This window comes from Barbus barbus, assembly GCF_936440315.1.
Source record: "Barbus barbus genome assembly, chromosome: 11".
NCBI classification, from domain to species: domain Eukaryota; kingdom Metazoa; phylum Chordata; class Actinopteri; order Cypriniformes; family Cyprinidae; genus Barbus; species Barbus barbus.
Genome location: NC_136739.1, coordinates 14,465,351 through 14,537,439, shown reverse-complemented (window position 1 = coordinate 14,537,439; position 72,089 = coordinate 14,465,351). Strand labels below are relative to the sequence as shown.

The window sequence follows — 72,089 nt, the reverse complement described above, 5'->3', positions numbered from 1 at the left end:
GCCTGTTTCATAAAACAAGTTTACCAAATAAGCCAGGTTTGATTCAGTTAGTCTGACTTATTGTCAGTTGATTTGGTTCAAAATAAGTCAGACTATCTGAAATAAGCCTGGCTTATTTGGTAAACTTGTTTCATGAAACAGGCCTCTGGTACAGCAGGTTAGCATGCGACTTTCTGATGCTCCTCTGTGTCCTCTACTTCGCCCTTGGACTGATGACAGGCCCCTGGTCATGTAACTAGTCATGGGCAAACTTCAATGTGGAGAACACATTAAAACATACTGTATCGTTCAATAGTTTGGGGGTGGTAAGATTTTTTTTTTTTTTTTTTTTAATCTATATTGCTCACATAAGCTGCATTTATTTGATTGAAAATACAGTAAAAAGTTTAATATTGTGAAATATTATTACAATTTAAACTAACTGTTCTCTACATTAATACATTTTAAAGTTTTATTTCTGTGATGGCATAGATGAGTTTTCAGCACTCATTACTCCACTTTTCTGTCGCACATGATCCTTCAGAAATCATTCTAATATGCTGATTGTGTTGCTTCATATTTAGGTGGAAACTTTGAGACATTTTTAAAGGTCTTTACTGTCATTTCTGATCAATTTAAAGGGATATTTTATCCAACAATGAAAATTCTGTCATTTCTGAGGGTGTTCACTCACCCTCAAGTTGTTCCAAACCTGTATCAGTTTCTTTGAGTAAATGAGAATTTTCATTCTGGGTGAATGCACTCTTGCTGAATAAGTTTTTTTTTTTTTTTGAAACTTCCAAACTTTTGAATGGTAGGCTATTTTTCTAAGGCTGTCAGTGCCTGTCATATGGATACACTAATTTGAGGTCAAGTTGATCTACATATTTTGCCTATGTCATGATCAAAGAAATAAAAAAAAAAAATAGATTTCATGGAAACTTTCATCTAAACTGATATTAATAAAGCCTTGAAGTGGTGTGCACTTTCATATTGATCTCGTTTTTTTTATACAATGCACAAATCAACTCAAATCAATACTCAGTTGGAAGGCAACATTCAGACCAGCATGTGTGTGTGATTTGGGAGTCAGCTGCCCTCCAGCACTAATGTGTGAATAGTTCAGGCTTTGAGTTTGCGATAATGGTGCTGAGATGCAGCCAAAGCCCATGAGAACATGGGCCCAACAGAGAGAAACCCCGGAGCCCTCTAATCCCTATTGGAACCTGTAAGTCTTCCTGGATGTGTATTTCCTTCCTGTCAGTGTGAGGAATAGTTCCGCCCAGTATCTTCATTAGGGGCATCATTTCCATTCCAGGTCTGTCAGGTTGGTGTGAGACTGCCATCTAACCGTTCCCAGCTGCAGGTGAATCAGCGTGGCAATTAAGAGAGACAATTAGAGCCCATTCACTTCTGCAGGCTACGGGCACAGAGATAAGCTCTAAGCCTGAGCTTAATTGGATCATTGTCTCTGCAGAAACACAAAATACTAGAGGAAAAAAAGGAATTAAAATGTGATTAGTTCACTGACAAAAACAACATAAATAGGTTTTTAACTTCTTGGAAAGCTAGTCATTTCTTGCGGCTTTATGGACTTTTAGTTTTACCCAAGTGGGCCAAAATGTGCATTGAATTTTGTATCACATATCGCCACCACTTCTCTGCCCATGGCGTCATTTTGTGTTGGAAGATGAAATTAGATAGTCATATGTGCCCTGACAATTAGATAATGGAATAATTACATCCTCAGACTGACTCTCCTCTGCCCTAGCCATTGGCAGCTTGGAATATTTGCTTAATGAACTGTTTTTTTTATGCCCTATTGTTTTGCTGACATCCTAAAGTAGTTTATAAAAACAGCTGTAATTGTATTTTTTATGAGCCTCTTTCTGGGATGGTCCTCAAATGGTTGAGGTCATACTTAGAAGGGAGAGGTTATGATGTGAGTATAGGAGAGCATAAGTCTAAGTGGACGTCCATGACATGTGGAGTCCCACAAGGCTCAATTCTTACACCACTATTGTTTAGTCTGTATATGCTCCCACTAAGTCAAATAATGAGAAAGAACCAAATTGCCTATCAGAGCTATGCAGATGACACCCAGATTTGCCTAGCCTTATCTCCAAATGACTCCAGCCCCATTGACTCCCTCTGCCAATGCATTGATGAAATTAACAGTCTGATGTGCCAGAACTTTCTTCAGTTAAACAAGAAGAAGACATTGCATTTGGAAACAAAGATGAAGTTCTCAAGATGAATGCATACCTTGACTCTAGAGGTCAAACAACTAAAAATCAAGTCATGAATCTTGGTGTGATTCTGGAGACAGACCTTATTTTCAGTAGTTATCTCAAAGCAGTAACTAAATCAGCGTATTATCATCTCCGAAACATTGCAATAATTAGATTTTTTGTTTCCAATCAAGACTTGGAGAAACTATGCCTTTATCAGAAGCAGTGTGGATTATTGTAATGGTCTCCTCACCGGCCTTCCCAGGAAGACCATTAGACAGCTGCAGCTCATCCAGAACGCTGCTGCCAGGATTCTGACTAGAACCAGAAGATCTGAGCATATCACACTAGTTACATTTAGGACCTAAATACATTGCAGATATGCTCACTGAATATAAACCTATCAGACCACTCAGATCATTAGGATCAAGTCAGTTAGAAATACCAAGGATTCACACAAAACAAGGGGAGTCCGCTTTTAGCTATTATGCCGCCTGCAGTTGGAATGAGCTTCCAGAAGATATCAGATGTGCTAATACATTAGCCACATTTAAATCTAGACTCAAAACTCATCTGTTTAGCTGTGCATTTATTGATTGAGCACTGTGCTATGTCCGAACTGACTGCACTGTATTTTATGTATAATCATTTTCTATTTTTAACAGTTTTAAATGAATTTTAAATCAATTTTTAAATCATTTAAAAAAGTTTAAAAAAAAATTATCAACAGTAAAACAAGGAATTTATGATTATGTTATTTCCTTTCATGTAAAGCACTTTGAATTACCATTGTGTATGAAATGTGCTATATAAATACTTGCCTTACTAAAACGCCCTCTTCATATGTGAAATCAGATACAGGTATTTGCTGAACATTTTCTCACAAGCTGCATTTCCATTACAGATTTGTGCAAAACTTTTGCAATATTTTATTAATGTTGATTAAAAAAATTGCCACCAACGGCATTTCCATTTAACAGATGTTATGTGACAAAATGTCATAAGGACTTGTGGTATTGCCCCCTTATGATTGGCACTTTCTGAAGACTGTGGTGTCTAACACAGCTTGTCTAAATGAACGTTCCAAATCCATTTGCCCTGTTGTTGGAAGAAGCGCATATCAGGTGGTGAATGTCCAAAATAGAACAAGGCATCAGTTTACTGTCTGTGGCTTGTTGCTCTGTGACATTCGATGTAGAGAGCATCAATGATTATAGTTGTTGCCCCACTCGTGTCCATTGTAGACATGGTGTAACACCCTATCTTCTTAAAGAAGTCATCGGATGCCCATTTTCCACAAGTTGATATGGTTCTTTAGGGTCTTACTGAAAAGTCTATAACATACTTTGGTTAAAAATATTCAATGGTAGTGTAAAACAACACCCTTTTTGTCAAAACAGCTCTTTTCACAGTAACCCATTTTGTTGCATGTCCCTTTATATGCTAATGAGCTCTGCTCACCCCGTTCCTCTTCTGTGGGGTGACGAGCCGTTCTGTTTTCTTTAGCCGCATTTATCCACGGAATTTGCTAACTAGCACATTATTTGGAAAAGTGAGTTGTAAAGATTCATAAAAACTGCTTATACTCACTTCTTCTGTAGGTGAAGCTGGATCACAAATGATTTGCATATCGCATTTAGGTGGCTCGGCAGGCACATTCCCTTCAAAAACTAACGTAATCCACTGCATCTTCAATGGTAACAAAATCCAAACTATTCGCACACTGATGAGGTGACTTGCTTTTTTTGTCATCTCAAACATAATTTTGAGCTGCATTAGTAGCCACACACTTTACACACTTTAAAGTGAACACACTTTATGATGGATGGCAACTTGCATTAAGGTGCAATACTGCCACCTACTATGTTGACGTTTCAACCATTAAGTGATGCTGGATTATTTATGGTAATATCAAGTGTTTTAACATAATATTGATATTTCATATTTAAGTATTGCTGTTATTGTCAATACTGGTATACAGTGACACCCCATCTATCCAGCTTTCTAACCATTTCTTCACTGGGCAGGCAAAGATTCTGAATGGTGAATATGTTGGTGGTTGATAAATAGTATTTTTTCCCCACTGGACAAAGTTTTAAATTCTAAAAGTTATAGTATGTTTTTCATAGTGCAATTAACTATTTTATCTTCAGAGATCAAGGAAAAGTTTTATTTCCCATGATGACCCCTTCAAGTCATATAAAAAGGGCCTTCATTATACTTCTTCAAAGGACGTTTTCCTTTCTCTCTTCATATCGCTCTGGTCTTGTATTGGTCGGCCTAATTGAGTTTTCAGTTGTAATGCAGACTTTTATAACCATTTAAACTAAATTATGTTATTTGTATATAATTGTATATAACATTTATATAAATAAAAACAAATTATTTCATTTCAGTTTGTATAATATACATATATTGTGAAAATGCATAACATAGCATATTTTTTAGAATATGTAAGTGGTATTGATGTAAATTATGATCTCTGAAGGTCCATATATTAAATATGTATCACTATTACTTAGACCTATATCTCTCAGTTATGGTGAGTGTGAGTTTGTGTGTTTTGTGTTGGGTCCTAATTACTGACTAATTCACTAAATCATTTATTTAAATTAATTCAACTCCTTTTTAAATGACACACTAGCCGGGTTTCCATCCAAAGTTGTGAATTTAACTATGCAATCTAAATAAGCATCATTTCCATTCGAAGAGTCAAAGAGAACAAAATCGCCACTTCCTGATAAACTGGCACTAAATATCACAAAGAAAAGTGGGAGAAGCCACTGAATATAATAATTTTAATAGCCTGTATATTAAATGACTTGTGCCTTAGCAGACAAAACACAATGAATTCGGTCATACTTTGACGAGAGACTTTGCATGGCCATTTCAGAATGACCATAACAACATTTCAGGTGCTGTGCAACAAGATCGGTCCACTAGTCAGGTTACGCCATCCCATCGTGCAAAGTCACATGACTTTTTTTGATGTGCATGGAGGAATTTATTCGGCAAATGCATATCCATCTCCCATTATTCGCATTAACCCTTTTTTCGCACAAGACAAAAACCACCAAGCGAACATAAAACGTTTTTGAGAATTAAGGGATTTTTTTATTTATTTGGCATTTCCATCATTCGTTTTTGATGCGATATTTCAAAATTCACATCAAAACCGGATAATGGAAACATAGCTACTGATAGACCAGAGTTAGAGAAGTGTGGAGACATTGTGCATTTCATCTACAAAAAGTGTGACAGCACAGATTGTGTGAGACTGAGACTCAGATGCAGACTTTCACCAGGTCCAGCACTGTGAATGGTATTTGACCTAGCTAGTAGGGGAAAGAAATTGCGGTTTTTGCCCTCTGCCCTGCACCTGTGGCCACAACAATACACACAGGCCTTGAGAAAAAGGAAACACGTGTGACTGTCAGCAGACCATTTTCTCTCTGTGTGTACTTCCTTTTCTTCTGCCCTCTCAGGCTTGCTTGATAAGAGAGGGGGAAAACAGGATGAAAGACAAGACAAACGGCAATGGCTTTTTCTTTTTACACTTTTTCTGCCAAGGGGATTAGTTCTGAGGTGAGGTTGGTGACAAAGGGACATTGTTCACTTCATGCTCGATGAGGCTGTATATACGTGCAGTGCTGTTTTTCCCGCTAGAGGAACCAGGTCTGGGGTATTACGCTTTTCTTTTTTTTTTTTTTGAGGCGTAATTGTGAGTGGGACAAGTTCCTTTTAAGTTCATGTTCAAAGGCTCATCTAATAGTTGAAACCTGATTCAAGGGAAATTAATGGCCCCACTCTCTTTTTGAAGCCTAAGAAGATGGGGGGTGTCCATTTCATTGGCAAATTCTGCAAAAGATTTTACATTTTCTGTAGAAAATCTGAGCTGTGTTCTGAGTGGCAGTTTGAAACTCATTTCGCTATATCATTTGTATATTGAGGTTATATAATAATCTGTCATATAAATAGGCCTATAATGCATCAAAATAGTGAGAGCTTAAAGTGGAGACATTTTTAACATTAAATTAAAGATGAAAAGTGGCAGGCAGATTTTAAATGCAAATGCTTTATTGGACATTTCAAATGCATTTTGGATTCTTGCGTTATGGTGATGACTGAAACTAAGGCAACAGAAGTTTGAGATATAGCTCAAAGATCGCTCTTTTGAAATTGAAAATGATGCGATTGAAAGCTAAGGACTGAATGTGCAGAAAAGCACCTAATGTTATCCCCTGATAGACAAGACCGCTATAAAGATAGGATTAAAATCAATGTGGATTTTCTGCGACAGAGAGCAAGCTGCAGATATAGTGGCCCACAGTTTGTTCAGAGACACAGAAAGATCAGGAAGATTCCTCCCGACACGGACTGAATTGATATGCACTGAGAAGGGAACGTGGAAGAACAACAGGCTGCTCTCTGAGATAAGCCTCCTCGGTCCTCTTCAAATGTGCATGTGTTTACCCGGAATAATTTAAGTAGTACACTCCAGCAATCTGATAAAGACTGCGTATAACATTAATGAGTCTGAGCAGTCAGTAGATAGCAGTTGAAGTGCTGGTATTGGCTATTTGAAGCTTTGACTACTCAGCAGAGCAAGAAATAGGCCATAATGGTGGATCTCAGCAGATTTACTGAAGGACCCTGATACATATCTGGCATAGAACAGAGAGAACAGAGACATGATGAGGTCATTTTGTAGTGGCTTTTTTTTTTCTTCCGTTTCTTTACCTAGGCTGGGCAACCATTTGAAGCCGCATTTTGCTGACAAATTTAAATGATCTTTCCAAATGTTATTTTAAATGTAAATGCATTTTTTAAATGAGAAATTGATTTCAATTTATCAGGGCTATTTAATTTTTAATTAATCAATCAATTATTTTATTTTATTAAATGGATTTGGTTTGATTTTTATCCAACACCATTGATTTCAATAAGCTGTTTTTCTTTAATGATTATATTTTCTCCTGTCGTTATATTTTCTCCCCCACACAAACTCCATCCAGGAAGTTTGCTGCTCAGAACTGATGCTCAATGGAATCTGCAGATGTTTGGTCTGAACTATGGGGGAATTTTGAATGTGCTGGGTGGTTCTGACCCCGTGCGACCCTGAGCGTCAGTCATTGGACTGGACTCAGCTGCTTTTAAGATTTTCCTTGAGGAAACAGAGAGAAAGCATGTGCAGGAAAACAGGCAGGAAATACTGTATGCGTGTGAGTCAGTCAGTGAGTTGCTGAATGAGTTTGAAAACCAGGCTAAAAGAGGACAATCTAAATCCGCTCTTGAGTTACTGTCATCCTAAGATAAGTTTGTATTGTCTTGCATCCTTATACACCTTTTGTAATTACTTCTCTTATGCTGAGCACTTTATCTGGATTAATGGTAATATCTGGCAAAAACGCTGTGCATATGTGACCCCCCTCTCTGACCTCTGACCCTGCTGAATTTTGACCTTTGATGGTTGAAGTAAACAGTGGCATTTCTGGAGGGCAATCCAAGGTGTCTGCACTGTGAAGATACCGGTGCTGTTTCCTAAAGGAAAACTGGCTGACCGCATGTTGTTATTCACAACAAATTTGTATATATTTTTTCCTAGTAAAATTCTGGTGCGATCGCATATACATTTACAAAATATGAACTAGATTTTTAAATTTTTTAATGTAATAGATGTTTAACTGTCAATAGCACTACTTAAACATATATAATTGGAAAAATATAGATTTCACGATTCAATCACAATCTTCTTTTGATAATAAATAAATAAATAACTGTTTGTACAGTGCATCCTGTCCTGCAAGTGTCACTGCGTTCTGTTGAACTGTATGTTGTAAACATGAATTCGCAGAATGTGTTGTGATTAAAAAGTACATAATACATAATCTTTCTGTTGAGGTTTCCATACAGCATACAATCAAAAACAAACAAGAAAAGCAACCAGGGTAGTTCAATTCACAAACAAATGGCTCTTATGAGGCGGTTCTTTTTAATGAATCAAAAACATGATTTAAATATATAATTTACAGCATAAGCAGAGAACGTATAATTATGTATGCATCAACAAAATGGGCATTATAACATTTATCATGATCTTCACTTCAGAATACTGATCCAAATAATTAGAAATTCCTTCTGAAGAATTTGGTAATACTTGAGTCATTACAAGTGGGTTACCATGACCTTTATTGTAGAATTAATCATACATTATGTATTATTCATATTAATTATGAACCTGTATACAGTAGTTCTTAGTAGTTCTTTGGGAGGTATGAAAAAATAATAGTTACTGATTAGCTAATAGTGAACTACCAGATTCGACTAAGCACTATTACTTACTAATTCATTAATCAGAGTTTCGTGTTAGTTACTAGCAGTTAGTGCTAATATTGCATTAGTCATGTGTTCTTGTGTAGTTATTCATTAATGATGGAACAGTATTCTAAAGTGTTACCAACAATACATTAGTAAAGCTTAATAAAATGATTTATTATTTTTATTTAATTTGATAATATAATTAGCTTTATATATATATATTTTTTTTTTCTTTCATTTTCTAATATTTTTGTTTCAAATACAATTTTGTAATACTGTGATTCACTTTGTCTCTGGTCTCTAGTTGGCTTGTTTCATGGTCTATCATGCTTTAATAAAGACTTTTTTAAAATCCCAGTAAGAAAATGAATGGGAAAAAAAAATAAAAAAAAATAAAAATGAAAAACACTTCTGGAACCAACACATCTGAAAAAGTGGGCAGGCACTAATGCACTTTATTGATTTGTGGTTGCTAGGGTGTTTTGAGTGGTTGCTAGGTGGTTTCCTACGAGCCTGAGTGTTCTTAGACTTGGGTTTTATGGTTTGTGGTATTCATTCATATTAACACGAGCCAAAGTTTAAGTCTAATAATAATAGTAATTCTTGCCTAAGCAAGCACCGCTAATTATGTTTTAATCCTCAGACAGTCCAGGTTCAGATGAAAATTTTCCAGACTAGATTTTTTTTTTTCCCTTCTTTGAGTTGTAAACATGTGGTTGGCAGAAGGGTGATGAATACTATTTACAGCAAAAGAGTGGCAAAGGACAGACAGATCTAGCACAGTTAGAAATAATCACAGCAGATATTTGGAGAGGGTACTAGAAATGTGTTTGGGTGTGTGTGTGTGTGTGCTTGACAATCCGGTGGGGAAGTGTTTACTGTGTTGTGTTTGCACGGCTGCTTGTGAGATCATAGTTTCCTTCCCTCTATTCTTGGAAGACAGAAGTCATTTTACAGGGATTTCTCTCGCTCTCTTTGTCTGAGCCACCAAGAACATTGCTTTCCTGTTTCTTTGTCAGGTGTTTAGTTCATTCAAAATATTAAGCCTACATTGTTTTAACAATTTACCATCAAATGCAATCCATAAAACCTATTTTTCAAACACTCCCAGTGCGTGTACCAATAAACAAGCTCGCACTGAATGAAGTGGTATCCGTCTACACGGAGGCAGTATTGTTCCAAGCACATGTTAGTTAAACTACCATGTTGGCCATCATTTCCTGCTTCCAGCCTGTCAGGATACAAGTATTTCCTGTGCTGGGACAACCATGAAACCCTTCAATTTATACCATATCCCACTCCAAATACCATTTCCTCTGGCAGTTAATATAATTCCCCTCCTCCATGGTTAGGAATAAATTGCTGGCTTTTATGGGCAAGCGCTCATTGTGCCCTTAGAGCAGATATTTTATATGTGAGCTAATGAAACAAAAGCATATTTATAGCCATCTTAAAATTAAAGGTTTAACAAAATGTGATCATCCCTCTTCAGACAGTAAAGCAGACATTAAATTATAGGCTAATACAATGAATTTGTTTAAAAGGGCTTTTAAGAAGATATTTTATGAGTCCTTTGACATTTTCACCATTTTCAATCAAATTTGATATTTCATTGAGGGGGCAGTATTTTATTTTTTATTTTTTTGTGTGAAATTGCTGTTGAGTGATAAAGCTAAAATTCAAGGCTGTCAATGAAAGGAATCATATTTCGACGTCTTTAATGTTTATAAATGTGAAACAAGACTCCTATTTTAAATCCTTTCAATTCAGCCTTCATGTCTGCTTTAATGCACATTAACAGTGGTGTGAAAAAGTGTTGGCCCCCTTCCTGATTTTTTTTTTTTTTTGCATGTTTGTCACACTTTAATGTTTCAGATGATCAAACAAATTTAAATAGTAATCAAAGATAACACAAGTAAACACAACACACCTGTTCGCAATCAAGAAGTCACTTAAATAGGACCTGCCTCACAAAGTGAAGTAGACCAAAAGATCCTCAAAAGCTACACATCATGTTGAGATCCAAAGAAATTCAGGAACAAATGAGAAAGAACGTAATTGAGATCTATCAGTCTGGAAAAGGTTATAAAGCCATTTCTAAAGCTTTGGGACTCCAGCGAACCACAGTGAGAGCCATTATCCACAAATGGCGAAAACATGGAACAGTGGTGAAGATTCCTAGGAGTGGCCGGCTGACCAAAATTACCCCAAGAGCACAGCGACGACTCATCCAAGAGGTCACAAAAGACCCCACAACAACATCTAAAGAACTGCAGGCCTCACTTGCCTCAGTTAAGGTCAGTGTTCATGACTCCACCATAAGAAAGAGACTGGGCAAAAATGGCCTGCATGGCAGAGTTCCAAGATGAAAACCGCTGCTGAGCAAAAAGAACATAAAGGCTCGTCTCAGTTTTGCCAGAAAACATCTTGATGATCCCCAAGACATTTGGGAAAATACTCTGTGGGCTGACGAGACAAAAGTTGAACTTTTTGGAAGGTGTGTGTCCCATTACATCTGGCGTAAAAGTAACACAGCATTTCAGAAAAAGAACATCATACCAACAGTAAAATATGGTGGTGGTAGTGTGATGGTCTGGGGCTGTTTTGCTGCTTCAGGACCTGGAAGACTTGCTGTTATAAATGGAACCATGAATTCAGCAGTCTACCAAAAAATCCTGAAGGACAATGTCCGGCCATCTGTTTGTGACCTCAAGCTGAAGCGAACTTGGGTTCTGCAGCAGGACAATGATCCAAAACACACCAGCAAATTCATCCTCTGAATGGCTGAAGAAAAACAAAATGAAGACTTTGGAGTGGCCTAGTCAAAGTCCTGACCTCAATCCTATTGAGATGCTGTGGCATGACCTTAAAAAGGCGGTTCATGCTCGAAAACCCTCCAATGTGGCTGAATTAAAACAATTTTGCCAAGATGAGTAGGCCAAAATTCCTCCACAGCGCTGTAACAGACTCATTGCAAGTTATCGCAAACGCTTGAAGGGTGGCCCAACCAGTTATTAGGTTTAGGGGGCAAGCACTTTTTCACACAGGGCCATGTGGGTTTGGATTTTGTTTTCCCTTCATAATAAAAAACTGCATGTTGTGTTTACTTGTGTTATCTTTGATTAATATTTAAATTTGTTTGATGATCTGAAACATTAAAGTGTGACAAACATGCAAAAAAATAAAAAATCAGGAAGGGGGCCAACACTTTTTCACACCACTGTATATACATCTACAGTATATATGTGTGTGTGTGTGTGTATAGATAAAAAATACAGTACTATTATGAATTAATATTACAGTGTAAAACAACTGTTTTCTATTTTATTATGTTTTAAAGTATCTTTTATTCCTGTGATGGCAAAGCTGAATTTTTTTCTTTTTTTTTCTCAGAATTCTTTGATGCTTATAAGGTTCAAAAGAACAGCATTTATTTTAAATATAATTTTTCTAACATTAAAAATGTCTTTACTGTCACTTTTGATCAATTTAATGCCTCCTTGCTGAATAAAAGTATTCATTTCTTTTTCATTTGGCTCATATGAATATCATGGGAAACTAATATTCAATTATTCAACACCATGGTATATCAAAGTACAGTCATATTATAATCTGATACAATTTGTGTAAGTGTAGAGAGTGGAATCATGGGAAATTCCTTTTGCTCGTGCCTTCTTCTATGTTTGCTTACATCCCAGAATGCAGTCTTAAGGGAAAATCCAAGATTGTTTACTACTGCACAATCAAGGGGTTCACGAGAACATGTTGTGCACAACAAAACATTGTTTTGCTGTACCCAGCCACCTCGAGAGTCCTGTAAATTCCTGATTATCTTCTGCTATCACTTCCTTAATTAAGTGACCTTTTGTTAGTTAGCATCAGTTACAGGGGTTTAGCCCTATTAAAGCAATAATCACATCAGTGGCATAATTTCCATTTAATCAACACACTAATTTTAGTACCATTGTCTCGGCGCACAAGGGCACAGGGACGTATTACATTAATAAACTTGGCATGGATGAATGTCTTCTCCGCCACCCAGACGATTCGACCCCTGTGCCAAGAGCAGAGGGGGTGAGTGGGCTGGTGAATGGAGGGGGCTGGATATGCACATTAAGCTACTGACACAGATCCCGAGAGACCAAGCTGGAAATTTGCAGCCTGCAGAATTCCCTTTTTCCCCCCTGATTAGCCTAGGTGAGATTATTCAGCAGTCACTGACACGTCTATTCCTACAAATTAACAATGCAGTTAATTGGATTTACGCTACACATTTGACACCAGATGTGCTGTGTATCAGGTTGCTGCTGTTGAGATGAAACGTCCTGGAGTTTGAGTGTCTGTCAGGAGTAAGGCTTGCATCAGGAGGTGGATGACGCATATTTGCTTTTGGTTTGAGGCGATGACAATGTGAATTTCAATTACCAGCATCAGCTATAACAGAGCGAAGCTGATGGAGGAAATCTCACTAGAAGACATTTTCAAGGCTGTGAGAATGTGTGCTAGAAGTACCTTTTCTTTCACATAATTACTCTCTAATTAACCATTAGTTATTCGATTAGCCCTTTTAATCCTTGAGTCATGGGTACGAGTTTCTAAATGGTGGCTTAGTCATTGGCAGCCCTGTGACGACTAATTAAAGGATGTGATGCACAAAATGGCCCACAGAGAGAAGTTTGAGGAGCGGGAGGGTCATTCATTTGTAATAAAAAATTAAATTATAAAATGGACAGTTCTGGCTTGAAAATCTGATTGGATGAGTAGTAACTGCAGGGCTAATGCTAGTATCCTAGGACAATTTTTTTATGGGCGAGTAAGATGTACTGTAGAAGATCTGTAGGGACAACAGAGCTTCGTTCAATATACTGAATGAGCAAAGTAATTAAAGGGTTACTCCACCCCAAAAGGAAAATGTTGTCATTAATCACTTGCCCTTACCCTGTCGTTCCAAACCCGTAAAAGCTTTGTACGTCTTCGGAACACAATTTGAGATATTTTGGATGAAAACCAGGAGGCTTGTGACTGTCCCATTAAATGCCAAGTAAATAGCACTGTCAAGGCCCAGAAAAGTATGAAAGACATCGGCAAAATAGTTCATCTGCCATCAGTGGTTCAACCGTAACGTTATGAAGCTACGATAATACTTTTTGTACGCAAAGAAAACAAAAATAACGACTTTATTCAACAATACGTCTCCTCTGCGTCAGCGTAGCGCCATTTTGGAGGATATCTGCTGGAAGCAAACTGCGTATGCTGTTCTGTGTCAGCCGCACCACACGGATACGCTGATTTCATTCAAATCAAAGCGTAAATAAACCGTGTGGTGCGGCTGACACAGAACAGCATACACAGTATGTCTTTCATACTTTTCTGGGCCTTGACAGTGGTATTTACTTGGCAGTCAATGGGACAGTCACAAGCCTCCTGGTTTTCATCCAGTATATCTTAAATTGTGTTCTGAACGACGCTTACGTGTTTGGAACGACATGGGGGTAAGTGATTAATGACAAAATTTTCATTTTGAGGTGGAGTAATCCTTTAACGCAGCAACCAGAAATTGCTAACTAGGCTAATGAACTATAATACTTGGAATTTATGATTTTTTACAATTTGTTTACATATTTATTGGTAACTGAATTATTATTATTATTATTTTTAGATTTTATGAATAATTTATTTGTTACTGTGAACACTGGTAAAATCAATTCAAATACAACAATATCTATCTGTAAACAAGATATGATAGTCTTTGACCTTCACAGTGCTGTTGTTGGGGATTGTGTTTGGCTTTCCAATTCCAATGAACCACACAAAAAAAAGCCATTTTGAGCCAATGTACACAGAGCCATTGTCACAATGTGATGATTTCTGTGACAAAAACGGTCTAGTAATGAGTCTTGGCTATTTGAAAGAACTCCACCAAAGGTTATAAAAGGTTATGACAAGACTGCGTTTCTTTCACTCGCTGTCAAAGTAATATTTCTTCTTTCTGGTCACAGAAAATGTCAGTCTGAGGCATTCAGATTCTACCATTTATTACACTTATTACATTCTTAAATAAAAATGCTCCACTGAACAGTTCTTGCATAGATATCTTACAATACCAATTTAAAAAAGAATTATGAAACAGACCAGTAACAAAAATAAATTTCATCTTCTTCCTTAATAAAGAACATTACCATACTAACATTATATCATACAAATAATAATATTTTAAACACTTTGTACAGCAAAAGAACCAATAAAGAAAAACACACAAGGAAAGAACAGAATAGAACAAAAAACGGAGAGGAAGAGTGTGAAGATTACAGGAAGTGAGGGGGTGGAGTGTTAGTGATGTGGCGAGGGAAAGAGAGGACAGTGAATATGAGGGTCCCTGCTCTAGCGAGAAACTACATGCTTCAGCCTACATATGGCAAAATGTCGTCCTACTTCCATACAGATAAATCAAGATGGCACATAACTGTTCTATTTTTTCCTTTCTTTCTTTTTTCAGATTTGAACCTCCTCTACCAACTGGGCGGCTGCCTGCGAGATCCATGTTTTGATAAGAGAGAGAGAGCACCTGTGAAAGCATTGAGGTCTGTTGTTGGCCGGTTGCTCCCTGGTTAATGATGTCTAGGGACATTCATAGGTAAGAGATCACTGAAAGCTGGTAACGCATAACTGCGGGATGGAGCTGAAGTGATAAGAGTTTTCAGGAAGTGATCGTGGTTCTGCAGGTGCAGGGTGGGATAGATGGGGGTGGGAGGTGAGGAACTCAAAAAGTCAAAGGGAAAGACTGTGGTGAAAACCTTATGTACTGACATATCAAGTTTGGACAAAGACAGATACAGACGCACTTCAAGATGCAGTATATCTCAAGACAAATAAGTTCTCACCTCTGTTTGTGAGTGACTGGGAACCTTATGGATGAGTATTTGAGTATATATGCAGAATAGGAGAGTTTATTTTGATGCACTGTTGACTAAAAAGACCATTTATGTTATGCCATGAACCTACAAGCTTTATCTATTAAGCAGAAGAATGAATTGTTCCCATGTTCTTGTGATAAGTGCATCTTGAAATGCCACTAAATGTTATGTAGACAATCGACAGCAGTGTCATTCAAACAGACTAAGCTAGCTGTAACAATGAAGTGTTATGCAGTGAAATGTTGTTCCAATACGGACAATAAAAAATGAAAAAGTTGTCACCTCTTGACCTTTTGTCATAAAATTCCTTTGTGATGTTTCAAGCATCTTTTTGTATAAAATTCAAGCTGCCAAAAGCCTCTTTGAAGCTAAAAAGCAAACGGCTTGGGAAGGGAGCTTCACTGGAAGAGTGCCCAGATCTAGTACTTAAAATTGTTCCCTTAGAATGTTTTCAAACATTCTTACTGTCATGTAAAATGCTCCGCCACAGAATTATCTGCATTTCAAAGTCATACGGAAACTCGCGGAAGATAAAGTGGTCTTCTGTACAGCTAAATCTGAATTGTGTTAGGATTTTAAGTGAACGATCGCTTTAAAATTGATTTTTAAAGACATTCCTGACCTGCACTGACTATAGAAGCGCTAGAACCTATGCGACTAATTCGCTGTTTGAAATTCATGTTAGGCTCTAAACTCATCCTCAACTTTGCATTCAAACTGTATTTTACAAGCTCACATACTCGAGACCATGTCAGTGGTCTCATAGACGTTCAAGAACGAATCATAGGAAGCTGGTGTAGGGCAGAAGAGATACTGTGAGAATAAAGTTAAACAAAATATCTCGCTTTCATACCCCAGCAGTTTATTTGCAAATGCGTAAATCTTTGGGCAAAGTATGCATCAGACACCTGTGCGATTGCCTGGACCGCTGCCGTCATTCTGAGAGAGAGATATTAGGGGTTTCAAATGGCACTTGATATGTAAGGGGGATATGTATGGTATGTTGCCTGCTAATGAGTCTGATTGGCCTATTCCGTATTTATTTGGTAACGTCTGGAGCATGTTGGCAAAAAGGAGTACTGTTTGTAGTTTTGCATTTAACGTTGATTTGCACTGTATTTAAACAGACAATATTTATATGTATATCTTCAGTGTTGATTTGAAGATTGGCTTCATTGTTTGTCGGCGTCAAAAATGATATGAAGCATTTTTTTAGGTTCCTGCATTCCTGCTGTTCTATCCCATATGGTGACTGAAGGAATAAGCAGAATTGTCATTTTGTAGAGTAAAGTAGAGCAGTGTGAAACAAACGTAGCTTCTCATCACTGCTACTTGCAAGTAAAACAGAAATGTAACCCTTTCAAAGCTTTAAAGTTGATGTGACACGTAGAATGCTGTACAATGTCAATAATTGCCCCATTTTGGAATTGTGGGATTTTAGAGAACATCATGATGACACTGTAGCATTACATCCTGCTTGCTTGCTTTACAGAAACTCATACATACAGTCGTCACATACACAGGCCGCTTCTTGCGGAAAAAAGTGCCACAAATCACAACTGATTGTACATTAGTGGAGATGAACCAATTCACCTCCTGTTTCGTAAATTTTGGCATGATTTTGCATTTCAATGGAGAAAATGAGATGGAAATAAAAACAAATCAACTAATAATGGCAACTGAAATCTAACGTGTAGTTGTGGTCAAACAGAAGTGACGGCGTGTGTGAGTCTGTGTATGTGTGAGTGTGTGTACGTGTGATAGAAGAGCTGCCTTCAGCAGGCCTTAAACCAAGAGAAAGGCACCAACCTTTCACTCTTAGGCAGTGCTGCACTGAGAGTTTCGGCATCGATCGTTAAACTCTGGCGGTCCCCCGAGGGATACTCTGGGATCGTTTAGTAGAGTCTGCGATGACTCCGAAACATGTTACCGCTGAATCGTAATGGCTTTCAATCTCCCTTCCACCCTTGCAGCCATTAAATCAATGCAGAAGAGGAGGGTCGGCAGGGAAACGCCCTAATTGCGACGCCACAACAGGCTTCACAACCTTGGGAACGATGATATATATTTCGTTCCCGCGATTTAGAAGCTGATTGTTAAAGGAGCTAGACCTAGGCCCGGTTTAGCATAATTTACTCAAGTGTATCAACAAGCTCTCGATTTAACGTCTGACGTCTGGATGGAACGCAATCCTACAAAACAACAATTGCTAAAACCCTGCTGTGAAGATTTCGGTGCAAAACAAATAATGCTGAGAGGCAAGCTGTGCATGTATGTGTGCGAGTGTGTGTATCTGTCTGAAAGAGGCTGCCATGCAGTGTTTCGTTTTAATGCTGTTCATTAACTTGGTAATTATTGTTCTACTTTTTTTTTCTTCTTTAGTTTTTCTCAGGAAAAAGCCAAGAGAAAAGAAACCGTTCTGTCTGTATTGTGATGTGTGTGTGACATTTTTTTTTTTTTTATGATTTTTTTTGTTTTCTGCTTTTTTCCCTCCAAGTAGTTTTTTGTTTTTATGCTTTTTTTATTTTGTTTTTGAGCTTTTTTTGACTGTATGAAAAAAAGCACAGAGAACATTGAAAAAATCAGTGCAGACAATGGATACGAAACAGGCAAAGTTTGTCTGGGCTGATGCCACCAAGTTCTTTTGGATCCTGATCCCAGCAGGTGCTCCAAACTGAGAGTCAAACGTCCTGCCAGCTGTCCCTCCCTCCCCCATAACGTCTCCTCTACTGGCTTCCTCCGGGGCACGGGACTACTACGTTTTTACATGGGTGCCAGTGTCAACACAAAGCAAAATAACTTTTTCCAGTGTCAAGAGCGACGCACAAGGTCCGTGCCGATGTGCTCTGGTTTGTTTTTCCCGGATCAAATCAGAGCAAAGTAAAATGAAAAACAGAAGACTTCTGTCCTTTCATACGAAGCCAGCAATTCCGATCTTTTTTTTTTGGGGGGGGGGGCTGTTCCCGTCTTATGCTTCAAATGTTTCCTTTAAGTGCCAGATAGCAGTCACTTAACCTTGTGCATACTGAGAAGGGCTCACAGTTCCCTCCCGTTGCCCGTATGTGCACATTTATGCTTGTTCACAAAGCAAGTTTTTACTTTTCAGAAGTTTAAGACATTTCAGCTCAGAAGGATAACAAACTATCTTTTTAACACTGTCTTTAAAAAACAAAAAACAAAGGCAAGAAAGTGTCGCTGCGCATCATTTCGGTCGCCCGTGAGGTGACGGGCGTGAAGAGCAGAGCAGAGTTCGCTCCTGAGTGGAGAGTACGAGAAGTCAGCACACATCCTGAGCGTTGCCGTATTTTTTTAGTTTTTTTATTTTTTCCCACGCAGAGCCTACTTCGGGGGCCGGGCGTTGCGTTTGGCCGCATGTTCCATTGGTCACTCCTCAGAACGTATTGGAAATGTTGTTTTCCGTGTTTGGTTGTTTGCTGTATACGACATAGCTGCAGGTTGGTTATTGTGATGTGTCCTTGGAAAAAGAAAAAGGAAGTTCCAGAATGTACAATGAACATGATTCTTTAGTAGAACCGTTATGTTAAGTGATGAATGACATGTGCGTTTCGGTTTTATACATGTAGAGTTGAGTATCTGTTCCATGCTAATGATTGATTTACTGTACACAAAGAGAATGACGGAAAAAAAAACGGTGGTGTTTGGCAGTGTCTGACCTCCAAGCTAGCACTCGGTAAGGCATGGCTAATCGCTGATGAAAAGGCTTTTAGACTTTCGGAATCCAACAACGTTTGCCCACGCTGCCTCACATGTTTCTCCTGGTGACGTTTGCGGCCAGACCCCTCATGTGCACCCAAAGTCTGTTGTGAATGTTCCTGTCTGGGCGGTGCACACCTGTTCTCTTCGTTCTCACTCGTTTTCTCTCACTCTCTCTCTTCCGTCTCCCTCGGCCTTAGATATGTCGCTTCATGTGCAAAGCCAAGTGATCAGACCTGGAAAAACATCTGTGAAGAGAGAAGGAGAGAGAGTTAGCTTGGATTCACTTAAGGAAACACAGTTATCATCGCACTAAAGAGGGACGCAGTCTGAGTTTCTTGGAAGACGTGTGGCGGCTTTGCAGATGGAACAGAGAAAACAACATTTGGCGTATGGAAAAAAAAAAGTGAATTTTTAAGCATAGCCAGCTTTTTGCTCTAAAACTGGTGACAGATCGTTTCGAACGCATATCTTGCCAATGCAGTTAGCAGGGAAGTCTGTGCCGAGCCTTGCGAAATAAATATTTTTTTTTGGAGTGCGACCACAAATCATGTAGAGCCTGTTTGAATTAAGAAATTATTTCAAGGCTGGAGGTGAAGTGCTATTGTTTAAACTGTGTGGCCACATTAGTTATGTAGCACTTGAGTCATGGGGGTTGGTTTCTCGTTGTGGGCCATGGGCTTTTTTGTGTCATCATCAATTAAGCTCACATGTAGCCGCTGCTGATAGGAGCAATACATAAATGTGCTTGGAAAATATGGGGTTGCGATGCCATGTCTATGTTACATTTATGTGGCTATGAGGATTCTAATATTACAGCTATAGTTTTGAAAGTGAATCTTAACTGGAATGAATAAAAACTCAGTGTAGAGAGTTGGAAAGGAGTGGAGAATTATAATTTCAATTTGCCTCTGGCTGTATCCATTATTAATTAGTCAAGAGCCACAGTGTTAACTCCTCTGTTGCTTTTTGGATGGGAAGCAGCCAAGATAGAAATTGGAATGGAAGGAGGATGTACATCTACAGGTAGACACAGTTGGTTTTCAAATGAGTCATCTTGATGATTTTCTATATTATATATCAGTCAGATGGTTTCTGGTTTTCCCCAGTTGCTTTGCAAAATTCTGTTCTGAACGTTAAACAAATTTACAACCATTTTTCAGTATTTTCCTTCGTTGTCTGTATGGCCCTTCAAGAAAATTCCTTTGATCATATTTGCAATGATCAGTCATACTTGTATGCTCAATGAGGGTTTAAGGTCTATGGAGTGCAAAAGCCAGGTTTTAGAAGTTACAATCCCATTCATTTTCTCTATAGAGGAACTGTTTTTTTTTACAATTCCATAGAAACCTTTCAAGACAGACCTACCATGAGTGCCTATCAGTACCATGCTCTGAGGTTAAGAAAAAAAAGCAAAAAAAATGTATTTAATTGACATTGTCCAAGTGAAAAAGCGCAATTCACTACTCATGAATCCTGAAAAAGATTTATGAATATTTTGTGATTATTTTTACAAATCACACATTTCTGCAAATCAGTATTTTTATATTGTACCATTGTTTTGGCGTTCACAGTTCTTCCCTCATAAAAGCCATATTATATCCACTATTGAGTTTTTTTTTCTTCTAATGGTCTAATGGTTTCTAATGTTAATGTTCTTATGTTTTCTAAGTTCTAATGTGAAAAATTAATGGGGAAAAATATTTCCAGAACCGAAGCCACTAAAAAGTGGGTGGTTACTGTGGCATTGTTGACATGATTTTCACGGCAATTAAGCCCATATTCCCAACCATTACCAGTGCTGCTATGATAATTTTTCTTTATTTCTTATATTATTTCATTTTAACACAGCTGGACTGCAGTATTGACCAATCAGCATCTGGCAGTGGATTCATTTCATGCAAATGACAGTTGTACATTTTCTTTTCATTCAGGTATGTGAATTTTTGGCAGAGCCTGATGACATTGTATAGTACACTCGGTTAAATTTTTGTTTGTGATTTGCATCGATCTTGGTGTGACTAGGCTTTTAGGTGTGTGTGTGTGTGTGTGGAGGCAGGGCAGAGCGACTGGACAGATGGTCCTGTGACTCACTGTAAGTGTCTGCTACACCAGCTGGCACACCCTTAGATCTCATAACCCCTCCCCCACCTCTCACTCAACCCCTCTCAACACCCGACAGGGGGCTGTGCTTGATTAGGCAGGATTAATGATGCCCAATACACTGGTGTGTGTGTGTGTGACTGTGAGACAGTATGACTGTGCATGTGTTGGCTGACTGTATTTTCTGTTAGACTGCCCATGACTGTTGCTCCTCATAACCCATTGTGATGATAAAACAAACACACGTGCAGTCAGTAATTACACCTAGAAGAGAGAAACAATACAACTCATGCTATTACAAACGTTTATGCCTTTCCTTTTATCTTAATGTTTAAACCTTTTTAAATGCATTGTTACCTAAAGTTATAGTTACCTTTTTTAGTTTCAGTCTGCATTGTTTTGACTTAGTAATACTAGTATTACCTTACCACATTTGAAAATATGGATGTAAGAATGATATTTTAGAAGAAATAATTTCACCAAATAATTACATTGAGATCTTTTTTCCTTATTTAAACTTGTATGGCTTCAGAAGACTTAGCATAGTGATGTAGTTGAGATGTATGGAGTCATTTTTGGAGCCAGTATCATTTTAGTATTTATATACTATTATAGTATTTATTAATCAGTCAATCAGAATCAAATTATTTTTATATTTGTATATTTAACTTTCAGTTATCTTTCTTTCAGTTTTAATCATTTTAGTACATGAACTTAGGTTTGGAACAATATAAAGGTCAGTAAATTATGACAGAACATGTAATTTTGGGTAAACTGTCACTTTAAAGAGCATAGGTTATTTAAGCTGAACTAAAAGGTTGTGGGTTCAACTATCACTGTTATGGCCTTGAGCAAGACATTTAACCTCAGGTTGCCCCAGAGGGACCATCCATATGTAACTTATAACAGTTACAAATGTCTGGCACTATACCATAAATTGTAGAAGAAATGCCACATTGTGTGTTAATATATTCTATTCTATTCTATTCTATTCTATTCTATTCTATTCTATTCTATTCTATTCTATTCCATTCCATGATCTGATCAGGAAGTTCAGCTCTGTTACTGGACTCACCCCGATCTGACTGGAGGCAGTACCAAAGAAGAGGACAGTTGCAAAACTGAAGTCCATAATGGGCAATTTTGCACATTTTCAACACTCTGAATCACCTTTAGCCGCTGGCTTATTCCATCCAGATTCAACTGAGCATCCTTCCTGCCATCAGACTGTATTCATTCCAAAACATTACTCTTGATTGTTGTCCCAGTAAAGAGCAATAATGCCACACAAGGTCACTTTCACATCCCAGCAGCATCGCTGTTCACACTTGTAATACTTTTTCCACTCTAAATACAAAACCCGTAATGCAATGCTCAACTAAAAATGGATGTGCTCCCCAAAGAGATTCTTCAAGGTTTAGTATTAAAAGCGAGTAACAGGAGGGCTCAACTTATAAATGCTTCCCAGGGAATGATGGGGGTCTATCTGTGCGGATTCTGCAGCGGAGCTAAATTGCTTGGGCTAAACTCCAAATTCAGAAGATGCCATTGTTTATACCTGACATGAGGGAGAAAGAATTGCCAATGTAGATTTGCTTATCCAAGCCGGCTCCTCCTCCTTTTGTCATGCAATAGCTGCCAAACACTGAGTAATGAGTGTAGGGACACAGATTTCCCCATGCCTTCCCCCAGAGAGTTCACGTGCTCGGCTACGCCCAAGGGAAACCGGCACTGTTCAGGTGTCAGCAGCAGTCTGCAGAACAGAGGCCGTCCCAGCCGCGTCTTGTCCGCTGGGATCGGTGGAGCTTCATTGTGATGGAGCAGCAGAGAAATGTTCAATGGACAACTTTCAAAAGGCTGCAGCGAGGCTGGTTTGATGCCGACGGCGAGACAGGGAGCCGTGTCTAATTGTGCTTCCACCTGGAGCTGGCTCAGTGGGCACGCGGCCTCCACTGTGTAATTGCTGCCCGCATGCCAGGCCCGAGTGACAGCTTCCTAATACTGTCACCTGACAGGCTATCACTCTTTCTCCCCATGCTAATGCAAATCTCTTATTTTCTCTGCTGTTCCTGTGTCTCTTCACCTCTTTATCACCAACACACACACAAACACATGTTCACCACGCTGCCTCTGCATCTGTCCTAAAATAGCCTTTAAGATTTAAACGGGGATCCCACAGTCACGGAAAACCTAGAAATATGAAATATGAGGGAACTTGTGATTTTCCTGTCTTATGTAGAATGTATAAATGTACACTTTAGAACACTTTAACACTTTAGAATAGGGAACACTTATTCACTATTGACTATGACTTTTCCCTCAATAAATTCCTAATTTGCTGCTTATTAGTAGTTAGTAAGGTAGTTGTTAAGTTTAGGTATTGGGTAGGATTAGGGATGTAGAATAAGGCATTAATATGTGGTTAATTACTTCTAATACGTGACTAATATTCTAGTAATATGCATGCTAATAAACAACTAGTTAAGAGACCCTAAAATAAAGTGTTACCGAAATATTTAGTTTGAAAGAAATTTGCTCTTCGGGAGTGTAATTATGATTTAAGCAATTTTTAAAAAATCCTAGTTATCATGAACAATTCAGTGGTCAAAAGGAGTGGGAACATTGTTTAAATAATTATTGAGAACTTCTCAATAATTATTTAAACAATGTTCCCACACCTTTGAGAAGTGTGAATCCCAATTTGCGTACTTCTATGCACTCAAAGTATAGTAATTTGTTGGTTAGAGTACTTTCAGAAGACTTATGGCCCATTCACACCAATGACGATAACTATAAAGATAACGATAAAGACGTAGTTCTAAAAATCGTTCTCAATATCAAAGAATAGCAGAGCCCACACCACAGATATAACGATAAAGATAAAGAGAAACGATATCATTGGAATCACCTTCAGATTAATTTTTTCCAGCTGATGAACGATAAAAACATTGACACACAATCAGAATTCATCCTGCTATAACGAGCTCGAGAATTCAAAGCGGCAGACGAGCTTGCGCTTAGAATAAACAGACGATATTGTTCGTTGATGTGGACGCTAATATCGTTATCTTTATAGTTATCGTTCTTGGTGTGAAAGGGCCTTTACAATTTCATTTAATTTCTTTACACAAAACACATTTCATTTATCATTTGTCAGCAATAACATCAGAATAATTGTTGGCTTGTTGTATTGACCAGAATTTGAATATCAATGCATTTCTAATAGTATGCAAATTGCGATCAGTTACTCTATATAACGTCCTACAAAAACGCTTACTGTGTGCTGATGTTTCAGTATTCAGTCAAAAAACCCTCATAAAATATGCTGTGTCTTTCCTCTAGAGCCCTACATGCATCCATTTCATCCTGTGCCTCTCTCTAGCTCTTTTATATTACTGTTATATAAATCTCTTACCTTGGAATGCACACCCATGCCTGTAACTTCTCTTTCTCCCTGCACTCAAGCCACAGTGTGGGCATACGCTGTACCGATGGGAGGACGGAGGAAAGTGGAACAGAATGTGAGAATGATATTCGCAGTAATTCGGTAATGGGTATCACAGGACCAGACTGTGAATGAGTTATTCAGCAGGGAACTGGGCCTGCACTAACTTCCAATGAGCCCGATGCAGTACGGCTATGTGCGTGCCATCAGAGAGAGTTCAAGAAAAGAGTGAAGGGAGGGGGCGATGGGTTCTTTTTAAGGGAGAGAGTTTAGTCTTGTAGTCTCATAACTTGAGGAATTTGTTTATGGGCGCTTGAGGACTGTGGACTAGTATGCTTGAGTGTGTGTGTGGGGAGGGGGGTGTTAAATAACTAAAAAGGGTTAAATATGTGCATACATTTATTGTGAGCTAGCTTTGCAGCTTTTGCAGTGTCTCTTACCTGTCGCAGTGGTTGCACTTGAAAGGTTTGGCACCAGTGTGTTTGCGGTAGTGCCTCGTCAGTTCGTCGCTTCGTGCGAAACGCCATTCACAGCCTTCCCAGGAGCATTTGTAAGGCTTCTCACCTGCGTGCACAAACACACATCATTTAATCCCTGCTTCACCATTCACACACACCTGTACACAGATGGTGCACCTCTGGAGTGAGGCAGCTGCTGTGCCACTGTGAGCACCATCAGCAGTTCTATTATCTACATCATTCATTACTGTTTCTCTCAATCACACATCCAAGCCAGCCAGTCAAATCGCTCGCTTTCTCTCCTGGTCGACCAATCACATCTCTGTAGACCAAATCTCCTGCATTCTCAGTCGTCAAAATTTGAAAAATGCTGTCTTCTCAGGCAATATACGGAGGCGATCGTTTTCAGACCCAGAAATTTATTCGATCAAGGGTAATTTTCCATCTTTTCTTAAATTGAAGAAGAGCTGCCTAAATGTGCTCAGTCACCATAACAGAACGAATTCATAACCCAAAGTCAAGTATCCAAAATGAAGCCATTTGTGCTAAATGTTCTCCACCCTCCCAGTGAGCACTGAAATTCAAATGAAGTTAAACAGATGGGAAAGGAGATACCAATTGTTCCACATGCCATACTTTTATGCCTCAGATTTAAAATATGGCCTTGAGTGAGGGAGGGAGGAAGGGGGGTTTCAGCACCCGAAGACAGGGTCCCGGCACAGTTGCAGTGTTCCTGGGGAACAGAACGGGTTTCAGCCTGGGGCCTGGATGGGAATGGGGAGGGTGTCGATGGCACTGATTCAGTTCCGGAGGTGGTAATGATAATTGGGGTCTTAATGACGCTTAATGGGAAACAATGCCATATTCACAGTGCAAGAGCTGCCAGCTTCTCCAGCAAACAATGTGTGCACCAATCTTCCTAACTAGAGTAAGGCTCCATTAAATTTGAAGTTGCCCAATTGGAAATAGTTGTTCACTAAATTGATGCTGACCACGCTTCTAAACTAGGATGACCACCAAGTTGGTAATTTATTTCTTCAATAAAAACACATGACATTAGGCATGTAGGCTCATTTTAATCCTTTAGTTAGGTTTAGGTTAAGTTTTTCAAGGCATGATGCTGGCTTGTCAAAGCACTGTCTGAAAGTTAAAAATGATTGTTAGATTTATTACAATCAGTCAGACAAAGTTGGTAGATTTCTAGGGAATTATGAGCAGTTGTTCGAGGATTACTAGGTGGTTTCTTAGATTTTCCAAGTGGTTCTTTTCTATGGTGTTTGTATCTATGTGTTTCTATGTGCCTTGGATAGGCAGTCCAGACATATAGATGGGTGGATTGACGTATGGCTAGACAGATAGATGGACACACAGATGGATAGATGAGCAGACAGCCAGATCTTTGGTTTTTGATTATTGATAATTAATCAAAAGATCTTACTCAATCAATCTAAGAGCATCCTAACCAGTCTAAACCAGTCTGGACCAGCATAGAAACTCATGCTGTTCAATGCTAGTCTTTCAGCAAGGAAGTGCATGGACCTCCACGACTGACTCTGGATACTGACGGAGAAAATCATTGAGAGGAATGGAAATGATTACAGGCTGTTATTTTCCTTTCTCCTTTTCCTTTTTTTGTGACGAAAATATGATCCAATAAGATGTGGAGAAAGTGGAAGGTATTTGCTTTCGCAATATTTCATATCCCAAAAATGTATGCAGTTGATATGAGCATACATATTGCTGTAATGAAATCAAAGTCTGTTCATCTATTTATCCCGTCTCGTTTTCTAGCTTTATGATGCAAGATGAGGTAAAGGATGACATAACGTCGGGTTTACCACTACATCGTTTGGTCGGTCCTGGAAGTCTCTTATGATGCAACGCAAAGTAAAGAATGACATGGCAGCGGCGAATGGGAAAACGACTCCAAGTAATATGTCTGACCGGTTCCTCTTTCCACCCCCCATAGACATATTTCTTGATTTTCGATGACAAAGAGACGAGGATTTTTAAATATAATACAATGTACTTGACCTTATTTCCACTGGTTCACCTCTGGGAATACTGCAAACAAGCAGCGGGCCTTCTTTGACATCTCTCATCTTTCTCTGCCAGGCAAGACGATCACAGACAAACAGCAGGTCAAAGTGCCTTGAGGTTTATTTTATTATGTTTGCCTGTCCTTGAGCTCCTTCAATTTATAAAATCGCCACATCTGCCCTCGTGTCTGTGACTGCTACAAGTGTGCAGGAAGAGCATCTCTGTGTCATTTGAAGAGTGGCGGGGCCACAGGTGTGAGACGGCAAACGTTTCGCACTACACTCACAATAATTGGCCAAAGACCCCCTCACGCTGGCTCCCTCCTTATGCCGTAGCCCCCTTCCTCCCCCTCTTTATTTCCTTCCCTCTCTTGCCGTCTGACAGCAGCGAGGCAGGCTTGGACCTGCAACCAAGGCAACCATAACACAGGCCAATTATAACTTGGAGAGTCATGGATGCATGATGGAGTCGCCTAGCAACCAGCCGAGAGAGGTAGAGAGAGTGTTAAAGGAGAGAAGAGAAAGAGCCATCCAGGCGGTATGCAACCTATGGACACTCCGCAATACCAACCAATTATTGCTTGCTTTAGATATGCATGATGTAGTTGCCTGGCAACCCCAACTGTACCCAGAGAGGGTAGGGGAAAGGTGGGATTGATTTGGCATATTGGCGCTTCAATTGGTATCTACAGCTGCAAATAATCAACCTAATACAGTCTTTTGCTATAGTCTCCTAGCGACGAACCTCCTCCAAAACAGCAAGCTCCTTCCCTCGCACCAGTGTCCTAGGTGTGTACAGTGCGGTTAATTACATTTCCTCTGGACAGAGTGGCGGAAAGCTATTATTGTCTCCAAAGTTTAGATTTCAGAGGTACTGCCCAATTATCATCCATTTATTTTGTCTTCTCCAGTGGCTCATGTTGCATTTCAAAATGAGCTCTCTAATTCTAACCCACTTTTACCCTCCAAATCCCATTCAGGGATGTGCTATTAACTTCAGCAAACATTGTTGACGAAGCAAAGTAGGACCATGTTATTAGGCTCCATGGCTGCTCTACACATTTTTGAGCATAAATGATCAAGTGTGAATGTGAAAAATTACTTGAACGACTTCTGACACCTGATCAAATGTATCTGTATATTAAAACAATCAGAATAAAACTCCCTGATGCAGCTAACCTTACATGCTTCAGTGTGCTTTTGTTTTCTATCTGAGAAAGCGTGGTTGTATTTTTTTCAGCATTCTTTGGCATGAGGGTTGTGGATTCTTTTTTTTTAAAGACAGCATCAAGTTAAAAATAGTTCTAAAAAGATTTCATACATGTCAAGATTTCAGCATTCTGCTCCATCCATTTCTCACTGTCTAGATGTTTTTGAACACAGTCCATTTTAATGTGAGATTTTAAAACTTTTGGACATGTAGTGTGTTCTTAAGTAAACTTTTGGGAACGTCCAGTCAAATCTAGTCATTAGCTTTGTTGGATTTGTTATAGCTGATTAATGTGTGCTTAACAACATCTGTCTCTAACATAATGCAACATTACAAAACGTAATTAATATTCATGAGAAAAGCCTTCACCTTATTAGGATTAGTTAATTGTAGTGTATAAATATCTCCAATAAAATAAGAGGTGTGCTAATCACAGATATACACATTTGCATATTTGACTGTTCGTGAACTACTGATTTGTTAAGAGTACAATAGATGTTTGGATTTTAAGGGTATCAGTCAGGTCTGCTTTTGTTTAGTACCACCTCTCAAGTTATCTTAAAATATTCAGCTTGGAAAAAGTTATGTATGTCTTATTTCTACAGAATTTAGAAACATTCTAATTCAATTTTCAGGGTCAGGAGTGCTCCTAAACAAAAAATATGTAGGCTTCCCTTAAATCCTGTTGTAATTTAATCTCCCTGTTTCTACGGCATCTACGGAAATGATAACCGAAAAAAACAGGATTAAGCCAATTAAAAGAGTAAATCTGTCTTCTGATAAACACATAATGTGATGAGCCAGCAAGGCAAAATGTCTCTTCAGGCTTTTATTTCCCCCCCCTTTTTTTTTTTTTTGCTATTGCCTATTTTCCCTCATTTTCAAAAGCGAAAGTGCCGTCTATACGCTAGAATCAGCCCAAAAGCGATTAGCATCACCAGCGCTCACAGGACCCTGCCGAGTCAACAGCTGGCCAGAGGAGCCATATACGCTGCATTGAGGCCACTGTCACAGTAGGTTTTGGGGCCACGGCAGAGTGCAACACGCTCTCAGGTTCAGCGAGAGGGCAGAAATGACGGCACCGGAGCATGCAAGCCCGAATTAGCTGGGAAACGAGATTTAGCTCAGTCGGTCTATCAATCATCTTGCAATTACTGACTGCACTGGCAGGTTTTGAATGGTGTGGCTGGGTTCATTTTAGTCTGAGATTAAGGTGCAGGAGAGAGAAAACCAGCTATCTTGCTGTGGGGTTGTGCTGCAAAAATCGAGTTAGCTTCACAAGATCTCTTGTGACCCTTCTGTGGTATCAGAGGCTTGGCAAAGTAGATTTTCCAAACTCTGAAACTTCATCTCATTACATGCAGAGTTAGACTTGGTATACCAGAAACCTTTCTCCAGGAAAGCTAAAAATGCTACATGTGATGCTAAATGCTAAAAAGCACATGTCATTGGTGCAGTTAATCACCTGTATGTGTCCTCTGGTGTGCCTTTAGGTGGGAGCTTTTTGTGTAAACCTTCCTACAGCCATTAAACTGGCAACGATGGACCCTCTTTTTGTTCTCCGGAATATCCCCTCCGCCTACCGTTCCCAGTCCTCCCTCTCCGTCGCTCTGTGCGCCGCGATTTGGTGGCGAAGGTTGCGAATGTGTCGCCACCAGCTTTGCCGCACCAAGACCGACTTTCTTGGCCACCAATTTTAGCGTGAGCGTGCCATCGGCTGTGGCGGTAAGAGTCTGCGTAGGCTTGACAAGATGGCGTCCCAACTCCGGTGAGGATGGCGGCGTGAGGGACGTGACTGCGTTTAGCTGGGCGGGATTAACCCCTCCACTGGCTTCTTTCAGCCCTGCCTCTGTATTCTTGGTGTTGGCTGGGACATGAAGGTTTTTGGGAAGGGATACGAGCAGAGGTGGCGGGCTGGGCTCATCGGATAAACTGGGCAGCAGGGGGTCCATCAGGTCCTCGTCGCTGTCTCCCTTCATGAAGGCTGGCGTTAGGAGGCAGTCGAGCTCTTCGTCGAAAAGTTCCGAAAGCCTTTTGGGCTCCGTCTGTAAGTACCTCTCCAGTTCCAGACATGTCTGCAGGAAAAACAGAAATACATAAACATGAGACGTTAAGGCTCAGAATACTCTTTAAGTCCAGTGATGTTTATAGAGGGAATGCTAACCCTCTGAAAAACACTGTTGGTTACAGCTGAACGTGTTACAACGAAACACGTGGCACGTCAACACATTTCCAGTTGGGATAGGTTCAGTTGGTCGCACCATGGAAGGTGTAAACGACTAAATCTGCTACATAGAGACTTTTGGACAGAAACATTTCAGAGTGCAGCTGGGGGGCAAGATTTTCTGGGAGAGAAACTGAACATTCGTGGAATTATTGCACTTGCTGCGGTTGAGGGAACAGTATTTATCCATGTAGCATAGCGCATTTCGTATGGCGCTTATCGAGCGAGAAATGACCGTCTTATTACTTAAGATACCTTTCCCCTCATCCTGGTTTTTCCTCCGAATACTCTGGCAGACAGAGAGAGGACGGAAGAGAAAGACACCGCTATCATGGCTCACTGACTGCTCACTCAGCAGTTTCTTTTTCAGTGGTTTAACATTATTGTTCCCCAGTCACAGTGGCCAGTTTTGATATTAGAGACTTCTGTTCACTGTGTTGCGGTAAAAGCACTTTAGCAGTCAAAAAGCAGTAGAGTAAACCTTCAAAGTCTTTACTTCACGTCAGCTGTAAATTACAGTCGCTGTACATGCCTTATCTTAACTTATTCAGTGATCTCCTTTACCTCAGACCTAAATAAATCGTCCAAAACTAAGATTTTGCCTAGCATCTGTTGTTTGCTGATAAGCTGCACTTTTTATTATATTTTACTGAACTGAAATATGCATTTGCATGAGGGTTTCAAAATGGGGTCTGGGGGCCACTAGGGGGTCTGAAAAATGTTGAAAAAAAAGCTTTTTTTTCATGTAAACTCAAGGATTTAATGAAATGTTTAACAATTTTAGCAAATTTGCTTATATTACTAGAAGATAATTAACAGTAAGGAAAACAAATCTACATATATAATATATATGTAACCTATTTGTTTTATATTTTAGGGAATCCCTCTCAATAGAATAATATTTGAGGTCCTTGGAATTAAAAAGTTTGAAAATCTCTGTCCATATAGGGCTTTTTTTTTTAGAGGTTGCTGTTTAAAACCTAATGCAGAAGTGTTAGAAACAGTATCAGATGAATTCCAATGCAATGCAATCCCAGCTACTGCTGCAGTGAAATATTGACCATTCAATTAACCTGAAGCCAAATGGTTCCTGTGCACTTTCTCTGACCTCATTGGTGACACCAAAAGAACAGCACTAATACTATAGCTACAATTTGACCCATGTTATGCAATACATCAGGGCCTTCAACAAAGACTAAAATAACTGAAATGCAGTTCACTGCAGCAGCAACAATTTACCACTGCAAGTTCTCCCTGTGAGCTCTGCGTTCATTTATGATTCTGAGCACTACCTGGAAAGTGCATGAATTATCCATACACTGAAGCTTTTTTAGCCATGTTTTAGCGAGTAGGAATTTTAGCAACCGAGAGAGATCATGCTCCTCTGGAATTATTCCATTCTTGTGCATTTTGTAGGCCTTATTTCTTTAATAGATGCTCTGAGGACGTACCCAACCTGCATTGATAAGCACAGAGCATAAATTCTCCATGTCATGCAGCTTAAAGCAACATGCCATTGAGAGATGACAGAGGGTTGAAAGAACTTAAGCATAAGCACACTATATTTTCACACGTGCAACAACATTAAAAAAAAAAAAAACAGAAAAGGAAATGTAGATGAAGTGAATCAACTCTTCTGGACTGGCTGCCAGTGTAGAAAGCCCCTTCATACCCTGCTTATATTGTACGCACTGAGCTCCATCTATTATAAATGCAGTGCCAGGGGGTTCACAGGCAGCGCTAAGAAGCAATGTCAGACAAAGAGCGGGCAGAGAGAGGCGAGGAGGAGAATCGCAAAACTGTTATTAGCAAATGTGGATGCAGTCCAAGTTAGACACAAAGGGGAAATTATCGCCAATCTCAGAGTCAGTTCCACTCGCTGTCTCTGCTCCCTGCTTGGATAATAAAGTCGGCACATTATCTAAACTAATGTGTTTATATCTCCACCCGCATCTAACAAAACATCTTTTTTTTCCACACCCTCTCTATTTTTGGGGTTGAAATTATGATGATTTTTCGCTCATACAAATAGATTTTAATTAAGCATTTTGGCTTTCATCAGATGTCGTTTGAAGTTCTACCTCTTGATGCAAAACCGATCTCTCCTGCACTTCTCTCTCTCGGTCTCTCTCTTTCTCACTGAGTCTCTCTCTCCCTACACAGCATGCGCTGATGACTAATTAGCCACTCAAACGACCCAGCAAAGAGAGGCTCTTTATTCAGTTAATTTGCTGATGGGAAGCCTAAGTGTGTATGTGTGCGTCTGTGTGCTTGTATGTGTGTTAGATGTAGTGACTAAGAACAACACTTGAGTTAAAAGTGCTGTATTTATATATTTATTTAACATTTTTTTAGGACCGTAGAAACGCTGCTGCAAAGCATTCCAAAAAAAATTTTTTTTTTTCAAGTCTAATGCAATAGAAGAACCTTTTTATTTTTCATCCCTGCTGGGAAAAAAAAAACATTTTAAACCAGCAAGCATGTTCCCAGCCTGCACTAGTTGGTCACCAAGCTAGTCTTCTAGGCTGACCAACTGTACAGTGTCCCTTTACAACCAGCAAATATGCTGGTCAAGCTAACAGCAGCAAACCAACATAGACAAGTTGAGCCGTAGTATGTTCTCTCCACATACTGATGCTTCAAAGAACCCAAGAGAGCTTCAGTTTTCTTCTTTTTCCACCAATATGTTGATCAGAATGACATATAATGTAACATCAGTAACTTTTTTGTGACCCTAGTCAGCACAAGAACCATACATAGTGAAAAGGAACCCAAGAAATGGTTCTTTGATGTATATTAAAGATTGTATATCATGCAAAAATATGAACAGGCCAGTTGTTCATTCCTGCAAAACCTGTCTCAAGCTCTAGCAATGTTTTGTTCAGTACAGCACAGGCATTGTCAATGATCTGGCGATGAAATCTGTATATAACATGCCATCATTCTGTACCCTGCAGCGTTCATAACAATTTCCCATGGTTCCACCATGGCCATTAGCTCTTTTACGACCATAACATCCCCTTGTAAGACTGAATATGCGTCCTTCTTGATCTGAAGTGCTTTTGACTTGTTTGCACACCACTTTAATTTATCTATATTATTTCAAGTATTTTTTAGCGATCTGCCATGGCTCCTGCACGATTACCTCCGTAATGACACAACAATTACCCGGGAACCCCCGGAGATGACTTGTGCCAAGTGACACACACTCGCCATCAAGAAGTGTTTCGAAACTCTATAGCCCATAAGGACCTCCCTCCAGGATCTGTCTATCCATGCACAGAGAGAGATACCGAGCCGCCTGCAAATCTGCAGTCGGAGGCATATCCTATCTGTCCCGATGACATATAAACCATCATCACAGCAGGGTGGACATCAGAGTCATCTGAGGCCCTCACTGTCATGGATAGAATTTCACGGATCTTGCTCGCCTTTTCAACCGCTCTCTCTGTTTGGTTCCTGCACCTCGCTGGCTGAGCTCAGGGAGGGGAGCTGTCACTGCTGTCCTGGTGTTGGAGTGTTGGGGTGAGTAATGGTGGGGAGGCTGACAGGGGTCCAGGGAGGGGGAAGTGAGTGTGGAAGAAAACAGCTGTCAAACACACACACACTGGAGTGAAGCTTGAATCTCTTCACTTCATCTACTGTCATCGTCCCATCCCCCTGCACCCCCGCTCTGGGACTCCTGACATTTAGACAATACAGTTACAGCATGGGGCTGTGCACAGTTTGTGATTTACTGCGGACTCGGACCGTGTGTGTTGTGGATGGCCAATTGATTAGTGGTCATAAAACCAATGAACTACAATCTCTTACAAGCAGACCTCCTAACAAAAGGCCCAGCAAAAGCATGAAAAAGAGCCTCAGTAAAGCAGTTAATAACCAATAGAAGAGCTCTTATGTGAAAAGTAAACATCAGTGTGGTACGTTCCTGAGCGGCTACCGCACCTCCTTTTGATCTCGCTTTTGATTCTCCCCATCAAAGCCTGCTCAGTCAATAAATGGCCGCTTCCATTGCAACCTCACTTTCACAAAAGAGATGTCAGCAACTTGTTAGGAGTCTACCGAGATACGATTGCATCTGAAATTGTAGCCCTAGCCTTCCCACAACCCGTCACTCTCACTAAACTGCAACATTTGGACAACAAACAATCTGTGTGGCTAGCAATAGCACCCGACACCTGCGGAAATGCATTTGTGTGCTACTCACCAATAAGTACAAGGACAGAAAACATTGGAATATGGGTCGATGAACTGACCCTGTTTTTTGTGTCCTATCTATTAAAAATACAATTTATTAATTTAATGAATTATGAATAGACCTCTTTTATTATGAGTGTTATTTTTTATTTTAAATGTGAATTTTTATGAGGCACTGTTACCCAGTTTGAAAAAAAAAAAAAAAATGAATTATTGTAAAATAATTACAATTTGTACATGCTCATGCATTCAGTATAAGCAAAATATGTTTTCACTTTTACATTTTTACTTTGTCAACATGGCTTTCTTAGAAAAATTTAACTGAAACTTTTCTTGAAAAGACAACCATATGAATACAAACAGTACATTTCTAAGAAACAATTGTTTTTTCCCCAGTGTTTTATTGCGGACACTTATTGTGTCATTGACCCATAACCCTACACAAATAAAGGAAATCCAACTATTTCCACTGGCCTCCATCCACTTCTACTGTTTTACAACTACCTACAGCAGACGCGCCTATTGCCCCCCTCCTATGAAATTTTAATCAGCGGTCTGTGATGGAGTGACTTTTTGCAGACTCTCCCGCTGTGTAATAGCCCTCCTTTCTCCCTGTTTCTGCACCTGTGTCATCCCTCCCTACCCCCTCTCACACTTCCATCTCCCCCTTTTTTGCTAAAACGGTGGGCTCCTCTGAACACACACATGCACACACAGATGTTCTCGGGCACGGCAAGGCAATTAGTGCCCGGGCGCCACTCCTCTGTCCCACTTCGGCCTAGTCAGTCTGATAAACACAGATTATAAAATGAATGAATGGCATGGACACATGTGGGAGATAAATGCTAACAGCTGTTAGCGGGGACAAGACAGATATGCTCTTTTAATTTGGGTGGATAATTTAATCCCGTTTCCCTTGGCCCTTGGCCACTGTTGCAGTGGATGGAGGCTCGTCGCAGGTCGTTTGTCAAGTCAGGGTCCCTGTCTTCCGATGTGCAGCATTTGTTTGCTGAGGAGAAAGATGGAGAATACAAGTTTTACTTATAGAAGGCTGAGAATGTTGTGCAGTTTGAGAGTGTATTTATGTATTTAAGATCAGATTCTTTCATCGTATCTGTGTGTTTGAGCAGCAGAGAACGACCTTGAAAATTTTGTAATTTTAGTGAAAAGTATGATGCTTGAACGCCATGGCTAAACCATTTGTCATTCTTCAGTGACGTGCTAATGACCACCTGCCACCGATTTCTCCACTGCTGCTTCTGCTTCATAACTGAAGAGTATAGGCTGAGATGGTTTATGTGCATTGGAACTGACTATCTTTCATCAGGGGAACGCTGGTAGCATGTTAAGAATTATCTATTTTAGTGATCTCTAATATCCTGCCTCTGCCAAAAGAGACACCAAAGCCCCAAGAGAAAATCATGGAGCTCTTGCCATGGCAAACTTAAAATGTGTTTCTTCAGAGCTACACTAATATTCTGAAAAAAAAAGGGCCAATTACTCACTGAGGATGGTGTCCTATTAGCGAGTTGGCAAAACTGGATACTCGGTGACGAATGGGCAACTGCAAATAAGACCAAACTGCCTGAACTTTTTTAGGCCCAGATTTACTGAGCAGCTCTTTAGCGGAAGAACCTCAAATGACTTGGTTTTGTGTCCTGCATTTACATATAGGTTTCATTATTGTTGTGGTTGCCTGGGAACCGGATGATATTTAAATCCCTAGTGTACATCTGCAAATGTAACTTGCATGGCTTGTCAGGGAGCCTTTCTGCACAAACAAAAAGACAGATTCGGTAGGCTTACGCTGCAAATGCATCTTCACAGGCTTGTCATCAAGTTGCTCAAAACCACCTCTGCACTACACAGGGTCGTGCTTTTAGAAACAACACAACTTGATTACAAACAAGTGCTTTTTATATAACAGCAGTGTAGTTCTTCATTACGGCAGCTCAGATTATACATCCTAATTGGAAATGATAACTTACAGAGAACATTTCAATGCTGTAGTTATGTTGAGTAAAACCTGGCTTCAGAAGCCGGGTCTCCATCCACGAACGTTTATAAAAATTCTGGATCATTTGAGGTAGATATCTTGTGTATTTTGTGAGTGGACATGCACATAAACTATGCTGTGTACATATTTACTGAACAAATGCTTAAAGGTGCATTACATTTTCTGGGATTCTGTTGCTTCCAGACATAAAGCATCAATCACCGATTACTAGCAGACGTTGTCAGAACACAGGGATGCATGATTTATCAGTGCATCATGTCATATCAATGTTTTTTGTATTTTTGTATATCAATTGTATTTTTTTTTAATTTATAATTTAATTTAATTTATTTTATTAAAATAATTTATCTGTTTGTCAATACTGAACATAGCATATGCTCACTTGCCCTATTTATACATTTTGACTGAACTTTAAAGACATCTCCCACTGATTTAAAGAGTGTATATGCATTCGCTGCTGGGTTCTCTGCTGTAGACAGATGCACAAGTTTTTTTTTCTTTATGTCTAGTGGCCTGTCTGCTTGCCAAACCTGTGAACGAGTGTGTGTCTGAGTGCTCGGTTATGTAATGACTGCTATCGCCTAATACGAAGACGTTGGCTGCAGTTTAAATTATTGTCTTGAATATCTGTGTACCGGACTTGACCTTGCTCAAATGTGTACTTAGAGTAATTGAATCACTGGCCCGGTCCCAGTGCCCAGAACATTTTGTATCCGACATTATTTTACACACAACAAATTTGACAGGAGCAGCCAGGATAAAGTCATATTTTAGGAAGTCAAACACGCTTGTACTAATACTATCATCTGGAACCGCATGAATCGAGATTATCGTTTTACCTCTCATTACAGTTCTTTGACCCAGAACAAAACATGTGGTATCTGTGCTACTTAATGCTCTATTCATCTGCCTGGCTCATATCTATCATGTTTCCAATCTTGGATTATTATATATTGATGAAGGTAATGTCTGGAGCCGTTTTCCTGATGTGGCTTCTGTTCGTCGCTACTGTGGAGTAATTTTTTCACCCTCGTCTCAGCATGTTCACATCTGTTCAGAAACAATATTACGTGACTCCACTGAGAAATCAGACACTTGTCACAAGATTGCTTCTAAGTGCTTGCACTGTCCCTCTTCTCGAAAACCATAAAAAGCACCATGCAAATACAATGTAAGCATAATGCCGCTGAGCGTAATGGTCATACAGAGCGCTCTCTAGAAAGGCTAAGCTTGGCTTTGGGTTTCAGATTAGAGTAAACTCCATGTACTCATTACTGTGTGTCAATATTTACACTCACACACAAAGCTAATTACATGTTGACCGTGTAATGCGATTTGCAAATTTGTTTTGAAATCCTCATCCTTTCCCTGCCCTCCATTTTCCTTCCTAGTCTTCCTTCTTGCTTTTGCAGCTGCACTTTGTGTGAGAGAGGGCCTCTCCAGTGCTGTTCCTGCTCCTGTGTCCCTCTTTAGCTGGTAAACACAGACCAGCTCCTCTGGGAAATGAGAGGAAACAGACAGACAGGAACTCGGCCAGAGATGAGCACAACAGGCTTGGCAGCTGTTTCCATAGCAGACACATTGTTGGGTTTTGAAATTTGAAAAGACAGCAGGACACTGGTTTGGGACGTTATTGTGAGCACTGCCTGTATCAGAAAGACACATTTTCCTGTTTCCATTATCAAGTGAGGGCCAAAACGTTGAGACCAGAGTCTGGTGAAGCACTGAAGTGTAGAATGTCCAAGTAACTGGACACCAGAAATGGCAACTCGGACACAAATTGCCAAAAAAATTATTTGAGATTCGACTTAAACTTTAAATTAGTGACTCGTACACAACACAAATCACACACACATATATACCCATATGTGTGTGTGTGTATAATATTATTCAGTACTTAAATGCATAATTACACTGTAACGAGGATACCTTAAAATAAAGTGTAACCGGGAAAACATTTAAGATTAAGTAACTTGTATCAAAATACACACACACATAAATATATATATATATATATATATATATATATGCATATGTGTGTCTGTATATATTTATATTTATATATATTGTATATATTTATTTATAATTATTTATATTGTGTATTTATATTGTCATTAAAAATCCCATGGCACTTCTTGTAAAGAGTAGGGGTGTAACCCCGGTGTCCTGGCCAAATTGCTTACACTGGCCCTGGTCAATCATGGCCTCCTAATAATCCCCAACCACTTGATTGGCTCTATCTCTCGCTCCTCTCCACCTGTAGCTGGTGAGCGCACTGGCGCCTTTGTACTGTGGCTACCGTCGCATCATCCAAGTGGATGCTGCACACCAGTGGTGGTTGAGGATATATATATAGGGCTCGAATTGAGGGGGGGATTGGGGGGGAGGGGGGTGGCATCCCCCTGGTTGAAAAAAAATGACAAAAAGCAACCCTTCAGTAAAACCACCATCCCCCTTTACCATCCCCTTTAGATTAATAATGTGTATTATGTAAAACCTATCATGCAAATAACGTTAAAATTCTCTACTTGCGATAATTCACGAACTAAATAGTGGCGATTGGCCAATTAGAACTCACTGTAACAAGATGCGCACAAGCGGAAGCAAGTTTTCATCATTTTTCACTCAAAATGGTTCGAGCACTACTTTTGAAGTTCTTTAAAAAGAAGACAACAGAAAAGGTATGATTTTTCCTTTATTAGAATTTAAAAATACATTCTCCTGACATGTTTTTGTGCTGTATGTGTGACTGTAAGGGATTGTGAGACGATAGCAGAGCTGACATTATCGAGTCACCGACTTTGCAAAAAACAAACAAAAACACGTCTTGAGAGTCCAAAACCAAAAGCATTCACTGCGCGATAATGCCTATTAAAATGCAGTTAGAATGCCATTATAATTCAAGCTATGACAGAAAAAATACCCATTTATGAGTTTTTATGTTCTTATATTCACCGCACAAGCAATGTACTTTTCTGAACATCAGTGCATGTGCACGAGCACAGAATAATGTGCTATTAATTTTATACCACAGTGCATAGCAACACGGTGTTTCATTCCTTGAATGAATCGAGTGAGCCAGTGATTCAGTGGTCCATTCAGATTGACTCACTTGTTTCATTTTCTAATTGAATCAGCGGTTTTGAACAAATCGTTTGATTTGAATGATTCAATAAAACATTTTTTAAAACAGGGACTTGCTGCCACCTACTGGCGGTTTTATTGTCATATTGATTTATCCATGACAAACCTAAACCAGCCAAAGTGCCAGCACATTCAGCAAAATATTGTTTAATTATCAATATTGACCAAAAATCCTCCATTTCAGGCCCCAGAAGGAAACAAAAAGATTATAAATAATAGTTCACTTAATAAGGCAAATGTTTCATTAAATAAAAACCTTTTTAAATATTAGACAAATTTTAGACAAATAAAAAAATCATAATTTATACCATGAAACAATTACCAGGTGTATTATTTACTTATTTATTTACAGGTTGTTCTTTTTTTTCTTCTTTTATGTATGCTATAATGTGTGCTATATATACACTAGCATTCAAAAGTTTGGGTTTGGTTAGATATTTTTTTAATTTTGTCTCTTATGCTCGCTATAGTACAACAGTGATGTTGTACAATATTATTTACAATTTAAAAAACACATTTTCAAAGCTGAATTTTCAGCAGCCATTACTCCATCCTTCAGTCACATGATCCTTCAGAGAGATGAACAGAAAGTTCAAAACTTCAGAATTTATTTTAAATATATATTTTTGTAAAGTCCTTTTGTCATTTCAGATCAATCAGAAGAAAAAACAAACAAACTTGTTTTATCATTTTCTCCACCTCCAAAATCCCAAGGTAATTGCAGTTGAGAATCAACTTGGATTTGAGACAGATTTGGATTTGAGAAAACACTTGAAACTGGACTTGGAGACTTGTGAACATATCTGCTGGTCAAATATTTAGTTACATTTCTTTGCACTGAATAGCAGGGTTTTGGTCATCACGAATTGTTGCTGCAGTCACCTAACCATATTTGGTGAGAAAATACAAGCTAATAAAAATATTTGGCAGATTCGTTGTCTAGTGGGGGAGTGCAGGGATAACAAGCATTCATTAGCTTTAGTTGTGGATGAATTTATCCCCGTTGACAGCTCTTGGTGGAAGATTAGGGCCCTGATCAGGTTCATGACATAACTGAGACAGCTTTATTATGACAAGAACACTTGTGAGGTCAGGAACAGGAAATACGCACCCGTTGCTGTCCACTCCATCAAAACAACTGGCATTATCACTGAGCCTATTCTCTACAGACACATGGCCCATTTCTCCACAATTCATTGAGTGAGCATGCATGTAATGCGAAACAAAGAGCAATGCTAATCATGCAAGATAACAACCAAACATTATCTGTGCACTGTAGCCTTAGAGGCAGGATTACTTCACAGATGGATGCTACTACAAGCAAAGAAGTGATAATTATGACACACTTGGCAGCAAAGATCAGCAAGCTAGCATTGACTTGTATGGTTATAGAGTTATATATTCAAGTCTTGTCCTGTGAAAACTCTCTTTGAACACCAGCTAACTAAAATATTGCATATGGTACTGCATTCTAGGCCAGGCCGATAATAGATCAGCCAATAATTTGACTGTTGTTGTCTACTTGTTCTTATTTAGTTGTTTTACAATCCTTTTAGGCTAGATCCATGCATGCCAGACTTCAGTGCCTCGCCCCATCAAAGCTTTTACTTGATAGGACACTTTCAATAATTTAGGATTGACAGTGAAAAGTGTCTGCCGACTTCTCCATCTGCATCCAGCCGCACAAGGAGACTTTAAGTCTGACATGGTGCAGCTGCAGCTCATGAATACCTCCATTTAAAGATGGAAGAGGCGGCTTGGGTGCCAATCAGCCTTTGGGTGTGCTTGTATGGGGCTGCTGAGAGCTATTTCTGTGTACACAAACACTGCTTTTGCTTTTAAAGTATTGTGAGACTTCAGTAACAGAGGTCACAAAGAAGGGACAAAAGCTGTGAAGGAAGAGAAAAGGCACTATGGCGTCTCTCAATAACTTCATCAGCACAGGATTGTAGAGGGCATAATGCGACCTTGATCGTGTTCCCAAATGAACAAAGTCACTATTAACTCTTTGTGAACTCAGTGAAGAACACCTGATGAATTTGTAGGGGGGAGAGGCGCACAGATGAAGTTGCTGTTGTGCTGTGTGTTACAATGTGTAGTCTGTGAAACGACAAAGTATGATTTGATTAAATAAGCTTGGTATTTTAAAGATTATGGATTCATGTTTAACTATAAGTGTATGAATGTTGTGATCTGGTTATTTGACCTTGCTTTTTGGTTGTTTTTTAATAAATTTATAATAATAATCTATAAAAATATGTTTAGTTACAACAAAAATGTCTTGCTATGGTTGTCGGAAATATTAGTAAAATTTACATTACTATCTTTGATCAGGAAAGTAATATATTATATATTAGGCAAAAGTATTATTATTATTTTTTTTGCCAATATTGGATATTATTTTGTTTTTTGAAAATAGGTTTTTTGCTTATTTTAAGTTTTAGATTTGTATGTTTAAGTTTAAGTTTTAGCAATATGGCAAATATTTAACCATTTAAAGGGATAGTTCACCCCAAAATTGAAATGTTTTCATCATTTACTCACCCTTATGTCATTCCAAACCTGTATGATTTTCTTTTGTTAAACATAAAAAGATGTTTTGAAGAATGCTTGTAATCAAACAGTTGATGGTCCCCATTGACTTCCATAGTATTTCTTTACTATGGAAGTCAATGGGGACCAACAACTGTTTGTTTCTTCAAAATATCTTTTGTGTTCAACATAAGAAAGAACATACAGTTTTGGAACGTAAATGATGACACAATTTTCATTTTGGGGTGAATTATTCCTTTAAGAGCGCTTTCCCTTTGTACTACACGTTAGACAGCAGAGCTTTTTCTAATTAAAATTATACTATACATAGAAAATAATTTTTCCATCCATATAAAAATATTCACACACAATCTGTTGGGAGATATAATCATTCACATCTAATGTTTTAATTTTGCTTCTAGTATAGATTTAAATATTTGGATTATTATTGAGCATAAATAACAGAATAATAAACATCATCTTATCTTCATCACAATTTCAATATCAGTGCATCTAAAATTTACCATAATGGATGCATGCTCTTTACAAATCACATAAATCTTAAATCTTGCTTACAGATATGATGTAGATGATCATGCTCAGCAGAATGACAGAGCAATGAGACAAGTGCAATAATGGGTATAGAGAGGGAACAGGAGGACATGAATGAGTCCTCCCCATAGATGTGCCAAATGGGGGATAATCCCACTGACAAAGGCAGTAAGACTGCAGGCTGGTAAGAGGCGAACTGAGCCTCAGAAAACCTCTCTCTGTCTTCCTTTAACTGGATTTGCAGAGCCGGGCTGCTGTTTATCTGTGTATGGGGTCGGCTAATGGCTACTGGCTGGCAGCATTGGGGTAATCTAATCAGGATACAGCGATTTTCATTAAATCGCTTGGGCTGGATTATTCCCCATCACAAGCCGATTGAAAGGGGACATTTTTAAATGGGGTTAACAGCTTGTTATAAGATTGGGGAGTCTAAGTAAGGGATACTAGTGATGGGGGGGGGGGCTCTATTGTGACGGACTCCAGGCTAATCTTCATTACTCAACGCAAAGAGAATTCCACATGCGTGGGGGGGGGGGGATACAACACAAGGAGACAAAAGAGAACAAGAGGAAACAAAAGAGAGCTGGCCTTCAAGGAGCGAGTTGGAAGAGGGGGCTGAGTTGGAGGGCGTTTTGTTTCATAAGATGCATGGCCCTCTGGGTATTGTATAGAGATCTCTGGTTACATTCCATACTGTAACAGGCAAAAGACATGACTAATAGGCCAAGTTCTCCAAGGGAGTCAATTTCAGCTGCAGTTCCATTATCAGGCACCGGTAAAGGTCTATACCCCTAGGAGACATAAAGAGGGCTCTTTATTTCACCAAGAAAGTCTCTTATCTTGGTTGTGGCGACAAACACAGGAATGTATTTGAAGCACTATAAATGATTATGCCCATTAACTTGATGATATTTCACACAAATCCCTGCAAATGAGCTCCTACTGACCTCATATTAAACATAAACTTCTTGAGGGAAGCTGTTTGGATTTAAGGCTCTTATTGCATTCATATATTCTTGTCTTGATCGATGTGTTTGTTATAATCATTAAGCATACTTGAGTGGTATAATGATTCACGTTAGAGATCTGTCTTTCGGATCGACCTCTCACATCGGCACTTCTGTGCTGTGCATTACGAGTGGGAAGCCACATGGAGAGAAGATTAAAATTTCCCTGGAGCGATGACTCTGGCACTGGTGTGAAAGGGTTGTGTTCTCTCATTCTCAGTTATGTCATCGCAAAGCAATAGTCCACATGACTTCAGATTGCAAGGACCTTGGGTTCACTGTGTTACGTTGTCTGTCTCTCTCTGCAGGACGAGGCATCAGCCAGGGACCCAGCAGGTGCTCTCATTACACCTATCCCACTGTGGGGACTATCAGTCAGGCTTCCCTGCTTTCTAAGTTCTGCAGTGTGGCATAAAACCATGGGAAATTCACATCTAGACAAGGAACAGCAGGGGAGAAGTGAAGAGGCCAACCTTATTCATTGACCACAGAGTCAGTGGTGGGGACTGATAAATGGACTGATAAATGTCTTTGGTAAGAAAAAAAATAGCAGTGCTGCCAAAAACAGGCTGCATTGCAAAAGCCTTGTATAAATGTAAAATGAATTTTCTGACAAAAAAATGGTATCAGAAACTGTGACTTATCTTTTACATGTTAAAAAGGATATATGATAAGGAATCCCATATGTTGAATATATTTGTGTACAATTATTGTAGGTTATTGGTATGCTTCTCTCAACTAAGAGTCAATATTTACATCTACATTACCGTTCAAACGTTTGGGGTCGGTAAAATGTATTAATGTTTTTGAAAAATATCTCTTATGCTCATTAAGGCTGCATTGATTTGATAAAAAATACAGTAAAACAGTCTAAAAGAACTGAAGAAATATATTTTAAAATGTCATTAGTTTCCTGTGATGGCAAAGCTGCTATTTCTCATTCATTCAAATTTGCTTATATATTTATATACAGTATATATATATATATATATATATACAGTATATATATATATATATATATATATATATATATATATATATATATAAAATTATTTACTATAATTTTGTTTTACAAACAATTGACTTTATTTTAGTAATTTCCGTTTTTTTTTGTTTCGACAGTGTGTCCAGAATTTTCTTTTTTCGGCCAAGAATTTTTGTTTAGGTGCATCATGATGTTAAACCCACATGCTTCACCGTGCTTGGTTGTCAGTGTATCCTCATGCTATATATAACCCTGGGTGATTCTTTGTAATAAACCACAGGATGTGAGCTGCAGGGAGAGTGCCACAGCATTGACAAGGAGCCCTAGTGGAGAGGAAATCCTTCATCTGTCTGAGCTTCCCGTCCCATGCGAGTAGCATGCACGACGGCTTGGCCAGCCAGCTGAAAGGAAATGGAAAAGGAAATTGCATAGATGGGATGCAGGGGTCCATGCCTTTCTGCAGAAGCTACGACTGGAGCAGAGAGAAGTTACGTAACCCTGCTGGGCCTCCATCCTCTGGCTGTAATCCTGCCGATAACCACACATAAAAAGATCGGCACAAACAAATTTTCTGGCTGGAGTCGGTGTGGACTAGTGCGGGCACGCTACCCTGAGGGGAATGGATATGGTAACCTGTCCAATCTCCAATTTAGCCCCTGGATCAGGCCGCAGTGATGGACAAAGGCAGTTATGATAACAGGAATTCAAGACCCCTCCCAACCCAGCAGCTGCCCCCACCAGGCTTTGTGCTGCGGGGATTTTTCACGCACGAAAGGCTCCAAAACAAAATGAAGAATGCAGATTAGCAAAGCCACTTAAAAAAATTAAACGACTTGCTCGAGCCTGTTCGCGAGGCTCACCTCCAAGAGATAGGAGAAGGCCGGTCGTTTCTGGTTTGTGTGATAACTGGCAGCAAGGATTTCCAGCCCAATTTCTCAGTGCCGGGATAGGCATCCGAGTTAATTGCCATCGCTCACTTAAGTGCACGTAAATGGCTTTTTCATCCCTGCATCTGTCCTCTTTATAATTATGCTGCAGTGTGGTAATTACACAGACTTCGCACAACTGGTATTTTATGGGACAACAAACTATTTTGCTCTTTTCTAGTCTCTATTCCTCTCGCTTTCATGCACCAGGAAGTTAAACATAAATCCTTTCTTTGAAAGCCCATCTCTGGGGATGTTTATGAAAATCACAGTATTGCTATTTGCTGGATGCTTCCGAAGTATGTAAGCCGGAGTGATGAGGATGTCGTCTGTCATGAGCGGAGAGTTAGAGCTTTGACGACTGCAGTAAAAGTTGCAAAAGCAATCTCTCAGAGAGCCTACTACGACTTTGTTTCATGCTAGCAACGAAACTGTCCTTTCCATCTAGATGTCTCATTACTGACACGTATGGGAGAATTTACAATGAAACAATAGCTTTGTGTAGCTTTTAAAACGCTGGCATCGATCATAGACACCTCGAATCAGATGTCTGCTTCACCGATACCTCTGATCTGATACCGCTCCAGCGCGTGCTCTGAATACGCAATGGCAAACCGCCACTGCGTTGTGACGTCTCAATCCTTGCAGGCTGTCCTGTTTTCTCCACGTGGCTATCAGCCCAGCTCATCTCATCTCTCTAGCAACAGACACAAAGCCCTGCCACTCTGCCAGTCAGCCATAAATGGAGTGAGGTGGAAGGGAGCATTTGATCGTGAACTGATGCATAAAAGCTTTTTTGTGAAGAATGAAACAGCAAACTGCAAGCAGGGGACGGCGAGAATTTTTTTTTGCCATGATAAAACAATGTCTGGATGAAATCCCTCAGTGTGGTTGAAAATAGTTTTCTTGTTTTTATATATATATTTATATATATATTAAATTGACTTTGTAAGCTGATTGGCTTAATGGTATCACACTCATTTTTAATTTCTGTATTAAAATTAATTTAGATTTTTTTTAGACACAAATACGTTAAATATAATCATATTAAAATATGAAATAAAATGTCAAATAATTTAAGACAATAAGTTCAGATTGTAAAATGTCATGTTATGTGACTCCCCCAAAATGTGTTATAATTTTTTTTTTTCACTTTTTCCTTGATGGCCACACCACACGACATTTTAAAATGTAAACTTTCTTTAAAATTGTACAAAACTAAAAGTTTTTCCAAAAATATGAAACCAACATGAATACAAAGAGCACATTTCTATGTGTTCCGAACTTGATTTTTCCTTTTCTTTATTGTGGACATGTTACTGGCAGATATCAAATCCTAAGCTTTTCGTTTAGCATTTCATTTTTTCTTACTTTTTTTTTTTGGTTTTATCAGTATCACAAAAAGTAAGCTCAGAAATCTCCAGCCTTATCACTTCTAGCGTCTATCGTTCATGCATGCAGACACGCACACAAAGACACCTACGCAAATCCAGCCCACACACTCCCAGCGAAAGAATGACCTCATCCACCACCTTCTCCCTCCTCCCTGCACTCTGGAGCAGCTGGGCTGAGAGTGAGGTCACCTGAGACGGCAAGGTTCCGCCCCTTCTGACTCACTCCCACAAAGCTTTTTACTGTGATGGCACTTTGAACCCAATTACCAACATCTGACAAGACTGCTACAGTGACATAAAAGTAAACCTAACTGGGACTTGATGAATGCTTTGCAGTCTAATTCCTGACTACAATAAAAACTGCGGAGAGGGAGACCAAGTGCGCGTGGAGTATGTGGGCATTCGGAGTCACACCTCTCCGGGACTGGCACGCTCGCCCAGGAGTTGGGTTTTTTGAAGACACCAGGCTCGCAGACGGGGTGGGACGGCTGAACGGCAGGTACCCCTGCTGCCGTCACACCTGTCTGCACTGCGGGGAGCCCCATACGGGAGCTCCGGCAACACCTTGCCAAAATACCCCAACCCTTTGCTGATTATCACAAGGTCACGAACGCAATGACAGCATCGTTGCTAGGACGAGGTAGAAACTCTGAGATGGATCTCAGGCATTACCTCATCATTTTACTGGAATCTACAGAGCAGTTGAGCGCATTTAGCACTTTGCATTTTACAAATTGGGTGATCTCATCCTGAATACTGTAGCGCACGAGATGAGTCACAGGCACTCAAAATGTAGAATTGAGCTACTGGCCTGTCTGAGGATCGCTTGAGGGGGGAGGGTACCGTAAGAGTGAGAGTGCCAGCGCAATGCCTGCTAGTCTGTGCTGGGTTTGCCCTGGTGCAGTGGCCCATGCCTAAAAGCACACATATACGCTGCCTGCTCCACTGAACCTAAGAGGGTACGAGAGGTGCCCAGTAGGCATCTCTCATACTAAAGCAAATCTTTAAACAACCTTTCCGATCTGCACTCTCTAACCCACCATACCTATGCGTATACACGCAAACTGGCACTTGCACACAGACAAGCCCCCATTCCAACAGAGCCAGGCCGTTCCCCCAGGTATTCCCAGCAACATTACAGATTAAAATAGCAGCCGACCCACATAGCTGTACACTGGCTCAGCCTCCCCTTTGGAGAAGGCAGACTTTTTACGTTCTTGACTGCAAACACCTCACAATCGCTGTCATTTTTGCACTCCTGTTTCACTGTCATAGCATCCGTGTGCTTTGAGAAAACAGTGCTAAAAGAACTCGGTAACACCACCGAAAAAACAAACAAAAATGGATATTATAGCCATTTTTGTATAAATTATAATGAGATGATTAAGACTCGGGTGCAAATGGTGGAAAGCGGGTCTCTCTGTCTCTGTTCAAAACAAAGAAGGCTGAATGTCTCAATGAGCAGGACAAATGCTCCAAGGTCGCTGGTCCTCAGCGCATGACCTACTTAACTGAGCCATAACAAACTGGAAGGACTAAGAGCAGCACGTTTATTCTGTCTCCTTCCCAAAAGCATTCAGCAGGACTCGCATTGTACAACCTTCAGGACGAAAGTGCAGTTTAGTGTGGACGTGGTGGGGAGGTTATTGTGTTTGTAGGGCAGCTCCAAATTGCAAAGAAATGCAAAGTTTCTGCTGCTTAAAAACATACAACACTTTTCAAGATGAGCAAGACTTTTATTTAAACACCTAAGTTATTTTGCAAGACATTGATGTAGTAAATTTAAGTATTTAATGAATACAGAATATATGGATTCTATGGAAACCCATTTCTGCCTGTCCAAAAGTTAAGTTTTTAGCCCTATATAGCCAGGCTGCATTTATTTGAAAGCAGTAAAAAGTAATATTGTGAAATATTATTAAACCTGAATAACTTTACTAAGTTATAATAATTACTTTATATTTTATGTTTATATATATATATATATATATATATATATATATACACACACACACACACACACACACACACACACAAATATATATATATATATATATATATATATATATACACATATACATACAGTGCACTCCATAAGTATTGGAACAGTAAAGACAAAATTGCTCTGTTGGCTGTGGAGTCAAGACATTTGCAAATATGATTAAAAGATGAATATGAGACAAAACAGAATGTCACATTTTATTATTAGCCGTTTCAACACATATATGTTTTACCAAATAAAAAGAACAGCACTTTTAGAGTTCATCCCACTCATTGATGTGAGCATAAGTATTGGGGCAGTTGAACATAAGGCAGATATAAAAGATTAAAAGCTATAATTTAGTTGCAGATCCCTTGCACACAATCACAGCAGTGAGTCTGTGACCCATAGACATCACCAGACTCTTGGTCTCATCAAAGTCTCCTGAGGACAGTAGATTGTCAGAGCATCACCCCAGCTTTCTGGAAGTTGTTGGTGATTTTACAGACACGTCTTTTAGGGTTCTTTTTCACAGCTTTTATGATTTGTCTGTCATCAACTGCTGTTGTTTTCTCAGCCGATCAGCTCATTGTTGGTTGCTGGTGTCACTGGTGGTTTCCAAACTCTTGATTTCTCCATGCCCTTTGTTTTTGCTAGAGCTCTAACTGACTTCCTCTTTTCTTTTAGCATCCAAATTGCTTGCTTTTCTCTCAAAGTCAGCTCCCTCGTCTTCATCCTGGTTTGTGTGTGTCATGATCAAATGCAAGATTCAGAATACAGAAGTAATGGATATAACTGAGACGACACATTCCCTGCTTTTAATATCTGAAGAATTAATGCAACAGGACACAGCTGATCACTTAGAAAGAGCTGTGAGACAACTGTTCCAATACTTATGCTCACATCAGATGAAACTCTAAAAGTGCTGAACTTCTTAGCTGGTAAAACATCTATGTGTTGAATCACCCAATAATAAAATGTGACATTCTGTAGTTTTGTCTCATATTCTTCTTTTAATCATATTTGTAAATGTTTTGACTCCACAACCAACAGAGCAATTTTGTCTTTACTGTTCCAATACTTTTGGAGGGCACTATATATATATATTTTTTTTTTTTTTTTTTTTTTCATTTTCATTTCATTTATTCATTTAGCTGACGCTTTTATCCAAAGCGACTTACAATTGCTATATATGTCAGAGGTCGCACACCTCTGGAGCAACTAGGGGTTAAGTGTCTTGCTCAGGGACACATTGGTGTCTCACAGTGGATTCGAACCCGGGACTCTCACACCAAAGGCATGTGTCTTATCCACTGCGCCATCACCAATATATTTATATATATATATATATTTATATATACATACATACATACATACATACACACACACACACACACACACACACACATGTTGGGTTTCCATGTTTTATGGGGACATCCCATAGGCTTAATGGTTTTTATACTGTACAATCTGTATGTGCTATTGCCCTACACCAACCCTACACCTAAACTTAGCCCTCACAGGAAACATGCTGCATTTTTAGATTTTCAAAAAACTTTATGCTGTATGATTTATAAGCTTGTTTCCTCATGGGGACCAAAAAATGTCCCCACAAGATTAAGATTTACTGGTATTACTATCCTTGTGGGGACATTTGGTCCCCAGGACGTGATGAATACCAGGTGCACACACACACACACACACACACACACACACACACACACACACATATAAATTTATTTCTGTGATGGTTGAATTGCTGCCGTCTTTAGTGTCACAAGATCCTTTAGAATTCATTCTAATATGTTGATTTGGTGCTCAAGAAACATTATTATCAATGTTGAAAACAGTTGCTTAATGTTTTTGAGTATTTACTATTAGTTTTCAGCATCTTTGCTGAATCGAAGTCTTAATTTAAAAAAGGGGAAAAAAGAAAGGAAAAAATGAAAATAGAAACTTACCCCAGTTTTTGAATGGTAGTGTATATTTCCTAATTGCGACTCAGCATTCTCTGACTTGTCTTTATATGTTGCAATACTATTTCTTACAATATGTTTCGCAATTATGACTTTATATCTCATAATTTGACTTTTTCTTGTTAGCTACCATTTTAGTTTTACTCCGCTTCCATAGGATTCAGCTTTATCTGAGTTTGATGAAAAATGTGTGTCAGCGATAGTGAACAGGTGGGTCTCACAGCAGAGCAGCTCGGAGCAGCCTCAAGGAGAGACAGCAGTGCCTGCAGATCCTTAACCAGAGCTATATCAGGTATACAGTATGGCACCTGGCACAATTTACAGAGGGTCTGGCCTGCCTAAAATAAAAGGCTTAAAATAAAGCTTACACAATACGGCGCTTGCACCAGCTTAGCAACCATCACCAGGGGCTGTAACCAGTGTAACTGTAACAGTAAGGCTGTTGGGCTGATGAATGGAGAGGATGTTGGCAGTTGTCCATGTGGAGCGAGTGACTTTCGGGGCATGGGGAAGGAAAGGGGTCCTGCGGGCTGGGGGGGTGATAGTGAAGAATCCTGTCGGTAAACAAGAGCTTGGTTTCCTCCACTGAATTGGCAGTGGATGGGGAGGAAGTGGTAATACGCACTTAGAAACTCGCTTTCTTGGAGAGGAACCGCTAACATTCTCTGTTTGTGCTTGATGGGGCGGTCCTGCTTTCTGAACTGTGCTCAAACTCAGTGTATTTGCGTCAAGCTTCTCTGCTCGCTGGAGCAAAGATTCGGGCTTGTATGCTCTTCCACACCACCAGGTTGAGCACACACCGGTCCTGTGCCTGGTGCCAGGGGGGCATCTGCCCTTTTTATTTTCTCCCCATGTAATTACTGAGCAGAGCTGTTAGTTAGGTGGAGGGCTCTGTGAGGGTGATGTACACCAACGCTGCCTGCACACCTCTCAACATAAGTGCCATACACCTGCTTTGACCTCTACATGAATAGATAGCATCACAGAGATGCAGTTATACTGCTTTACTATTTTAATAATATTCATTATTTGGTACATAAGTACATAATATGATGATTGTTCCATGTATGTAATGATATACCTTTTATTTTGTGGCGTACACTGTATTTAGATACGCGTAAGATCTTGTTTTGTTTTTTGCACTGGAACAGCCCACATCATGCATATTGTACGGTAATCATTGGCTGTACTCTAAAAGGTCAATGCGAACAGGGTCAAACTGGTTGAGAGAGCAAGAAAGAATGATCAAGAGGATGAAAAGAATGAGCAAGTACAGACTGGAGGCTGGAGTGACGCCAGGTCATGTGGCCATCAGAGAGAGATGATATGCAAATAAGCACATGCACACAGATGTTAGTTTTTCTATCATAGTGGGAACTTTCTATTGACTGCTATTGTTTTTATATATGTTTTTACCCTCATTGAATCTTGAATATATATATATATATATATATATATATATATATATTTTTTAGTCCTGACACAATACACAAACAATATAGTTCAGTCCAATGTAAAAAGGCAAACTGGGTATGATAGGTTCTCAAACTGTAATCTGTATCTTATTCAAATGTATATTTTCCATGTTTTATGTAAAATATCTGTTGGCAACTTCAATGTCTTTTTGACTTAAGACTTCTGCATATCTAACAGCGCCCATGCTGATACGTCTACATCAGCTTTGTTTATGTGCATGAAAGAAAGCAGACAAAAACTGATTATTATTCTGTTTGCCCTAATAGTGAGTATAGACTCCTTTTGAGTCAGAAAAACTGTATTTAGTGGAGAATTATATGAATAATCTACACATATGAGACCTTTTAGCATGGAGTCCATTGTTCCAAATTCATAATATTTTATTAATAGATATCAGTATTGCAAAACGTCTACATGTTACTATTGTGTATGTGATGCTGCTTCCACAGATCTGCAAAGGGCCAAACAAGTATGCTTCAGCTGGTAAGTATGCTAATTAAACAGTATGATTAATCTTTGTATCAAAATTATATTAATAAAAACCCAATTCTGTCCCTTTGCACTTTAGTTTTAATTCAAACAGCTCATTGTCAACAAGCCCAGCCAATGTTCATTCATATACAAATTTTTACTTCAAGTTGTTTCAAGGTCACAAAACATACCCTAAAGGCATTTTATACCTGGTGGAAAAGTACCTGTTGTTGGTCTTTGTGTTCGAATGGTCCTTGTGACCTGTCCTTATTCATTGTATGTCACCAACACCAAAACAAACAATGAGCTCACTACTCTTGTTTGGCAGCTTGACAGCAGGTGTTGTGTGATTCAGACCTGAGCTTCCTGCCACTCTGAAACCCAATCTGAAATCCCAATCTCCACTAGACAAAAGACTCCAAATTCCTCTAGAGGAAATGCATTGAATCAGATTTGCCAGTAGTGTTGCTACAACATTTGCATGCAAAACATGACAATTTCCTATTGATGGAAAGATATCTAGATACAAAGAACTGTGATGAGAGTGGGCTGTGTACATTTTAGTGTTGTGATGTCAAACAAGGTGACGTGGCTTGAATTTGTCATTATGAACATTAGACAGGCTAACAGCAGTCTTGGATTTGCCGTATGCGCATTTCCATCTGGACAGTGTCAGTGCAGGGAATTTCCAGAAGGCCAAAAGAGGATAGAGTGCAGGACCATCAGCACCGCATCTCACGTCAAGAGCACTTGAATAAACATGAGAGACATCCTTCATTTCTCTCCTCTGCCTTCCTCTCCGGCTCTTTCCTCTCTCCATTTCTTTATTTTTACCTTGACATTCTGCAGGGCTACTTATAGCTGGTTAGGAATACACAAAATACCATATTTATTATTCATATAAAATGCCCTCCTGGTTTATGTAACTCTCACATTTGCAGAATACTGAGTGCTGCAGTCTCAAATAGCATTGAGGTACCATTTGCAATGAGGAAGTATTGATTTTTCAAGTATTGAGTTTTTTTCAGGGTGGTGTGAGAGATATCATCAGGCTGTTAGTCGGAGTTTGTATGCGTGTGTGTGCACTTAGAGAAAAATGGCTGGTTCCTCTCAGCCTGTTAATCAAATCCTTGAGTGGCTAAACTGCCTCTCCATCGAGACCAAGGGGGACGACAGGCCTCATGCATAAAGATGCATTCCAAACACTCATCTTTCTCTGTCTTTTTCTTTCTGTCCATCCTAGAACTGCTTCTTGTCTCCATGGGCTGATAGGCTCTCGAGAAGATGGCAGACAAATGGCCCTCACCATCCTTACCATCCAACAGCTCCTCAATCATTTCCCCTGAAAAGCTCTTGATCCCTACATAAAAAGACCGCCTCCATCAGCAATCACTCACAGGCGTGGGGATAATTAGCACATCGGCCCCTGTCTGCAAACTGAATGCGTGGATGAGGGTAGGTATATTCAGTTTAGCATGTGCTACCATTGGGTCAAATAACCACAACCTTATACCCCAGAAAGAATTGGTTCTATACAAGTGTTTCCTGTGGAAATGCATCTGTGGAATTCTGTGAATCTTCTGCAGTTCCTTAGGCAGCATATGCAACCACATTTTCTTGTGCTCACAGCTGCGTATTGTAGGTGAGACACTGTTAGACAAACAACAGACACCCTCGGTGAAGATAAGCATAGCCATTAGTGCTTCAAAGCTTGCGTGGCCAGATCGAGAGTGAGATCACTTCCAGTGCTTACTGGAAACGGATAGGCTTTAACATAATCACGACATTGCTCAGCAAATCAGTGTTTCTCATTACATTCACTTTCATGATCTCATAAGTAATACACTATTTTTGGCTGTTGAGGTGATATATTTGGCTCAAACTACAGTGCTTCCTTGAAATGTAGTCACAAGCTTAATATTCAACTTCCATAGCTTATAATAGTGATCACTTTTGAACCCTTATTTTCACACATTTCCTCACCTGTTTAATGTTCCTGACTGTTTTCGCGTGCGGCACATCTTCTATACACTTCTGTTTTATACCATGGTGTGTTTGCAAAGAATACCGCAGTTTCTTCTCTTGTGACATTTTAAAGTCTTTGTAATGGAAAATCATCCCATAATATCACTTTTTTTTCTTTTAATATTTAGGGACTTTTTTTAAACATGACATTATTATATATATTTTTTTTTTCAGCCTTTGACTTTGTTGTAGGTTGTGTTCTCTGGAGATGCCAATTATCCCCCACTTTCTCATTTCACCAAACCTCTGTTTGACTGTTCAAAAACCTACCAACTGCCAGTTTGATGCCGTCTTTGATCTACCTCTATCGCTGAGAATAAATTATAGAGCAATTGCAAAATTTCATGGTGTACGATATTTGGTATACAGCACATAGTGTGTATGAGGATGAGCTAGGGCTGCGCTTCACATGCTAATGATCTTGTAAAGGCATTTCACTTTAATGTTGTAACTCAAAATCACAGAATAATAGTTAGTTCAGGTACTGCATTTTTCCTGTATAATTTCCACAGCTAGTTGTTTATTAGGTTGCTCAGACCTGTCATGGAAGCTTGTGGTTACAGCTTTATTTGAACAAAGAGATGGAATTCAACATTAAATTGATGTGTTGCTTCAGAAACAGCCTGTGTTAAAGCCTTAGTATGAACTTTACTCAAACGTAACAGGAGAATGTGACTGAAAGGTCCCCACATCAAAGTGAGACCTGGTTCAGCCCTATACATGAAAGACCCTGCTGCCCCCTCACTACTGCCTAATTACTGTCAGCTGTCTGGGGGCTGAGTGATCTGCTGTGTCTGGGGCTCTGCTTTTGTTGTAGTTACTAAGAATATTTGCACAGTTGTATTTGAGCTACAGTGTTTTTGTTTTGTTCTTTGTATTCAAGTAGTGGTCGTGTATTTTTTTATCTGTCGGTCCAAGTATACATGACACAATGTGTAACCAAATATTTAAAGAATTAAATACACGTTGCACCTTTGGAGCAACTGCACAAAGCTAAGGCAAATTGTAGTAGATAAATGGGTATACATGCTGGAATGAAACATATATAATCACATTAACCAGGTCTGTTAAAAGTCCAAAAATCGAATATGCTAATATGATTAATATCTAATTTTAGTGACTAAACATTGACATAACATTTTTAAAAGACATATTATTGCTTTAGTCCGACTGAAATAAAATGTTCAAAGTGCATGTAAATGCACTTACTCCCAACAACTGCACATCACAAAATCTAAATCACAAGAGAGATATACAGTAGGTAGGCGGGAAGAAGAAAAATAGACAGCTCTTTTGTAATCTCAGACGATGACTTGACAGTGATTCAAAGTGTATACTAAACCCAGACAGCACTTGATTTTGACCTGTCTAGTCACTGGTAGGGGCAGCGTACAGGAAATGCCCAGAACAATAGGTTGGTTTATGATGTTACACTGATAACAACACTGTGGTGACTTATGAGTGTCTGTCTGCTCGCTGATCCCTGCCATTATATGGGACAGACAGTCAATAATCCAGTGGAAACCAAACAGCTGACGAGATCAATTAAGTTTTAAAAAGTTCAAATCGGTAATAGGATCATAAAGAGTGACAGGTACTTTCCATTGTGGGTCAAAAGTATGTACCGCCAACATAGTGACTAATGGAGCCTGTTAACTGGTTCGGCAGGGGCCACTGAGGTTAAAGCTGTAGGATTGGGAAGGGAGGTGTCAAAGTAGTCAAGCCTCCACAGATGCACTGCATATCTTCTTAAGATAACTTTGTAACAGCTTATTTATCTTGACATGGGAGTCCGTATATTTCAACAAATGCCTGAGCATCAGCATGTACTGATAGACCTGTTAACACTTCAAAGTGGGGCCGGTCGAACAGATTTGAGATTGAATGTCAAGGTGGTTTCTTCAGAGTAAGGTCAGCAAGTGAGAACTTCACCACTGACAAAATTTAGGTTGTTGCAGAAAGAACAAAGCTTTGAGGGAGTAAAAGAAACCTTCTTTGCCTGGACCTGCAAGTCTCCCAGGAGATAAGGAGGAGCTTAGTACAGTATCTTGGTCTCTGAAGACATCCCAATATTACCACTCACTCCACAACTTCAGGGGAGTTTTCTTTGGTGCCGTCAACAAGGTAATGTGTTTGCCCATTACTTTGGTGTCCTGGAGCTTTACTAATTGCAGAAATAGACCTGAAAAGGGGCTTGAAAATCCTCTGTGCTGTCAGAAGATATACTGTGAGAAAGCAGCTGTGTTCCTCAGGGTATTATATAATGCACATTTCAGTGTTCACTGCCCAGAGAAAGCTTGGATGCCTTCTGCTGGAGCGAGCTCAATGTGGACAGTGAAGGAATGCGATAAAGGGATGGATGGCCAACTGCCTGCACCATAGGCTGCAGGGAAAAATTAGCAAGAAAGCATAGGGGCAAGCTAGTGAAGATGGTGGGCTCCTGCAGGCCCGGTGTGGAACCTCCACAGGAGCAATGACGTAGCCCAGCTCAATGGAAATGCATTTTTAATGGTATTATGTAGATACACCACCTCTTTCCCAGCCTCCATCCACTGACCCAACTATCCAGCCCTTTGTTTCAAAAAGTTACTGAGCTGTGAAATGCAAAAACTCACAGCACAGAATATGCAAGCAGTGCGATTCATTATCTTGTCAAACTGGGCTTCTCTGGGACAGACCGAGCTCAACGTTTGCACCGCCTTCGCCTCAGATAGTTGTTGCCTTGTCTGCTAGTCTCTGGGGCTTACATGACCCTGCTCAGACGTGTTCCAGTTCTACTGACTGTGATGTGTTTCTGTGGGTTAGTCGACTGCCCTCCAGCTGCCAGTGAGCATTGAGAAGTTCACCACATCTCAGATTATATTTCTCAACCTTTTAGCATTAAAGCTATTGATAGAACATGGGGAAAAAAGGGTAGGTTTAAAGTTGTGCTGCGATTGTCAGGACAACTAGGTCTCATGGGTTCGGACCGCAATGCTTACAGTAGTAGTCCTATAAGAGGTTTGAGATAGGTCCAAATCAATCAAACCTTGATTCTGAAATTAGAACAAAGTCATTTGGAATTACTGCTGCTGATGGAAACTTTTTAAATAAAACACTTGACGACGAGGAGAAGAGTGCTGTAAGGACAGGTCTGCCAGACTTTGTAGACAAAGAGACAGAGAGTGACCCATTTTCGCTGTGACCCACAAAAAGGCCTGCTTGTCAGAGGACGACACACCAACAAAGGCGCCCACGTGGTGCACTAGCTGATGGAGGACAGATGGATGGATGCAGACAAACAGACTCAGCCCCCCAACCCGTCTCTTAGGTGATCCTTACTAATTGGCCAAGCTGCCTTGACTGCCTCTAATGGTGTTGTTTACTGCCTCTGCCTCATTCCCCAAGCCACTCCACCTGCTCTTCCAGCCTCCAGTGAGGAGCTCTGAGAGTCGTACTGGGTGGCACTGCTTTGGGAGGGGGGTGAGAGCCAACAGGGGCTCTCTTGTTGCACAAACAGCCGCTCTTTGAATTAACCTCACTTGCGGGTCACCGCCGAAATAATCCCTCCCTTCTCGGCCCCAAGAAAGGTTGGAGAGCTGTGATTACAGCGAGCCGCCCGCTCTGTCTTTTCCCTCTGTGTTCTTTTCTCTCTCTTCTGGGTCTCGTCTTGACAGTGAGAGATAGCGTCTTTGTTTAAGTTGGGGGAGACGGTGCCACCAGCCGGCGTCCCTTGTGGGGAATGGATGCAGTGCACGTCAGGCCCGGGAGGACTTCATCACGTTCGACGGACAACCCCTCGTCATCCCTGAGCACATCACCTCCATCACCCTCCCCTCCATGGCCGCTGCACCCCATCCCTGGTCTCAGCCTGAGCTCTGAAACTCAATTCACCCATATCGCATCCATTAAGGTCTGATTCATGCTCCTCTCGCAAAGGGCCGAGCACAGCTATCCATCTTGTCTCCCGCTCAAAGGGTGCTGTTTACCTTGCACTGGCAGATCTAGGGCTACACGTTAAAACCATCCCAACCTGTAAAAGCATCAAACTTTAACTGTGATGTCACTCAAAGAAAACAACCTTTACATTTACCTGTCTACAGCCTTTTTTCTTTTCATGCTCACTTTCTTGTCATAAATTCAACTTTTTTTTTTTTTTCGTTTCCATGTGGTTGTTCCCCTCCTCTTCTAACGTGAGCTGATACTCTCTCTGCTGTCTTTAAACTGTATTTGCCAGTGGCATATGAACACATCTGCAGGTTGTACAAGCTCACAACAGCTTGTTTTCTTTCAAGTCATAATTAGGCTGGTAAACTAATCTTAATTCTAATTCTGTCTCTCTCTCTTTGTTTCACTTCTTAGAGCAGTAGGAGTAAAATAATATATATATATATATATATATATATATATATATATATATATATATATATATATAAATATATAAAAGAAGCAAAGAAGTGTAAAACTGTAGTGTAAAAATTGTGATCCATTTGTGCTTGGACAGCCAGTTCACGACACACCAAAGGGAATTAATGCCCCTGCACACAAGAGCCATTGTTTGATATAACCATGATGCTTTAAGTTAATTAATGCCAGAATTAGCTGATGAACCAGACCTGTCTGTCTTCCTGCATGACATATTACTGTTCTAATCATCAAGATGAGATCGCCAGATCTGCATTTTCCTTCTATACTCATGCCAATATGTCTGTATTTGCATTTGCTACCAGATAATATTTGTGTTGGTGTAGAAGTGCCAGTTGAATTGCCAGTGGGGGTAGATCTGTTTCAAGTTCACACACCAGCGATAAATAACCGCTCGCTGCATTTCCCTGCAGTTGAGCACATGGAATTGCAATGAGCTGAAGACAGCCGGTGCATGCGTGCAGAGGCGTCCGTTGTCACATTGATTACCAGATGTCCTTCTTACCTCCAACCATAAATCTTGGCATTAAATTGCTGCGGTTTAATTGACAGAACTTCCAAACCCTGTTGCTATTATTGCTGTATTTGGCTACTAAAGCAATTATTGCCCAAGAACATCAAGGAATTTATTTGCATTGATCATATAAAGACCACAACACTTAAAATCATGACCATGATAGATATTTCCCAATTTGCACATATGTGCATCACTTCCAAATCGTCCAGAAGGCTTAAGTGGGATGTCATAAAAATGTAAAACACTACTATTATCATTGATTATCTCTACCACTAAAAGAGTCAGCAAATTGTCATACAGATGCACACCAGCTCTCAGAGGCAGAGGGATGCATTCTCCTCACATTCACTCACGCGCGCACCCTCGCGGCGGAGGTAATACATTATACATGACGATCGGGAACTGCTCTTGATATCGTCGGGCAGAAAAACACGAAGTAATCTGACAGATGCGAATGCATAATTTAACAACAAGTCGCTTATTGTTAGCCAAGCCTTTATTATTATTTTTTTCTGGCCACATTATGTTAGCCTTAACAAAACGGCATTCAGTCAGTTCCAGTTAGAAGTAGCATATAATGCACATGAGTGTACAGCGGAGTGTAGTAAATATGCATTTCACTCCTTAAAGCATATTTTAGATTATTCTTCAAACTAATGATCACTTTCGCTCGGTTAAATAAAAAGACCGGAGAGAAGCAAAACAGCACTTGCATCACTAAAAACCACTACGCGGAATAATTTGGACAAGGAAAACAGCATGATTGGGCATAAGCGCGCACTGTGAAGTTGTGAATGTTGCCATTAGATACATGTGCGCATTTACGCACGGTTTATGTATGCGAACTAACAGTGCAAGTAGTTACGCGCAAACTCTCTCACCTGCTGCCAATTCTCCTCCAACGACGGCATCGCCGAGAAGTAGCCCGTGTCGTGCACCAGCTGAAGTTCCTGAAAAATACTGTAATTCGCCAACACGTCCATGTTGATGCTCACAAGAAAAAAAGTGTTGCTTTGATCCTCAGGTATAATTTGTTTTCTTCTCAGCCCAATGTCAAATGCAAAAGAATGCTTCAAATCCTCCGCGAAGTGTAGTTTAAAGATGGTAATTTTAAGTGCTGAGAAAAGGAAGGAAAATTAATATAATTCTTGTCACTTAATTGCAATCCCCGCGAACTCTCAGATCCTCAGCCTGGGAGTGGGATGCAAACTCGGTGACATGAACTGTCCACCTATTTCCGCATTGCCTCTGTCTGTTTTGCGCTATAAATTCCAGGTAGCCTTTCTCTTGAATGCCGTGGATCACCAAGGCAAGTCGCTGGGCTCGCAGTCTCTCAAGCGAGAGGAAGCCAAGGGAACTGAGGGGGCGTGGTTTGTTGTCAATCAATTCCGTGCGTGACCATATACGGTAAATAGGGTTGATGATCTCACTGGCATCCAGTAAGGCGGTGCTTAAATGGCCAAATAGGCGGAGTAAAATTAGAATATTCTTGCGCGATTGGCTCATGACACTTGTCAATCGGGCCGTAGAAGGCAGTGAAAGGTGAGCTATTTTTAGAGAGCTATATAGCAGCAGCAGTGCGCTGGCGTCGCTCATACGGCTGGAGAGAACGCAACAAACAGAAGTAGAAGTTGCAGTTGCAGTTTGTAACGTGAAGCAATTCTACGCTTATATGAAGTCATATCAGTTGGAAATCACACATTACGGTAACATACACCACAGAGCTGCCGATAAAGTTGGAAACAGTAACTTAGTTCAGAAAATTAGAATGACGTTGTGATGTAATAGTTTGGCACAGGCAAATACCGAAAAAAGTGCGGAGATGCTCTCAGATATTCCACAGGCATTAGGTGCTTCACAGACACGATCAGGGCGATTTTACATATTTTAATTCTGAATTAAGAGGACATATAATTTAGTTTTAGCTCTACTGATGGCGCAAATTACCTCAAAGAACATCTGTAATTGCAATTCTTTCTGCAATTGATGGCATTGATTTGCAGTACTGATCTGGTTATTGTGTAAAGGGTAATTGAGTCATCAGAATGTTTTTTCATCCCTGTGGGCAAGCCAGAAACACTTTTAAAAGCAATTAATTCCTGAAAATCCATATAACCGAAACCTAAAAAAACAAAACAGCATAATATCTCTGAATAATGACTTTTGTCCATAGCAGAGCTGTATAACTGACCACTCATCTTGCAAAACAATGTTTCCTTTATAGCTCAAATTCAAATTCAAATTTTATTTGTCACATACATATACATACATAGTACGACATGTAGTGAAATGTATTGTACGACTGTCCATCAAATTGTCCAACAAAATTAAGAAAAACCTCAAGTTTACAAAAATACAAATAGAAAAAGTACAGTAAACATATATATATAGAAATAAACTAGCAATAAAATAAAATAACAAATAGATATGCGAATAAAAATAGATAAGAATAAAAATAGAATATGATTCTTTATAGATTCTATAAAAAGTAAAGTGTATGTCAGTGATAAAGTGTCCGTGTGCTGTGCAGTAAAGTGTATAAGTGAGTAAAAGGAATACTAAAGACAAATGGTATTTATCCTTACGTGACCTTCTACAAATTAGTGCAGATTGTAATGAAAATGTGCAAAGTGGAAGTGTGGGGTGATGTGCTTAGAGTGGAGAGAGGTTAAGACTCTGAATGGCCTGCGGGAAGAAGCTCCTCCTCATTCTCTCTGTGTTCGCCTTCATGGAGCGGAAGCGCCTCCCTGAACGCAGCAGAGAAAAGAGTCCATTGTTGGGATGGCTGAGGTCCTTCACTATCTTCCTGGCCCTGGTCAGGCACCGCTTGCTGTAGATGTCCTGCAGGTCAGGGAGCTCGGTGTGAATGGTACGTTCCGCTGAACGCACCACCCTCTGTAGGGCTCGTCTGTCCTGCATAGTGCAGTTCCCGAACCAGGAAGTGATGCTGCCTGTCAGGACGCTCTCGATGGTGCAGGTGTAAAAAGTCTTAAGCACCCGAGAGGGAAGTCTAAAGTCCCTTAAGCGTCTCAGATGGTACAGACGCTGCCTGGCCTTCTTCACCAGGGTGCTGGTATGACAGGACCAAGTCAAGTCCTGCGTGATGTGAACACCCAGGTATCTGAAGCTGTCCACTCTCTCCACTGGAGTCCCGCTGATCGTGATCGGCTGGTATGACCGCTCCTGCTTTGTACTGAAGTCCACTATCAGCTCCTTAGTTTTGCTGATGTTCAGGTGTAGACTATTCACCTGGCACCAACTCTCCAGGTTCTTAATCTCCTGTATGTAGGCCGTCTCGTCATTGTCTGAGATCAGGCCCAACACAACCGTGTCGTCAGCAAACTTGATGATGGTGGTGGAGTTGGAAGTGGCCACACAGTCATAAGTGTACAGTGAGTACAGCAGGGGGCTCAGAACACAACCTTGAGGGGCTCCAGTACTTAGGGTGATGGAGGATGAGGTGTGTTTACCCATCCGTACGGCTTGCTGTCTGTCCTTCAGGAAGCTGGAGATCCATTGGCACAAGTATGTGCTGAGACCAAGGACCTCCAACTTGGAGGTGAGTGTGGAGGGAATTATGGTGTTAAACGCTGAACTGTAGTCCACAAACAGCATTTTTACATAATTCCCTTTTCTGCAGTCCAGGTGACTTGTTGTGGTGTGGAGGAGGTGTGAGATGGCATCCTCCGTGGAGCGGTTATGCCTGTATGCAAACTGTAGTGGATCCAGTGTGTCTGGTAGTGATGCAATGATGAAGTCTCTGACCAGTCTCTCAAAGCACTTCATCACCACTGATGTGAGGGCTACAGGGCGATAGTCGTTTAGGCAGGTGGGCTGGGGTTTCTTGGGGACAGGAACAATGGTGGACTGCTTAAAGCATGAGGGGACTATGGACTGTTCCAGGGAGAGGTTGAAGATCTTGGTGAACACCGTGCTAGCTGGTCAGCGCAGGCCTTCAGAACCCGACCTGTGATGCCATCTGGTCCTGCTGCCTTCCTGATGTTCACTCTCCTGAATGCCCTCCTCACGTCATGCTCCGTGATGGTGAACACGTTGTCCTCACCGGCTTCCTCAGCGTGCATGCAGTTAGCACTGCTAGCGCCGTTAGCGTGATTAGCTGCAGCCTCGAAGCGAGCATAAAAAGTGTTCAGCTCGTCAGCCAGAGAAGCATCCGCATTCCCCGATCTGGAGGGTGGTGTTTTATAGTCCGTGATGGTTCTAAGTCCCTGCCACAGACTCCTAGAGCCGCCATGTTGGAATTGCGACTCTAGTTTCCTCCCGTAGCGCTGCTTCGCCTCCTTCACCGCTCTGCGCGCGCTGTAAGATGCAGCCTTGTAATCATCCATGTTCCCGGTGATGAGCCCTGTGTTGTAGGCAGCGGAGCGGGATCTCAGGGCGTCGCGGATGGTTTTATCCACCCACGGCTTCTGGTTGGGAAACGTCCTGATGATGGTTTTCTGCACCGTATCATCCATTAGTTTCTCTATAAATCCCACAACCGCTTCCGTAAACAAGCTGACGTCATCAGAGCTGCGCCGGAACATGTCCCAGTCTGCGTCATCTAGCGCGTCCTGCAGAGCGGCCACCGATTGGTCCGTCCAGCGTTGGACCTCCCTCTGCACCGGGGCTTCCTGTTTCAGCCTCTGCTTGTAAACAGGCATGAGGAAGATGGCGGCGTGGTCCGATTTCCCAAACGGTGGTTGTGACTGTGCCTTGTAGCTGTTCTTGTATGGGGTGTAACAGTGATCTAATGTCCTTTCGCCCCTGGTGGGGCAGCTGATGTGCTGATGGAAGTTCGGCAGTGCACGCTTGAGGTTGGCACTGTTGAAATCTCCCAAAACAATGAATGCGGCGTCCCGGTGCTGTGTCTGGTGAAGGTGTAGTGTTTCATGTAAATCCCATATCGCAGTGTCCGTGTCCGCTTGAGGTGGAATATAAACGGCACTGACAATGACCGAGCTAAATTCCCGAGGGAGATGAAAAGGGCAACATTTGATGCTCAGAAGTTCAAGATTCGGTGTGCAGGAGCGTGAGAGGGGAACAATGCTCGCGCTGTCGCACCAGTGTTTGTTCACCATCAGACATACTCCACCTCCCCTAGTCTTCCCCGAGTCCAGCGTTCTGTCCATGCGGTAAACCGAGAAGAACTCGGCCGGCTGGATGGCGTGGTCTGGTACCGCTGGGTTCAGCCATGTCTCGGTGAAGCAGAGAAAGTTGCAGTCCCGAATGTCCCTCTGGAACTTGACTCTTGCCCTGAGGTCATCGAGTTTGTTATCCAGCGACTGGACATTGGCGAGCAGGACACTTGGTAAGGGAGCGCGGTGTGCGCGTGCCCTCAGCCTGTTCCTGACGCCGGCTCGTTTCCCTCGAGGACGCCGGTACGGGTCGCGTCCTTTGTTCCTTCTCAGGATCTCGCTCGGCCAGGATGGGTCCGGGTTCAAAAACGGCGAAAGGTTAGTGCATTGTGCACCAATAGAAATAAGAGTGGCCCTGTCGTATGTAAGAATGGCCATCTTACAAAAAGAAACCGGTGTTTATAGTTTACAATACGAAAAAATAACAAAAGAAGACAAGGTTTGGTCGGAGCAGTCGTGACGGCAGCCGATCTCACCGGCACCATCTTATATTCTTTAGCTGTGCTTATATTCTGTCTACATGCTAATGAAGAAATGTCAGTGTTTAGTATTCATATATCAAATTATTTGATACCTAGTCATGTAATGAGTCAGATAATGTCCAAGTCAACCAGTCTTAAAATAATGACTGCAATGACTGTATCTTTTCTTTATTGTGAAATATGGATACACTTCTATCCATCTTAAGTTGACAGCATGGAAATTATTTATCCTTTTTTGTTTTATAAAACCTGTTTTCCCCACTGAAGTCTCATTTACACATTTGTTGTTAAAAGACAAATCATAGATCGATGATTATTGTAAAATCCAGCAACTCGCCAAGCTGAGTGAAGCAAGCCAAATGATTATTTACTTAAAAATTTAGTAACTGACAGAAACAATGTGCCTTTGAATTCTGTCAGAAATGTGTGTAAGTTGACACTTCACAAGTCAGATCTGTTTTAGCTTTATAAACAGACCATACACAACCATACGTTCTATATATAATTATATATGCATCTCCCTGAGAGCTCACCTAATTTCCTTCCGTTCGTCATCTATAAACCGGATATTTTTAGTATGTTGTGGTTCTGGTATTTTTGGTCCGTTTTGAAGGTAACAATTCAACTGACTTTGCTGTTTTAGAAGAAGCTGCCATCATTACTTTGGAAATCGAATAGTTTCCATTTCAATTAATTAGTGACATATGGCAATTAAATTACTGTAATCTGTGGACTGAGTGAGAGAAAATGCCATGATAAAGAATCATTTAATTACATGTTTGATTAACAAAGCATATGTTACATTCACTTATTTAAGTACTGAAGCCAACACAGGTTTATAGTTCACTCTTAAAATGAGTATATAAACATAATCTGCTCTTGCTATAGTTAGTAAGAAAGGTTCTTTGAAATGAAAAAAAAATAGCAAACACACCCCCTGACCTTGTCACACATACCAAATACAATGTTTATATAAATGTAAATACTACTTCAGTTAAAATTACTGTCAGGCAGTCAAAAAGCCTGACTTTGCAATGTGAAAGAGTGTTTTAGTTGTAGTGAGTAATTGAGTTTGTCTGTGCGTTGTGCTGTCTGTCTCTTCCATCACTTTCCCATGGGACATTGGTCTTTGTCTCAGAGGAGTACCAGGGCAGATGGTTGCTAGATTGGCTGTTTCAGGACATTTTCCCTATTGATTTTTACAGGTCTCCCTGCCAGAGAGAATTAGCCAGAGTGGGGGTTGGATGGAGGGGTGGTGGCTGCTCCGTAAGACACGCTAGCCTGTCTATATCAAAAATATACACTGAACAATTTGCAGCTGAATGTCAAAGTGCATGCGATTTCCTCCTCTACAGATCCATGCGGCGGGTCAGATGCCGGAGGACAAGATCAAGTCCTGCCTCTTCCTCATTGGCCAGAGAGCTCTACTGAGGGACAGAGGATGCTGGAAAGAAGAAGCAGGTGTGTGCTTTGGTGTTATTGCACAGCGGGTTAAGGGCAGGTGCGAGTCTGCCAGGCTCGGTGGCACAGCTGGGCAGTGTATGCCCTGATGACTGGCTCATCGCTCCCTCCCATGGCTAACCCTCTGTCTCCCCAAGTCTGAAACAGCTGGTTCCAACTGAGCCTAGCCCTGACCGGTGCAAACCCTGCACCTTCCAAACTGGGCCATGGACTTAATAAAACACACTCAGGGTGCCCTGCAGTTCCTACCTCCCACATTTACCTTGGAGGCTGAAGCGTTAAATTTTAAAGGCTGTATGACGTCATCAGGGGAATAATTTGTTATGCCTAGACACAACTACATGTAAGATGCATGATATTACATGCAGTTGTGTCTAAGGATAAGAAATTATTCTTGACTTCATACACTGATATTAAAAGGGATAGTTTCCCACAAAATTAGAATTTTTACCTTTTTTTATTTTATATATTTATTTTATTAATTCTCATATTTTTCCACATTTGTATTGACTTTCTTATATGGAGCAAAAATGAAGAATGGTCTCTTAACTGGAAACATGTTCTTGTATGAGAGTATTACATTTTCCAATTTTGACTTGCCATGCCAACATTGTCACTGGCCACCATTAAAAAATAAGAATGAGTGAATGAATTAATAGTAATATAATAAGTAATAAAATCTAGCAGTGCATTGTTATATTTGCTGTATTAGATTTCTTTGAATTTTTTTGTTCACAAATATTTTTTTGCAAAAAGATAACTGGCAACAAGCTGAAATTATACAGTTATAATTAGCTTTACTGCATCATTTTAAAAACACTTTGTTGATGGAAAATGTCATATGATGGAAAGCATCACAGATATATATATTTTTTTCATCACATTTGTACTGATGCTTTCAAGGATATTCCAAGTAATTTTTGCAATTTTGGCAAAACCTCATTTATGCCGGCCAGCTAGATTACATGATCTTTGTGACAAATTGGCAGGCAGCATCTGCAACAACAGTGTTGAAAACATTTCATAAAACCAAATGTTTAAGGTTGCAAGGCATAAAAATGGATGTACAAGATCAATAAACAATGTTATTGCTGAGTCTTAAATAATTTAAGAGCTATCTTATGGCTTCAGAAGACTTGGAATGTAACCCACTAGTCACATGGATTACTTTTATGTTGTTTTTTGTTTGTTTGTTTGTTTGTTTGTTGCTAGACAGCCTCTTATCACTGTATGCTTTTGTTGTATGGAAAAGAGCAGCATGAACTTTCTTGGAACACAAATGGAAACCACGCTAGAATTATATTTTTAAGGTAAACTGCTCTTTTAAACAGTGTGTTTAATCAAGACATCACCAGCGTCTCTGGTTGGTGGGTGTTATGTTGATAATCCTGCTTTGCATGGTCCTAAATTAGCAGTGTTTCACTGTTATTGTTTTTCCCTTGCCGCCAAGGTGACATCATGTGAATCTGCCTCTGCTTGGATAGTCATGGCAACTGATCTGTTTGCATAAACACATGGGGCTGACTCTCCTCCCCTGCGGCCCCTCGTGTCACTGGGATTCTCACAGATCCTAGCAGCTACAGGGTTGTACCATTACTGCACCATGCTGATTCACACACTCACAGGGGAGAGCCTGGCGCCACTCCTGTCTGTTCAGCCGGTCCAAATCCCAGAGCGACCCCTACCAGCCGACCCCGGGGCGCTCTTCACCCAACACCCCTCGTCAGCGACATCCCCCCAGCCTCCAGCACTTACATCACAGCCTTCCACCCTCTCATCTGTGACCTGTGATCACACTCGACTTTCTGACATCCTTTTAAGTGTTCTTGCACAGCGGGCGGTTACGGCTGCAAGCTCACAATGCAGTGGAGTCGCTCACAGCATAACATAAATGTTAGTGAGATGAAACAGGAAGGCAAACACAGACTCATTTTTAGTTATGATGAATCCTGTTTGCTCGGTTGTGACAACACAAGCTTACCAGGATAAGATGATAGCAGAAGTTATATTTCATGCACCACGCAATGTTTTACGAGTGTATTAATTTGTCATCACCGATTTCAGATGAGACGCTGGACTTTCTTTTGGTTATAGATCAAACCTTAGTTGGCAGTGCAGCGGTCGCCGACATGGCGGAGTGCGTGAAGGGGAATCAGAGAAGAAGTAAGAGGTTGCAGCATGAGATCATAGGAGTTACACTGAGGTAGGAATGAAATTATATCACTAGTGGGAATTGTCCCAATTAGGTTGGACTGGAGCTCTGCCACTGAGATGAAAACGTCCACTTGCATTAGACTGACCCTCTTGTAGATGTGCCGAGGTTCCCCTTCTCTTGGTCTGTGTTGTTCTGCCTCATTCAGCCTCACTTATCTTTCTTGTCTTGGCGTGTGCACTGAAATGACCCTGACCTCTAACAACTTTTCTCTTGCATGACAGAACACCTTTTTGTGGCTTTGGATGGAAGAAGCAAGAGGAGGAGATGAGAAATGAAGAGCATGGCGCCGTCCTTCACCATTATTATCGGGTTTTTGGAGGGGGCTCTTCTACGGCACAAAAAAAGTCCTCTTTGAAAAGAAGGTTTTCAGATTCGGACCCCTTGAGAACAGAATGATTAATTTAGCACAAGGAATAATACTTTGGATGGAAAAGGGAATACATTTATCTTTTTGCTTTCATCCGGTCGTCTTTGACTGTGTGCGGGAGAGCCCAGGAAACCTTGAGGTATTGCGCAAATTCAGTTGCAATTAAAATAAAATCAGATTGCATGTCTTCCAGAAGCTTGTTTTTCATTACCTGAATTGTTAGGCAAACATTCATGCTAAACATCACCATCTTCTTCTCTTTTACTAGGGAAATTGAACCGTACAAATTCAGTCTGGAATTTCTCCAAATGGATCCAAAACCATGAGAGTGCGCTGGAGCATCTCTGCTTTAGCATGTATGGAGTGAGGGGGATTCACTGCAGCTCTATTGATGTGGCACACTGGGCTGTAATCTCATTAGTATGCTATAAGGTTGACCCGGCAGTACTTGCCATGCTCACGGCATTATGGGGGAGAGGAGAGTGGGCCACACAGCCCGGCATCACATCCATCCATTTGACACATTCAGAACTCCCTCACACTGTCCCCTCAAACACTCTCCTCCTTTTTCCTTTTATATCAGGCCCTTAATCACATGTTCAGATGGTTAGACTGCTCATCTAGTAGTTATTTTTTGGTATTTGTTCTTTTTTGCATCTAATCTCACTTTTATCTCTCCCTCTTTTATCCCCCTGTATCACTATACTTCCTCCATCTTTGTCACTGAAAGTGTTTCTGTGAAAGCTTGTTGTCTTTCTCTCCGTCTATCACCTCTCTTCTTTCTCGCGCTTTCTATCTCACACCTTTTATCCTGATCAGTCTCTCCAACTCAATGTTAGTGTGTGAGAATCAAGATAAAAACACACAGTAACACACTGATGGCGAATTGCCTCCCTATACATGTTCGCTTTACCATGTGGAGGTGGCCGCCTTCTCCATCGCATCATCTCTGTGCCTTATCTCTGCTCTGCCGAGTGTAAATATTTAAAGAAGGCTCCAGGAGCAGCGCTGGTAGCATCTCTGCAGACTGCACATCCCAACTGTCCACACTATCCATAGGCGATGTGATGGAGAGCCCAGTGTGCAAATTATAGAATCACTTTGAGGGTGGTCGACTTTTTAGAGGAAATGTTATAGGATATTTTCCATTTAGGTTTGCTTAAATTGTCTTTGGCTTTACTAGCACATTCGCTAACAATCTTAAAGGGATAGTTAACATAAAAATTTGATTTACTCAAGCTCATGACACAAACCTGCATGCCTGTCCAGTCAGCGGGTTCAAAAACATTATTGCACCCCATCGACTTTCACTGTATAGACAAAAAACGGAGACATTGTTCAAAATTTCTTTTATTAGATCGACAGGAGAGTGAAATAAATATTTAAATGTGTTTTCTCTCTAATGACAGTATTTATAGTTTTATCACAGTTTAGTTTGATAATAATCCTAACTAGAAGGTTCACAGGCAGCCTGCTGTTGCTATAGTTACCTCAGACGAACACTCAATCTTCAACTTTTGTGTTTGTTGAAAAGTTAGAAAACCATGTTTAAGCATGTATTTATATAAAACCTCCTCCCACCTTTTTGTTTTTTTACTGCCTTTGGGGGTCCATGCTTTAATTAGCAGGGTCAGACCTCATAATTTGCGCCCATGGAGAACCCTAGTCTTGCCTCATCATCATGTGTTATGGACAGGGCAAATGAGATGGGATTTGGGTTGTTCATAGCAGTCATAACAACGTCCCCCCTTCACTTCTGTGCTGTTACCAATGAGGACCGCGCTGAGCCTCAAGATATGAAACCTGACACTTGCCTCAAATACACACATAAACATTCTTTAAAGCAATATAGTGCTCATCCAGCCTACAGCCACTGATATTACACCCCATCCCCCCTGTGCTTGTGATTTTATTAATAATAGAGAAGAGGCAATATATCCTTCTGCTGTGGAAGGTATATGAGGTTAAGCATATTCTCTTGCTAATTCTACGTTGAGATTTTAATAAAGAAAAGATGCATAAGCCAGTGTCATAGAGGCACTGCAGTGCAAATAGCACACAGGGAGGCACGTTTGGCTGAATACTGATAATAAAGTTACGACTGGTATTTACATAGAATTAAAATTAAGGGCTAATGTCCTAGGAATATGCAAAGCATTAAATCTATGCTCACCACTTAGTGTTAGTGAA

General features: G+C 40.3%; 1 protein-coding gene across 1 annotated transcript; it reads right to left on the bottom strand.

Moving 5' to 3' along the window:
- Window positions 1-14,554: 14,554 nt before the first annotated feature.
- On the bottom strand, window positions 14,555-61,595 carry LOC306877267 (Krueppel-like factor 7). Its single transcript, XM_079428925.1, has 4 exons — window positions 61,121-61,595; window positions 29,877-30,486; window positions 25,145-25,268; window positions 14,555-19,404 (listed from the first exon to the last, which is right to left on the bottom strand). The coding sequence occupies exons 1-4, from the start codon at window positions 61,220-61,222 to the stop codon at window positions 19,353-19,355; spliced, it is 888 nt and encodes a 295-aa protein (XP_079285051.1). The 5' UTR covers window positions 61,223-61,595; the 3' UTR covers window positions 14,555-19,352.
- Between the last annotated feature and the right edge of the window lie 10,494 nt (window positions 61,596-72,089).

Coding starts and splice junctions, on each gene's coding strand:
- LOC306877267 (XM_079428925.1), bottom strand. CDS start 61,222: ATGGACGTGTTGGCGAATTACAGTATTTTTCAGGAACTTCAGCTGGTG. Junction 30,487..61,120: donor TGGAGGAGAATTGGCAGCAG/GTGAGAGAGTTT, acceptor TTTTTCCTGCAG/ACATGTCTGGAACTGGAGAG. Junction 19,405..25,144: donor AAGTGCAACCACTGCGACAG/GTAAGAGACACT, acceptor CTCTCTTCACAG/ATGTTTTTCCAGGTCTGATC.